Here is a 52171-nt window from a genome sequence, read left to right on the forward strand (position 1 = left end):
ATTATGGGTTTCTATTGAGTCTGACATGAGGTATGTGACAAATATAGCAATCAAGTTAGCACAAAAAGTGGTTACTATAACACGAATAACTTAAGATAATACGGAATAAACTAGTTATATACTCAACTAAGTTTATGGATAATCAGGTCTACTTTTACGATTAAGTAAAAAAAATGTTAATAACAGAAATGAGGTTAAATTTGTGTTCAAAAAGGGCTCACCAATTTCGTGCCTTAAGATAACCCTCGTGCTATTGATAGAAGAAACCAGAGAAGTAGTGAATAGGTCTTTATTTCGATCTTCGCGCAGTCACAGTGGAGCGTGGGATTATCTGTTCAGACAAACAAAGGCTCTCAACATTCAATATAAGATAACAGGGAATATAACGCTTATACAAAACAAGGAAGTGAATGAATACTTGAACAATACTGTTTTGGCATATGCTTGGTTGTTTGGGGTCAACTCTTAACCAACCAACCTAAGGTGTTACAAGGGCATACAACCACCTCTCTCCATTGTTCCATTCGAGCAGTGGGGTTAGGCAGGGTTGCCCAATCTCACCATTCCTCTTCAACTTTGCTATCGATGACATTCTGGAAACAGCTCTGATGAATGTAAGTAATGGTGGTGTGGATCTGTTGCCTGGAGAAAAACTTCTCGACCTTCAGTATGCGGACGATATTTTCTTACTGTGCGATAATGCTCAAGCCATGCAATCCGCACTTAATCAGTTGGCAATCAGTGTTCGTAGGTATGGTATGTGCTTTGCACCTTCGAAGTGCAAAGTACTCCTACAAGACTGGCAGGATTCCAATCCTGTACTCACTCTGGATGGTGAGCAGATAGAAGTAGTCGAGAAGTTCGTGTATCTGGGTAGCTGCATAAGTGCTGGTGGGGGTGTGAGTGATGAGATCAATGCACGTATAGTGAAAGCCAGAGCGGCTTATGCAAATCTAGGCCATCTATGGCGCCTTCGTGATGTTAGTCTGGCTGTAAAAGGCCGGATCTACAACGCGTCGGTGAGAGCAGTTTTGCTCTATGCTTGTGAAACCTGGTCTCTCCGAGTTGAGGACGTTAGACGACTCTCTGTGTTCGATCATCGCTGTCTCCGAAGGATTGCTGACATTCAGTGGCAACACCATGTCAGTAATGCAGAGGTTCGGCATCGTGTGTTCGGGCACAGAGATGATAATTCAATTGGTGTCAACATATTGAAACATCGACTTCGGTGGCTTGGACATGTTCTCCGAATGTCGTTCCAGAGAATTCCACGTCGTGCATTATTTGCCGACTCTGGGACTGGTTGGAAGAAGCGGAGAGGTGGTCAGTGCATGACATGGTGTCGTGTTATGAAAGAATAGTGTACAGGACTGGCTTCTGTCGGTCCTTCACGACTCCCTGGTTGAGGTCTGAGAGATGGTGCTACACAGTGGCTAGAGACGTTATAAGATATGGCTCAGAATAGAAGCCAGTGGCGATCCTGCTGTAACCTTCTTTTACTTTCTTCATAAAAAGTGGTTCTGTCTCCCTTACCTGAAAGATTTCTTCCGATTGTACCTTTGCGTTCCCTGATTACATGCACATTACCTTACACCAATCTCTTCGTTATTGTTCTCTTTTTTTTGTTGCGCTCCTTAGCTTTTTTTTCTTTCTTTCTATTCCTCTCGAATTTTCATTGTTTTGTGTGGCGCATATATATTGGCGCTCTCTTGTACCAATATTCATGTGTCCAAATAAATAAATAAAATATCCAAGATTTCACCAACGGTTTACAGGGTATGAAAATATTCACTAAAATTGATTTAGTCAGGGCATATCACAATATCCCAGTGGCTGATGAAGATATTCCCAAGACAGCTATTACTACACCCTTTGGCTTATTCGAGTTTGTACGCATGCCATTCGGCCTGAGAAATGCGGCACAGACATTTCAAAGATTCATAGATAACCTACTTCGATATATGCCATTTGCGCAGGGGTATATAGACGACTTCTTAATTGCCAGCCCCGATTTGCAATCACACGAACAGCATGTACAAGCAGTGTTGAAAAGACTGGATGAACATGGAATAAACATACATCAAAGTAAGTGTGTTTTCGGTGTTCAAACTTTAGAATTTCTCGGTCACACAATAAGCCCAGAAGGGATTAAACCGATCAAAAAAGAAGTAGACACCATCAAGCAATACCCCGTACCTAGTTCTCTAACACAACTAAGACGTTTTCTAGGCCTAATTAACTTTTATCGCAGATTCATACCAGGTTGTGCACAATTAATGCAACCTTTGACAGATTCACTTAAAGGAAAACCAAAAGAATTCAAACTGTCTTCCGACGCCGTCGAAGCTATTAAACAGCTTAAAGATAAATTAGCTCAAGCAACTACGTTAATGTATCCGAATTCTCTTTCCCCACTGGCTTTGATGGTGGATGCACCAGATAAAGCAGTAGGCGGTACCCTTAACCAACTGGTTAAAAACGCCTGGAAACCAATTGCTTTCTTCTCGAAAAGACTCGCTCCAGCCGAAACAAGGTATTCTACCTTCGGGCGAGAACTTCTTGCAATCTACCTGACCATTAAACACTTCCGACACATGTTAGAAGGTAGGGAATTTATAGTCTTTACGGATCACAAACCACTAACGAATGCACTAAAAGCGAGAGCTGATAAATACTCACCTCGAGAAGTCCGACACCTTGACTATATATCACAGTCCACAAGCGATATCCGACATGTCAAAGGTCAGGACAATCAGGCGGCAGATGCTTTATCCAGACTACAAATGAACGTGCTACAGCAGTCTACAGTAAACTTCGAGACGTTAAGCCACGAACAAGAGCAGGACCTAGAATTACAAAACCTGCTTAAAACAAACAATTCAAGTCTTAATTTAAAACTGTTCCCATCACCTGTCGATGGTATTCTAATCTACTGTGACACGACCAAGGCAATGCCGCGACCTTTCGTTCCCAAAAGTGTGCGGAAGTTGATATAGAATAACTTTCATTCTTTGTCTCATCCTGGCGCAAAAGCTTCAACTAAACTAATCAATGCCAGATATATATGGCCGAATTTACAGAAGGATGTACACAAATGGGTTAGAGAGTGTTCAGCATGTCAACAATCAAAGATTATTCGTCACACAAATTCACCCATAGGTGTTTTCTCGCAACCAGATGCACGTTTTGCCTATGTGCATATCGACTTGGTAGGTCCTTTACCACGTTCAAACGGTTTTAATTATCTTTTTACATGCATAGATCGATTTACCAGATTCCCTATAGCCATCCCGATAGCGGACATCACAGCGGAAACAGTAGCCAAAGTCTTCATGCAGAACTGGGTAACCATTTTTGGTACACCCATAACAATAACGACGGATAGAGGAGCGCAATTCGAATCCGAACTATTTAATAACTTGGCTAAACTTCTAGGCTCCAATAGGATACGCTGCACTGCATATCATCCTCAGGCTAATGGGATGGTAGAACGTTTTCACCGTCAGCTAAAAACCGCCCTTATATCTCACTCAAACCCCAATCAGTGGACAGAATTCCTACCGTTAGTTATGTTGGGAATACGAACATCTGTCAAAACTGACGCACAGTGTTCAGCTGCGGAACTGGTTTTCGGAACAACTCTGAGACTACCAGGTGAATTTATTAACCCTAATACTAACAGTCAAAAACTTAATTTAGAAAATTATGTAGATCAACTACGGGACCATATGTCTAAACTTAAGCCGATTAATACTCGTGAACAATCGCGCCCCGTATATATACCTAAAGACCTAAGCAATTGCACGCACGTCTGGATAAGATGTGACAAAATAAAAGCACCACTCAGTCCTCCATTTGAAGGTCCTTTCAAAGTCGTCTCAGGAAAATCTAAATATTTCGTGATAGAAAAACATGGGAACATCGACACAGTAAGTATTGATAGGCTAAAGCCGGCTTATCTAGATCATGAACCACCATACGTGTTGTTAGATCGTTTAACTGACAAATCCATTACGGAATCGAAATGTAAAGATAATAAATCTTTACAAATGACTAAAACGGTTCGCTGGGCACATCCAATTAGTCAGTCAAGGATGTTGACAGTTTCGGTTGCAGGATAAAATCTAACCACGCAGCTAATCACACCCTGCATCTACTTAAAAATAATTTTTTTATCATTCCGCCTCACCGACAACTCCCCAGACCTTTTACCTTTGATATATACGTGTTATGTTAAATATTTTTCTTAAAATACTGGGCACATAAGCTAGGTACTCCGAAACGATGGCTGAGGATTTTAATCAAACTCATACAACTAACACTGGCAAATACAACGAATTCAAAAAGCAACCCAGGCGAGTTTTATAATTTCTTTTCTGGTTAATTAACTATGTTGGCTGTACTTCAGTCTTCAGTCAGTCTTCAGTAATAAGGATAGGAGGTCTGTCGACCTATATTAATCCTTGCAGTTTGTAATACTGTGGATGTCCAATCTCGTTTTGAATATATTAACAGACGGTGCTGATATTACGTGTTCCGGTAGGGAATTCCAGTAATTCACTACTCGGTGCGAGAAACGGAACTCCAGACGTAAACGGTTTGACCTCGGTTTTTGAACTTTCTTCGAATGTCCTCTCAAATGATCGGTTCTAGACGGAAGCAAAAGATAAGACATGTTAATACCAAGGTCATCGTTCAGTATACGATAAGCCAATATTAGATCACCCCGTACTCTACGGTAAGATAACGGAAATAAGTTAAGGTGTCTCAGTCTGTCTTCATAAGATAGGCCAGCTAGACCTTGTACCATCTTAGTAGCTCGTCGTTGGACTCTTTCTAGCATATCTGCTTCATATTTGAAACAAGGACTCGCTGCTTGAATCCCGTATTCTAATTGTGCACAACCTGGTATGAATCTGCGATAAAAGTTAATTAGGCCTAGAAAACGTCTTAGTTGTGTTAGAGAACTAGGTGCGGGGTATTGCTTGATGGTGTCTACTTCTTTTTTGATCGGTTTAATCCCTTCTGGGCTTATTGTGTGACCGAGAAATTCTAAAGTTTGAACACCGAAAACACACTTACTTTGATGTATGTTTATTCCATGTTCATCCAGTCTTTTCAACACTGCTTGTACATGCTGTTCGTGTGATTGCAAATCGGGGCTGGCAATTAAGAAGTCGTCTATATACCCCTGCGCAAATGGCATATATCGAAGTAGGTTATCTATGAATCTTTGAAATGTCTGTGCCGCATTTCTCAGGCCGAATGGCATGCGTACAAACTCGAATAAGCCAAAGGGTGTAGTAATAGCTGTCTTGGGAATATCTTCATCAGCCACTGGGATATTGTGATATGCCCTGACTAAATCAATTTTAGTGAATATTTTCATACCCTGTAAACCGTTGGTGAAATCTTGGATATGAGGTATTGGGTACCTATCTGGTACGGTTTGACGGTTTAGGGCTCTGTAATCCCCGCACGGTCGCCAGTCACCTTCATTCTTCTTTGGGACCATATGCAAAGGGGATGCCCATTGACTATCAGAGGGACGGATAATACCCAATTGTAGCATATAATCAAACTCGGCCCTAGCGATTTTGAGCTTATCTGGTGCTAGTCTCCTGGGTTTTGCAAACACCGGTGCACCTTCGGTTTTGATTGTGTGACTCACTTTTAGTTTGTCTTTAGAAGGCTGTGGGTTTGGTTTAGTTAAGTTTGAAAATTCCGCGAGTATATCTTGGAATTTCGCTGTTGTTACTGGAGGAGTTTGAATCAAGTTAAGAGAGCTGATGTGACTTTCTTTGCCTTTTGTGTAATACGAAGTTTCTTTCAGTGTTAATCGCCGTTTCTTGGTGTCAACTAGAAATTCGTATCTCTCTAGAAAGTCCATCCCCAGTATTGCCAGATCTAAGTCGGCTACCGTGAAAACCCAAGGGAATTGCCTCCTGAACCCCAAATCTAGGGCTAAAGTTTTCTGCCCAAATGTCGCGATTTTAGTTTTATTTGCAGCTTGAAGTGTAATTGGGGACGTTTCTCGACTAATCTCAGTTTTATTTTGAGGGATGATGCTAAGAGCACCGCCAGTATCCACCAAGAAATTCAAGCCAGAGTTTCAGTCTCTAACATAAAACAAGCGACTGTTTAGGCGCCCCTCCTCAGTCGTCGCGACCTGGGGAGGGGTTACTCGTTTCCCGCTGACTTAGAATTATGCTTAGGCCAGGCGCATGGTTGCATGCACTTGGTTGAGTTGACACCAAACTTCCAGTGGTACCAACAAAACTGCCCAGATTGTCTGGACATTTGTGACCTGTTTTGTGACTTGGATCGTGGTCGTTGTGGTGACCTGCTCCTGTTTCTATGACCCATTTGCATTCTGGTGACAGCCTCAGTGAGACTCTTAACACTCGCAATGAGTCCTTCTATTACGGGGTCTTTTGCTGATTCTACTTTTTGTGTGTGAATTCAACAGGTACGTAACACCTAGTATGTTTTTCGTGCCTTAAAGTAACCCTCGTGCTATTGATAGAAGAAACCAGAGAAGTAGTGAATAGGTCTTTATTTCGATCTCAGCGCGGTAACAGTGGAGCGTGGGATTATCTGTTCAGACAAACAAAGGCTCTCAACATTCAATATAAGATAACAGGGAATATAACGCTTATACAAAACAAGGAAGTGAATGAATACTTGAACAGTACTGTTTTGGCATATACTTGGTTGTTTGGGGTCAACTCTTAACCAACCAACCTAAGCTGTTACATGTTCACTAATGATGTTTCTGAGCCTTAAGAAAAGCTGAAACGTTCTATTAATAAACGCGGAGACCTAACCGATAGACAAAGGTTAGACCTACTCCTCAATAACATCGACCTGCAACACGGTTCTGCGACGGACATGCTGCAACGAATCAGAGAGGTTATAGGTCAAAGAACTTTCGATGATGGCTCATTTAAACAACTTTTCTTGTCCAAACTTCCTCAACAGGTGCAAGTTGTGCTTGTCTCGTTCCCCAACAGCGCTTTAGACGAGCTAGCTGCATCTGCCAACCGCATTTTAGCAATCACAAAATCTAGTAACGAGGTTTTTTCAGTCAAAGAAAAGCCCCAAACGACTCGAAACGACATAACTGAGTTATGTCATACACTCACGCGTTATCCTTATTTTCGTAACGACGGTAAGCGATCACACATCCCACGTAGAAGCACTTCACGTAAGCGATCTGTCTCTAGACCGCGAGAGACGGATAATCTCAACCGGTGCTGGTATCATAACCAGTATGGAAAGTCTTCTAGAAATTGCAGAAAACCCTGCAATTTTCCCAACACGAAACCGAGTAACTCGAAAAACAACTCGGGAAACTTCCAAGCCGGCACGCGTTAACGGCAACCGTAGCCGGCGAACATAGCCGTCTGTTATACGTCACAGATGTCACAACGAGAGTTCGCTACCTCGTCGACACTGGCTCAGTAGTTAGCGTTCTCCCAGCGAATCTCATCGACCGGCTGCCTAATCGCAAGTCCGGACAGAGAATCACATCTCAAGCATCTGGATCTTGTTTTCGAACGACTACAAAAAAATGGCATTGCTGTGAACGTTCAAAAATGACAAATCGGAACCGACTCTTTAGACTTAAAGCCAAAGTGACGGCTATTCTGGATTACCCAGAATCCACCACCGTCAAGCAATTACGTACGTTTAACGGCCTGGTAAGTTTCTATAGACGTTCCATACCGAAGTGCGCATTACTTATGAAACCTCTAACCGACCAACTTCGTGGAAATGCGAAATCCATCACTCCGGACTACATCGCACGGAAAGCATTCTCCACAATTAAGGAACTGATCGCTAAAGCAACAATGCTCGCATATCAGGACACCGAAGCACCCATTAGCACCGCAGTAGACGCATCCGACTCAGCAATCGGAGTCTTCCAAAAACGGGTTAACAATTTCTGGCAACCTTTGGCATTTTTCTCTAGACGGTTGCTAGACACAGAATCGAGGTACAGCACATTCGTTAGGGAACTCCTAGCTATGTATTGTGCTGCACGGCATTTCCAACACTATATCGAAGGCCGTGAATTCACCCTTTTTACAGACCATAAATCTCTTACTTTCTCGTTAAGCTCCTGTTCAGATAAGTACTCTCCCCGTGAGTCTCGACAACTGGACTACATTTCGCAGTTTACTTCAGACATTCAACACATCTCTGGAGCAAACAATGTAGTTGCAGACGCTTTATCTCGCATAACGTCCTTGAACAGTTTTCAAGGAATCGACCTTCTTAAACTCGCCGAGCTTCAAAAAGAAGACAGTGATCTTCAGCACGAGTTATCGTCCACAACACTTAAACTACGCATCAAACAGATGGGAACAGGTAAGGAAACCTTACTTTGTGACACATCTACAGGTAGGGATCGCCCAATCGTGCCGAAACATTATCGACGCAATGTCTTCAACACATTGCACAAACGTTCGCATCCAGGTGTTCGTGCAACCATCAAGCTTATAGCAGAACGGTTTTGCTGGCCTGGCATGAATAAAGACGTGATGGAGTGGGCACGCTCCTGTGAAAGCTGCCAAAAATCTAAGGTTATCAGACACAATAAATGTCCCTTAGGCTCATTTAAAACTCCCGATGCTCGTTTCGACCATGTTCATCTGGATTTGATAGGACCGTTACCAGATTCAAATGGATACGCTTATCTCTTAACCTGCGTAGACCGTTTCACTCGATGGCCAGAAGCAGTACCTATTAAGGACATCACTGCTGAAACAGTGGCCCGCACCTTCGTTGAACGATGGGTAGCAAACTTCGGTTGCCCTTCAACCATCACCACAGACCGCGGACTTTTCCGTCGTCTGACCACACTTTTAGGAATCACTCGCTTCCGAACGACCGCCTACCACCCACAAGCAAACGGGTTGGTAGAACGTTTCCACCGACAACTAAAAGCTTCACTATCAGCTGCAAACGTTTCACAGTGGACCGACGCTCTTACACTCGTCTTACTAGGTATCCGCAATGCAGTGATAGCTGACATTGGATACACTGCGGCTCAACTCGTTTATGGAACGACACTTCGACTTCCAGGAGAATTCGTGGATCCTTCGTCCTCTTCAATGAACATGGATCTAACCTCCTACACGAACAGGCTTACAAACGCAATGCGTTCAGTTAAACCTGCTTCCACTCGACCACAATCAACCGATGTTTTCGTTCAACCTGACTTACGATATAGTACACACGTTTTCGTTCGTCGAGACTCGCATCGACGACCATTCGAATCAGCATACGAAGGACCCTCCAAAGTTCTTCAACGCGAACCGAAGTACTATATAATCGATAAAAACGGAACCAACGATAGCATCAGCATAGATCGCTTGAAAGCAGCGTATTTAGAAGGAAATCCTATTCACGTCGATTTCCCTTATGTACAATCGCACAACACGACTCTTACACTCATAATTCCTCAATCGACAACCAACACTAGCGATGATACTCCGAATGTATCTAAAAATAAAATTAAGACGACGCGTTCTGGAAGAAGAGTAAGATTTCCAGAACATTTAAACGACTACTGCACATAAGGCACTACTCGATACTTTATATTATCTAGATCTAGCAAGCTATCAGAAGAGTGTTTACCAACGACAAACTCGTTGGGTTTAAACTTCTGGCTGGCCACGTCTTAGGGCCATCACTACCCCACTAGGGGGAGTGATCTGTAGCGGTAAATAAATACCCTAAATAAATAGCTCTGTAAGTTTTCGACATTGGATACTGACCATCTGTTTTAGTGGACTCATCTAGCTGAAGGCGCTTAGTCAGACGCCCGCACCAGATCACGTGTGGTAACGCCGTGCTCAACATCTACCGCAATCGCTAGCCAGATTAGATCAGAGAATTCCGATATATTGGTTATCGCCAATTACACTCTTCCGATCTCGTCGACCCTGTCTTTTGATTTCTCTTGGTGGTTACAAATTATATTAGAAGTGTTACTGGTAAAAGCGTTGTCAAACACTGAATACCTGTGCCATCTTCAACCATTAACTCACTTTAGTACTAAATTACATATGAGACTACATTCATTCAGGATAGAACACGAATGAGCTGGCGCAAAATGCTTTGCGAATATTGTTGATGTCAGGATCATCAAAGTACTGAGCTCTTTGCCAAGAAGCATAGTACTGACCCTATCTGCGGAGCCTTCGAAAGTAGGGATCGACGGTTACTTTAATTCTCTAGATTCAGAGGCTGACTACCCTAGGTTTTTGTTTCACTATTACTAATAACTTATGTTTGACACTTTATATTCTCGAAGAAGTAAAGCAAAACCACAATAATCTATCAGCAGCGATCTCCTTATATCGAGGTAAATTAGTTAACGGAAAAACAGTTCAGCAGTTCTCGCAAGCAATGTCTAAATTTCATTTGTGGTTTGAAACTATGCTGATATATTTTAAAAAATTTCTTCATTTACCTTTGCTTGGAGAGTTTTGACATAGATCACTATGGATATTGCTATTCGATTTGTTTGCTTAGTTTCCATGTTTGCTTACTCTTTTTTATAGAGACTAGATAGTGTTTGACTATTCCTATCCATCAAGGTTTAGATATAACTGGTGTCTTAATACTAGCTAAACTTATATTTTGTCCACTTCGGACGCAAGTTGTGCGGAAGTGATTGTCCGCTCTTTCAGATTGACAGTGGTCAGGATTGAGGGCTGTGACATTGTTTTAATGGTTCAGTTCACTTGTTACTACCTGGCTCGAGTTTAAATACTTGCGAAATTGTGTTAAGATCTGAGGACATTACTTCATGTGAGCTTTCCATCGCGGGTTTTGTCGTTCTGAGTTGTTCTCTGTGAAATATCGCTGTGATAACCAACTACTTTGGTATTCGGTTTTTGGGGTTCGGGCGGGATGATTTTGAGCTAGAAATATAACTTAAGTTATATTTCTAGCTCAACATCATTATTCAATTGAATAATAGATCTGTGTTCATTACAATCTTCTGGCTGAGAAAATAACAAAAATTCTCTTATATGAGGTATCAAGTCTTTTTAAATTCACGCATATATGGGTGAACCCAATTTGTATGGCTTTAGATCACAACAGGCTTACGATCGTAAACTTGTAATACGACTTTGAAGTCTTCTGTACTGAAATATTAGAAAGTGCATCTTAACATGAGGAATATTACGTTTCTCGTCCTAGTTAAACGTGACCTGTATAATGTGTCTTAGGATCCAACCAATGCATACAATAAGACCAACGTGCTAGAAGTAAAGAAATCTTCAGGACAAGTTACCTGAAAGTTTCTGCAGACAGGAGACATAGATTATCGAATTTTCTGAATTTATCATGAGATCGCAATAGGTTGTTGCGTTCTCGCCACTGCTGTGCAATTTTTTGTGGAAAATTGTCCTGGAATTTTCATCAATGTACTCATTATGGTACTCATCATCACTACTCTGGTTTGCCTTCATCGTCGACTTATTAATGTGCAGATGTCAGAGTTATCTGTTCAAATATAGTAATAGGATTTGTAAACACCTAGATTTGAATAGTCCACAAGTTTCTCACCTGTCAATTATGTTGCAATATTAAAGTATTCCAAGGAATTGTCTATTTAATGAATAGGAAGTGAAGTGATTATCCTTTCTAATCATGTTTCTTATGTTTACACCAACTGGTCCGCAAAACAAATTTTCTGAGACATTGAATATACATTCAGCATATATCAAACACCACCTATGTCGCTAGTGTCCAGTTGCTTATTGATGGATGTATGAGTTCACCACACAAAACTTCACTGTATGCTACTGTACACTTGTGACTGAAGGATGCAAACAAATTACGGGTGTTTGATTACGTGTCTTTAAAAAATTTGCCATATGAACTGAAGCAAGGAAATAAGCACTTGAATTTTAATGTAAGGTTAGACTGAATAAGTTCAGTCAATGGGGTTGTAAATATGCCCCAAGCAAATGGACTGAATTACTTATTTTACACGCCAAATTGTCTACCATGAAAGACCATGTTGTATAAACCAGGTTCCAGGCAAGTCGAGTAGGGGGCTGTGTGATGAACTCATAGATAAACTGGTTTTTCTGCAGCCAACTCATCAAGTAAGTCTTTTTGCATAAAATGTTTTATTTTGTAGTCGGGTTTATTCATCTTATGCGTTTATACAGTTTAAATACAGGAAAGCCTATTTAATATGTGCTGTGAGAAATATGTTCTACAGAAGTATCTTAACTGTTTAATCAGACATAGTTCTCACCTTTTAGATACAATTATACACATATAAGCCATCAATATTCTCCATGATGAGTGGATTACAGTCGAATACTTTTGATAATATCATCCTTTTATGTGATTCATACAAAGTATGTCGCTTCTCTTTGTTTCAACTTTTTTCTAACATTCAAGGTGAGTCACTATTCTCAGTATCCTGCTGGTACAGAATTCATTTACTCATATTTTGAAAGCCGTGGTGGGAGATTTCCCAATTCTGTATTTTTTGGATTGCAGTATATTTTGAAGAAAAATTTAGTTGGTCAAGTAATAACACATGAAAAAATTGATGAGGCGAAATCCATTTTACTGAGCCATTTCGGTAGAGATATTTTCAATGAAGAAGGATGGAGATACATTGCTAATGTTAGTTTTGCTGTACCTTTTGTTAAATTTGTTTATTTTAGCACCATAAAGGTTATTTACCAATTATTATTAAGGCAGTACCTGAAGGTACGTTGGTGCCTACAAAAAATGTCTTAATGACTGTTGAAAATACCGATCCAAAATGTTACTGGCTTACTACGTATCTTGAGGTGGGATAAAATTTACTGATCATGTATACATAGTATAGACTATATTAGTACAGGTTTGGTATCCGATGGCTGTAGCAACAAATTCACGAGCAATGAAACAAATTATTGTTAAGTATCTTCATGAAACTGCAGATGAATTTTCTACTGAATTTAGACTTCATGACTTTGGATTCCGAGGCGTCTCCTCCATTGAAGTAAGTCTATCACTTGAATTATTTCAACTTCTATTCCAAACGTTTTCCCTTTTTAAGTGTTTGACTGTGTCGTGTGAAAAGGAAGTGTTTAAGTGACGTTTTTTATAATTGCAAAAGGTTATTCTTACTGTAGATTGAGATCGATGTAATAATTAGAAATGAAAGGTCACATTCGTTTTTAGTCTATGTAAAGTGAACTTTGTTTCTGTACACTGATTGTGAATTTTCATCGACTGAGATGTCTGGGCCACATGTTGCGTATGCCTGAACACTGATTACCACGACGCGCAATGCTGACTAGTGCTGGGGATGTTTAGAAGAAAGTTAGGGGCGGCCAAACCAAAACATGGCATCAGTCCTTGTAGTCAATGAATTCTGGTCTGGACCATGTTGCTAGATGTAGACTACTTGGTTGGGGTCCGCGTGACCATCATAACCAATGGTTAGAGATTCTGTGTGACATGTCTCAGAATCGATCACAATGGCGTAGGCGTATGCACTCTTTGTCTTCCTTTAAACCGTGTGATTAAAATCGCTTCATATTTTTCTTTCTACGAACTGATTCTTTCTTCCTGTACTATATCCTAATATGCAGTCTTTCTTTTATATATTACCACCATTGAATTAACTACTTCTATGAATTTGGTGTTTATCTTGTTGTGCTAATGAGGTATGGCAACTTGGACCGATCCACATATGTGCCTGACTCTACATTGTGTCTGACTGACTGACTGATTCATTTGAACGTGACTTCTCAGTATAGTTGAATGGTGTTCGTTTTTTGTCTTATTTTCGATTGAAAATGGATTGTTGCTCTATGTACAGTTATCCTTATGAACTCGTTTATTTAGGTTTGATTCACTTATTCACCAATGTATGATAACAGTGTTGGGACTAAAACTTGTGAAGTAACACATATGTAAATAGGATTACACCTATGAAGTATCAAATACTGGTATAGTACTTTGAATTAGACTGAGTTGAGTATGATTTGAAGTTTGTTTTTATAATGAATAACTATTTGATAGAAAGCTGTTTGCAATAAGGAGATTGCTTTCATCTTGATTTAACTGTGACTAAATACTCTCATCCATGACATATACTAAAATAACACTTGAGTTTATATCATGGACAGATGTTGTTTAAGGAACCATAAAAAACCAAGAATCACTGGACAACTGTTTTTTCCAAGTATGGGACACCTCGAAAGTATGTATCCACGACACGATCAAACTCAGGACAAAGACCAGACAATGATAAAAACTATGGAATTCAACAATTTCCATAAACCTCTGTCATGGTAAAATGCAAATGATCTATATTTCATAGAAAGCAAATAATCATTCATGGTAAACAGAACATATTATTATAATCATACCAACTATGATACATCAGTCCTTATTTTGAATTCACTTGGTATTGTTTACTTGGCAGATATTATCATAAAACCTATCAATTTACTTAGTCGGATGCTGTTTTAAGGCCAAAAACTATAACTACTGTTGAGGTTCGTTTGGCATGGTTATGTTTGCGAACCCGCGAGAGGGAGAATATTTTTTCTGCATAGTTACTTCTAGGTCTGAGACCAATTTAGTTTTCATGCGTTTGCTCTTCACATATCCGAATTAAACGTGGGATGATTCTAGGCCTATGTTTTGAAACTATTCTATTTGAAACGATTCCGTCGTGGCTGTAATGAGAGGATTTCTGTTCCTTTTTTAGACTAAGATGATCAGGAATCGAAACTAACCAGACGGGACTATGCCTAGTTACCAGACTAGCTAAAATATGAATTGGTCAAACTACGTTTAGAACTACAATTATTGGACTAAATTCCCTACTAATTCAATATAAAATATTCTATGAATTAAAACCCATACATTATGTATTTCACTCAATCAAATTAGGGTACTTCAAGACTGAAGGACTTAGAAGCTTAAGTGAATCATAGGAATTACTAAAAGTTGTAGTCATTCATACAATCGCATTCTCATTTAGCCATGTATTATTCATCATGTAGTTCTATTTGCCACCATGAAATTCGTTTATACGCAGATCATTGGTTCTGTATTATTTCACTAGCTTTGGTTACTGTTGATTGACCAGGTCTTTTTTTACCAAAAACATTAAACCTTACGAATTATCTATGAATACTGGTAGGTATGGATTCACGATGTGACTGGGTTAAGACATGGCGATAGCGTTACTGAGTGGTTTGGTTGAAAATTTATGCAATTGAATAAATTACCAACGATCTTTAAGCTCTGAATATTTGATTACTCTTCGACAATTTACTCCTTTATGTTCATGACAATCATGGGTTATCTTTCAAGTTCTCTGTACGTTGTTTCCTTTCCTTTATCTAGTATAAGTTACCGTAAAGTTCCTCTATGTCAAGGAGTGTTTATTGATGTATTGGTAACCATATACAGACTACTAAATTAGCCTATGTTGCTTAGATGAGAAGACTGATATACACTTGAAAGCATGTTCATCTTATGAAAATATACAATGAAACAAAAGACTGGCGACTACACTTAGTGTATGATCGGAATTCTGTAATGTTTTTAAGATAATGGTCAACATCACTAGAACATCCATGTCGATAAAATTGTTGTATCTGTAGTTCCAACAAATTCACTGTTCTCCCTATCCTGTAGACCAAATTATCTTGAGACTTAGATCATTTCCTTATCGGTATTTAGATCAAATAATGATATTTTTGATCATTTATTTGATTTCTTACTCATATGTTACACGATAACCGGTGATAGCTATCTCTTCCGTAGTTCTTATTTATCACTTGATCAGTCAAATAAGTGGTTGGTAAGCTAGTTAACATTCAATAATCATACGCTTGATGAGATAGACGTAAGGTTCTACTAGTACGATCAAGTGTGAAGCGATTTCACTCTCCCTCTCAAAATGCCCTCATATGGCCACGCGCATAAAGTCACTGCCAAGTAAGTCCTATTCACTGCCTTCCAATGAGAGGGTTGTTGTTCGTGAGATTGATAGGACGAAAAGTAAATGTCTAGAGCTTTAATTGGGTTGGTTGATATACAGTATCCACTTACGGGAGTTGGAAAACACTGATTTCAAATCAATGGTTCACAATGGCTCCATGGTCCTGAGGGAACAAATGACGTACGAACTTATTGTTGGTCACGGGCTACCATGGGACTTCATCTTCTAACGTCGCTCCACTGTCTAATGGATTAGGCATCTGGGTCATAGGCTTGGGGAATGGTTCCCTTGGAAAAACCACCTTGTTCGATTTGGGTCCCCGGGTAGTATTCCAGCCCATTCGCAAATTTAATAATAGCTACTTTGTGTGGCGCATACATGTTTTTGTCTCTTTTTGTGCCAAAGTTTGTTTAGATAATTAAGTAATTTAGATTTAATGACCATTATTAGTCCGCAACTTTACAGAAATGTATGTATTTTCGGCTGAACAGAAACCATACTTGCATATTAGGTTGAGAATATGTTAATCCGATGGTATTTTGAGTTTTGTAAATCAGTCGGAACAAATTTTTTCCCAATGACTTCGTGTTTGTTAGTTTTAATGAATATGTACAAGACACGATGTTTTGAATAACTGTATTACATCGCTATTTAGTGACAGTTAGTATAATTAGAACATCCTTTTCTGATTTTTGCTTTATGGCCTAAAATTCGATTTGGTTGGAAATCATTTACTAACGTATTAGATTTTTTTGTCACATTGAAGAGTCAGCATTCGACTTCAAAAGTGAATGTAGTTTCGTTTTATTTGTCGTTTTCTTCGAGAAAATACTTAGTGGTATGTCCTAAACTCCTATCCATTTTCTACTTACAATTGATTAGTCACTGAGTAGCTACCAATACCATGTATATCAAGTTCTTATTGTTAATCGATAGAACTTGATCAATCGATTGCGAATGCATCTCAGTCCTACAGGAGATCAATCGCAGCTCAGATAACTCAGTAGTAAATAACATCTCTGAATGTGAAGCTTGTTGACATGGGATCGAATGCCACACGGAGCTTCGATTTCCTCAAGATTACTGGTAAACTCTGCTAGCTAGTAAGTGACACAAAATTTAGTTACAGGATTTCCTGTTGCCTACCTCCGACCACCACCTTACTCTCGGTCATTTAACTTAATGATAATCGTCGTTTTATTTTCCACTTATATATTACAGTCTGCTGCAATTGGTGGTACTGCACATTTAGTGAATTTCAAAGGGACTGATAGTTTGGTTGCCTTGTTATTCGCCAGAAGGTATTATAATTGCCCGACAGCTGGATTCAGTATACCGGCCACAGAACACAGGTTAGTTTTATGGTAACATAATAGTATATTTATGTACCTGTGGGAATACACTTGTTCCATCCTTACTTCCATTACCCATTATATCTGAAAGTCCTCAAAAATCAACTGCATCTTTTTTTCCTCCCCGAACTTCGGTCATGTTTTTGCGAATATCGGGGTAGAAGTGAAGTGTTCGAGTTTCTTCACATGTGGTTCACAGCTTGTCCTGTAGACCTCGATATTGATTGCTTATTGTTGACCCGTAACCTGTCATTGTTTACTTTTTTATTTTGGTTGTATCTCCCATTGATTTGATTTTTGGTCCTGTCTTTCCGAAATTTTTCTTATTGGTTGATAAATTGGATCGATTTCAATGTGTTTGTTGATAGCTGAATGACCTGTGTGCCAAGCTTCTAAAAATTGTCTCTATCCAAGATCTCAACATTTTTCCAGCTCAGAGAACAAAACTCCATCAAAATCATCTATTTCGGCTACAAAACTCCACTATGTCAAGATTACACGCGTATTATGATTTCGTCAGTATAAACGACAGATGGCCTTCCTGGCGCCGCATAATGTTTTTTTGAAGTTTTTATACCTCTGATTGAAACCCTTAATCCATTTGGAAAGTGCTGTTTATATCTGTCCGTGACTAGCAATCTTAGTATTTGAGATTGTATATTTATTCAGACATATTGTGAGTGGAGCAATTGTTACTACTGGGATTGAATGGTTGTCGCTCTGTATCGCGAGTTGATTGTGGTAATCAGGTGTGACAACTTTGGCCAACATACAGCTGTGTTAGGCTCTGTGTTGATGACGTAAGTCTGTATGATATATCAGTTAATATCAGTCTGTGGCGAATACAACCTAGGAATATACATATAACATTGTCACGTTCACTGGATTTCATTTTAAATTTATGGAAAAGCATAAATATCGTACATACTATGATTAACAGTTGGTTGCTTGAAGTTAGATATTAACACCGTCGGATGCCGGCTCTGTGGTCTAGATGTAAAGTGTTCGCACGCGAGAGTTAAGGGCCTAGGTTTGGGTCCCGTGTTTGGGACAGTGGATGTACACTGCTGAGGAGTCTCATACTTAGACAGGAAGCCCATCCAGTGCCTCGAGGTTTTCAATGGTGGTCTAACATTGATCGGTTCATGATCTCAATGATACATACTATGATTATTGGCAATGATAATAACGGGGACCTGTTAGAAATTAATTAATTGAGGAAAACTCAATTCTCTTTTAGTCTATAAAATTGAAAGGATTCCTGAAATCTATTTGAATCCTAGTCTAATTAGATTTTTTGACTCGAACACTTCAAAGTAGCTTAGGAAAATAGTGTTGAAATATTCCATCAAAGTAAAATACATTTAAATCTTCATAGTAAAATATCAATCGTTTTCGTTTCTTGACTCGATTTCCGAATAATCTCTTATATTGACATGAAATTTATACATGAGTTTCAATCAAGGCTTGCAAGTACACACGATTAAATAAATCACCCGATATGTACGTAATTTATCTTACATTTATCCCACATAAAATGATCATATTGTTCCGTTAGGTCACTAGGAAAATCAATCAAACATATTATGGCCTAATGGTCGCCTAAATATTTGACTTGAGATACGTGAGTTCTTAGCTTCTCTGTTCAGCTGTCATTCAACTAGCAGAATTGATGGTCTAAGATGTAAATGTATCTGAGGTTACTGAATTATACTAAGTAGTACAAGAAATGGTAAGTAGTGTTTTGTAGTTATCCTATTGATCATTGAAAATTGTCACCACAAATATGGTTGTTATTATTGTATTGCCATGGTTTACAGTAGTAGTATATCAACAGTATGAAGCCATTTTGGTGTTGCTTGTTTTATTTTTTCAGATTTTAGGCCTAGTCATAAACCACAAAATAATGAATATAGTAATTGCACTGACAACTCGTGTAAAACGTAATCAATATTATAAACTTATCTATGATGTAAGACATTTTCTATGTACCGTATTAGTGGCGTATTGTCTAACTATGGTTCGCATTTTTCGGCAAGGTTATTTTCTATGGGATGGAGTTTTCAATTTCACTCCCAACCCTCTTTCTTTAGCCGGTCTTTGAACCAGGAGGGAACAATATTTTAATCTGTAAAACCAATGATTAAAAATTGTTGTCTATGATCTCTAGTTAAATAAGCTCGAGTTTATTTATTTTCTTATGAAATTTTACACAATCTACTCATTTTATCTACAGATTAAAAATATCCATTTTATTTAATAAATATATTTTTAAAAAGGACAAGGATTCTAGCCGAATAGCATAAATCTTATTTTATTTCGTTGATTCTCATCAGCTACTGCCGAAATAAAATAAATTTATGCTATTCTGCTAGAATCTTTGTTTCCACTCTTTTCAAAATAATAAATAGGACTATGTGTATGAGATGTATCTTTGTTATGTCCTATTGAGTAGAAAAATTGTATTTATGACATGAAAAAATAACGTACATTGAGTTACGAAATGTCAGAAATACAATTTTTCCTACCCATTGGGATATAATAAAAATGTATGTATTATTAACTCTTTCTACCCAATGCTCAATTTATATGAAACTATCAAATTCAACCTTGGTATTGATACCTATAAACGATTTTATTATCTCATGCCGAATAAATTTTAAAATAAAGTTTAAGATGTATAAATATAATATAATATAATCTAGATTAGTGCGAGTTAATTCACTGGCTCTACCGTCGCTGCTACCTTGACGCTATAGTCGGGCTTGCCTATCATGATAAACCATTTGAGCTATGCTGGATGGAACAATCGTTCCTCAAGGTTCTACCATACCGGGCAGGTCGGTTGAACAGCGGTTGGACCAACAGTACCAAACCCAAGGTCCAAGGGTAAAGTCGTACTGCTGACTATACAGAGGTAAGACAACAGTAAGGTGTTTCTTTCAGACAACCAACATAACAACGATGCTGCCCTACCGCAAGTGAAGGGTGTGGTTATAAATGGTCGACCCTAAGAATGCACACATCACCTTATCCCACGGATTTCTGTCTCCGGCGATAAGGTCTCAACAAGTAGGAAGCCAACACAAAACGTATCCCCAAAAAGGTGGTGTGTGACTGACCTCAAACAGTTGTTTCTTGGACACTGCGGTCACTCTGTCAGGCCACTAAGACCAACTCTCATCCAATTAACTTTCCAAGTACTTCTACAAGAACCTTTCCATGGTGTGGGCAACGGCGAAGTGATAACCACCCTATCATATATAAAGGGCGTATCAGAAACTACAACGAGATTGTTATAACCTTTCAGAATAGGTGTTGTCCACAAAGCAACAAAATCACTACAATCAATCCCATGCATACCAAAGGACGAAATCATAAAAGAAGAACAGGTTTGCTTGAAAGCCAAATGTACTGTTTAGATAATAGACAGTATAAGAAAACTTAATACGTCCGATCAGCTTAATAATTAAGAATTATTAGTGTTAAGTGTGTGTTACGGCTTTGTTAACAAGAAATACGAATTATAAGTTTGCCACCCAACATTTCAATGGTGAGTCACGAGTTAAGATCAAATTTAAGCACCCTGAAAGTAATAATATCCTTTAGATCTTAACTTTTTCTTATTTTATAATACTACACTAACTCGCACAGTTATTGGTTTGTAGAATTAGTGGATTAGGAGACTTTCACTGACAGCTTATATCACGTATTGATATTTAGATATGGTGTAGTAAACAGAACACCAATGAGGACAATCAAATGCATTTAACACAAATTACAGGACTTGTTAATAAACTTTAACAATCACAAAGTAAATGCTGAATTTGCAAAATGTTCATCAATTGTCTCAAAATGACTCAGACTTCATTGTTCTTGCATTTTCATACAAATTGCATTCTGTTTTGATTCTTTACTGTTCGATCCTCTTGTCTCTCTGCTGCCAGGCCTTCTGTTCACGACTAACTACTTATCTCAATACAAGTAGCACACACCACAAAAGAACCATTGTAAACTAGAGAAAAACAAGTATTACTAACAGTGATCCATGATGCTTGTTAACTTTGCATTATTCCATATAAATTCGGCAATACGATAGTAATATACTCATTATGTGGTTTAAATGTCTCAAGTTTGATCCCTGGCAGGACGTGGATATTCAGTGTTGAGGTTATATCATCATTTAAATCCTGAATCCTTTGCTTAGTTATTAGATATCTATTCGTACAAAAAGTTAATTTGTCAAACTAAATTAATATTCAAATGAACATTTAAATAACCTTGTTAGAATATCTCTGTTATCATATTGAATGTTGACTTTTAATTTATATGATATTATCTTTCATTTATAGTTTTATTGAGTCAGTCAGTCTACAACGTAGGACCAGTTACATATATGCATTGGTCCAAGTTGTTATACCTCATTAACACAACAGGATCATTTTTGATGGAGTTTTGTTCTCTGAGCTGGATGGTTTGATCGTGGAGCTTTTATCATTCTTCTGAGTGACATCATCAGCACAAAAATCAAAACAATAGGAGATACAACCAAAATCAAGAAGTAAACAATATCAGGTTTAAGGTCAACAAGAGCCATTCAACATTGAGGTCTACAGAACAAGCTGTGAATCGTATGTAGAGAAATTCGAACACTTCACTTCTACCTGAAATTTGTACTGATGATGTCGTTCGGAAGAATGACAAAAACTCCACGACCAAACCATTCAGCTCAGAGAACAAAACTTCATCAAAATCATTCATCTGACCTACAACTCTTCTCCATCGCAACAAGATCAACACCAAATTCATAGAACCAGTTACTTCCTTAAAATCAATCAAATTATAAAGGGGAACAGTTAGAGAAATTAAATATTTTAAACAAAAAAATCACACAATGGGGAGTCTAATAGAAATAAATAAAATTTATAAAGAACAACACAATCTAAGCATACATCTATGTTGATAAATTTCAAAGTTCTATCTACACATTGGATATTTGTAATTGTTTACGAACATGAACCTAATGCATTCACAACAGTAAATTATATAGTTACAAACTGTCTTTAGTGATTAAGGATAGTGTTTTTTTGTGTGTGTTACCAATTAAGAATATATATATATATATATATATACCCCAATCTATCTTTCTTCTAAATAGTTTAGTACATACATGTATATTACTTGTTACTACCACGTCTGTGCACAATATTTAGGAGCTTAAAACTAAAAAAAAAAGATGAATGTTACTTTATCAACTATTTGTTTTTGTCTTTTTTTTTTAAATTTGTAAGGATTTTTGAATTATCCGGTTGAATTTTGATCAACTTTAGTTGACCTATGTACATCATGTGTTGGTTTGCTTGTACTTCCAAATAATGAGTCGCATAAGATTTGGTTAAAATAAGAATAACAGATAGCTATGTGCATACTTAGAGTCAGCCCCGATCGAAGCTGCTACCTTGACGCGGTGGTCGGGCTTGCCTATCGTGATGACCCAACCGAGCTATATTGGCTGGAACATATGTTCCTGCAGGTTCTACCATGCCAGGCAGGTCGATTGGTGAACGGTAAGACTAAAAGCAGCAACTCAAGGTCTGAGGGCGAAGTCGTACTGCTGACTGTAGAGGGGTGTGACAGCAGTAAGGTGTTTCCCTCGGACATCCAGCAGGACAGCGATGCTGCCTTCCCACAAGGAGGGGTGGGGTTAGAAAAGGTCGACCCTAAAAATGTCACACCTCACCTTACCTCACGGATTTCCGTCTCCGGCGGTAAGGCCCTTTGAAGAACGGAGCTAACACGTCAAAAATCTTCCACAAAAAGGCCGTGCGCGACCGGCCTCAAGCAGTTGTCCCTTGGGCTCTGCGGTCACGCTCCCAGGTCGTCAAGACCAACACTAATCCAATTTCCTTTTCAGGTTCCTCAAGAAATACCCTTCCACGGTGTGGGCAGCCGGGAAGTGATATCAGCCCTCATACCCGTAACAGCACAAGAGACCAAGGTGGTCACATTCAAATCTTTCCTACACCTTCTAATACCTCTCTTATCTCCCCGACTAACCCTCCCCACGTCTCTTTATCACCTCGCACCGCTAGGGCAAACGATTCGAGTACGTGGAACGCCATTCCTGGTCTCCTGAAACCACGCTCTAAACTACACGTAGGAGCTTTTAACGTACGAACACTTTGCCAAATAGGACAGCAGGCTTCATTAGCTAGGACTTTAGAATCTCGCGCCATCGATGTGTGCTGCGTCTCCGAAACGCGCATACAGGATCCAAGTAGCGTCATTCATTTGACCTCACCATGCCAAAATAAAGAACCGACTCGATTTACGCTTCGTGTATCTGGGAGCCCTGATTCTGCTTCCCGCGGCCTTGCCGGCGTAGGTATAGCATTGAGTCCTAGGGCAGAACTAGCTCTCTTAGAGTGGAACCCAGCAGACAGTCGTTTGTGCGCTGTCCGACTGAACGGAACAGTAAGAATCCGGAAAGATAGGGACACTCGTCGTTGCCTCTTCGTCGTCTCTGCCTATTCTCCCACTGACTGCAGCTCAGATGATGTAAAAGATGAGTTTTACAGAAAGCTTTCGGACCTTCTCCGAAAAGCTAGGCGCTCGGATGTAGTATTAGTGGCCGGTGACTTTAATGCTCAAGTAGGTAAACTAAGCGGTAGGGAAAGACACCTGGGTGGATCTTATAGCATCGTGGCTCAAAGAACAGATAATGGCGACCGTTTGTTGCAGCTATGCTCAGATAACCGCCTGTTCCTTGCAAATACTAACTTTAAACATAAGGAAAAACATCTTTTAACATGGAGACCCCCTAATTCGTCCCAACGTTGGACCCAAATAGATCACATCTCTATCAGCCACCGATGGAGGGGCTCGATAGAAGACTGTCGCTCATTCTGGAGCACATGCCTAGATTCAGATCATGCTCTAGTGCGAGCGCGTATTTGCTTGCGTCTAACTGGACGTAGGAAAGACGCTGCAAGAAAACCTCTTAGGGGCCTACTTAATGATAGTCAAGCTAAGAGTATATTTCAGGAACAACTAGGAAAACAGTTAGGCAGCCATGTATGTGATGCCCACCCCGATGCAGCATGGAATGATATCCGAAAAGCTGTGGAAACAGCAGTGATATCTGCTAGTAAGGTAAACCAGAAGGTTAGGGAGCAACACTGGATCTCAGCAGCATCTATCTCACTGATAGATGCTCGGAAACTCATTCCACCTGGCTCTGAACATAATGAAGAGCGGAGTCAGCTTAAGCGCAAGCTGACCAGAAGCCTACGCAACGATCGCGAACAGTGGTGGGTGGCGAAAGCAAGAGAGATGGAAAAGGCAGCGGCAATAGGTAATAGCAGACAATTGTTCAGACTGGTTAAGGAAACCGGAATTAGGAACCCGACCGTTAGCGAAACAATCTCAGAGAAAGATGGACATATTATTCATTCTCAATCCAGGAGATTGGATCGATGGGCAGAACACGTTAGGGATCAGTTCAACTGGCCTTCAGCCACACTTCGGTTTCCCACGATCTCTAGTCAACATGAATGGCAAGTTAATGTAGGTCCTCCGTCCCTTTACGAAGTTGAAAAAGCCATAGGGAATCTGAAACGAGGGAGAGCAGCGGGCCCTGACAGGTTTACTCCTGAGATTTTTAAGGATGGTGGTCCAGTATTAGCAATGAGATTAACCGAGGTCTTAGGTAGAATTTAGAAACTGGACGTAATCCCATCTGACTGGTCTCAATCACTGATTGTGCCAGTCTATAAGAAAGGACAAAAGTCCTCTTGTGACAATCACAGAGAAATCAGTTTGACTAATATAGTGTCTAAAATATTAGCTTCAATAATACTTCGACGCCTAATCACAGCTCGTGAAGAGCAGATTAGAGAAAACCAGGCTGGTTTTCGACCTGGACGTGGTTGTATAGATCAGATATTCACAATACGTCAGGTTCTAGAACACAGACACACATTCAGACGCCCCACAATGGTAGTATTTCTCGACCTTAAGGCGGCATTCGGCTCTGTTGATCGTGAGGTTCTATGGCAGTGTTTGTCACTGAAAGGAGTACCAAAGAAGTACATTAACCTTATAAAGGCTCTCTACTCGAACACAACTGGTAGAGTGAGAGCTTATGGCGAACTGTCATCAGAATTGATTACCTCAAGTGGTGTTCGTCAGGGCTGTCCACTCTCCCCATTCTTGTTCAACTTTGTCGTGGACGTACTTCTAGAGATAACACTTTCCTCATCTAGATTTCCAGGGGTTGAACTTCTACCGGGAGGTTCACTTGTTGACTTAGAATATGCAGATGACATAGTTTTATTTGGTGAAGACGCTGACAAAATGCAGAGTCTTCTGACCACTCTAAGCAACAATGCAAGCATGTTCGGGATGAGATTCTCTCCCTCGAAATGCAAAATGTTGCTTCAGGATTGGGTTACATCGACACCCGAACTAGTGATAGGGAGTGAAGTAGTTGAGTGTGTCGACCGCTTCACTTATCTTGAAAGTCTGATCAGCCCTTGTGGTCTGGTGTGTGACGAAATCTCAGCACGGATACAGAAGGCTCGACTAGCTTTTGCCAACTTGCGTCATTTATGGCGTAGGCGAGATATCCGTCTATCAACCAAAGGACGTGTTTACTGTGCAGCAGTTCGTTCCGTCCTACTTTATGGCAGTGAAACATGGCCGGTAAGAGTAGAGGATATCCGTAGGCTACTAGTATTTGATCATAGGTGTCTTCGAAACATTGCTCGTATATCATGGGACCATCGATTAAGTAACACAGTTGTTAGAAAACGGGTACTAGGTAAGGATGGCAAATCAATTGATGACGTAGTGAAACTTCATCAGTTGAGATGGCTGGGACACGTGTTACGTATGCCCAACGACCGACTGCCTCGACGTGCTATGTTCAGTGGTATAGGAGTAGGTTGGAAGAAAGCTAGGGGCGGCCAAACCAAAACATGGCACAAGTCCATGAAGTCACTGACAAGTGAACTGAGTCATGTTGGTAGGTGTAGACTACCTGGTTGGGGACCGCGAGATGATAGCAACCGATGGTTAGAGACCCTGAATGACATGGCTCAAAATCGTTTGCAATGGCGCAGGTGCATCCACTCTCTGTGTTCTCTCAAATTCTAATCTTCTGAATTCTTCATGTCCCTTTTTTCCTCTTTCCAAATTTCTTTCACTGGATTTTACTCTTTAAATAACATCTCCAAACCCTAATCTTCCCGATTACTGCTTATACTCTTGCTACCTCTACCACTATGGGATTTGAATCGACAACTGCATCTCTGTGCTAATGTGGTGTGGCGACTCGAACTGATGTACGTACGTACGAAGTTCTACGTTGTTACTGACTGACTGACTTAGAGTCAGCCCATGATATTACTGTTCGTCGTCTTAAGTGTTTTAGAATTTCTGTTTAGAATCTAGACAATAATCATATTCAGTGTTTAACGACCTTAGGTGTCATTGGTCAAAGTCGGTTGGGGTGGTCCAGATGTTTGTATTTTTTGATATTTTACCTCTTAATTTTTGAGATTATTTCCTATTGATATGAACCTTGATAATTTTTATTGATGCATATTTATGCCGCGCCCTAAGTTTTTCAGTACTGATTAATATCTTATGGAAAGAAACCAGTTTAATACTGAAGTAATTCATGTAGCTGTTTTATAAATAGAACTTGATCTCACTTATCAGATAATTGGTAGGGGGATTTAAACCTAATTTCGCTGTCTATTTTCATTGGCCGTCACAAATAGCGCTAACTGATAAATGAATTATATTGAAAATTATCGCTTGTAATAATTTTTCTCTAAAAAAAAATGATTTATATAGGTGTTAACTATTGATTTATTATTAAGGAATTCAATCACATGAACAAGACCGATTAGGCTTCTTTGGCATCGATAATTTTCAAACTGACGCTATTTGGGGATTCATATCAGTTATAAATACCTTAATCCAATAGAGGGTCAGTCGCGCTCAGATTAACTCAGTCGTAACCCATCACACTGCGAAGCTGGGTAGTGCATTTTCGGATCTCATTTAGAGCTTCAGCTTCTCTGAGAATGCGAATATAGCTTTCTAATGAGTGTGATCTACGACGAAATTTGAATCGAATGTGGTTTTCTGTCGTCTACCTTCAAAAGTACACATGAAGTCGAGTCACTTAGGCTAGCTGTCATATAGCATCTTGGCCAGTAGAATTCGATCAGTACTAAAGGACTAAACAAACATGACATAGGTTACCATACTCAGTGATCGATTGTTTGTAAAACTCTTATCAGTCATAAAATTTTCCATCTGCTTACAGATTACCCAGTTGTACTTTTGAACATAGCAATAATTTGATTACGATTGAATAAATCTTGATCTGAATTATGTATAAAATGATATGGATGATGGTGAGTCAGTTGATGAGGTTATAAATTTTCATCGAATAAGATGGCTTGGCCACGTATTACGCATGCCCAACCACCGGTTACCACGGCGCGAAATGTTGACTAGTGTTGGAGGCTGACGGAAGTAAGTTAGGGGCGTCCAAACCAAAACGTGGCATCAGTCCTTGTAGTCAATGACTTGTGGTCTGAACCATGGTGCTAGATGCAAACTAATTTGTTGGGGTCCTCATGACTATCGTAACCAATGGGTGGAGACTCTGTGTGACATGTCTCAGAATCGATCACAATGGTGTACGTGAATACTCTTTTTGTTTCTCTTTAAACGTGTGATTAAAATTGCTTTATATCTTTCTTTCTACCAACTAATTCTTTCTCTCTGTATCATATCCATATATACGATCTGTTTTCATATATTACTACCATTGAATTAACTAACTGTACAAATTCTGTGTTTATGTTGTTGTGCTAACGAGGTTTGGCAACTTGGATCGATGCATATATGTGCCTGATCATACGTTGTAGATGACTAACTGATTCCATAATCGTAGAAATGGATAATTTAAAACTAATAGAATGGAGAATATATATATACATATATAGTCACTTCAATTAAAACTATATTCACATATTCAATTTTCAAGACCATTGTTCGTTTTCACAACTTTCCATTTATACTTATTCTCCTTTTTCGTTTGCTTTTGACAAAAAGAATTTTGTCAGAAGGGGTTTGTGGAGATTTTAGAAATTTCACAGATTGAAATCATGAGTCAATTGAAGCTAGATCACCATGGAAAACATGAAAGCACTGGACGGCCGTTTCGTCCTAGTATGGGACTCCTCAGCAGTGCGCATCCACGATCCCGCACCCCGCGAGATTTGAACCCAGGGCCTATCCGTCTCACTAGTGACTGACTTCAGGAGATACTCCTGGAGTTCTAGTGAGAAGCAGTTACCAGTGGAGTTCAACCAGGTCTGTTGTGAGATATTAACTCTCTGAAGACAATGGTGTACGGTGGCGCAACTTCGTGGATTGGTTGAAGTTATACATTAACACCATTGGATGTCAGCCCAGTGGTCTAGTTGGTTAGGCGCTTGGCGCGGGACTGACAGGTCCTGGGTTCGAATCTCGCGGGGTGCGGGATCGTGGATGTGCAGTGCTGACGAATCCCATACTAGGACGAAACGGCCGTCTAGTGCTTCCAGTTTTTCCATGGTGGTCTAGTTTCAATTGACTCATGGTTTCAATCTGTGAAAAAGAAATTTCGTCTACATTTGTGTAAAATTAGTAATACATTTTGTAAATCTGTCAAAAAAGGAAGCAAACATTGATTGTCTCTGTATTTATTCATATGATATACTAATTATAGACTAAATATGTATCAACTAACAAACTTATTATTAGACTATTAACTAGTCAACATTATTAGTAGTGTGTTTAGTGTGATGGTTATAAAAAAGATATATACATGGATTAATTTTAATATTTCAGTCTTAATACTTATTATCAGTATAGGGTTGTGGCGATTACGATGTGCTCACTAGTGACTAGCTTCGTGAAGGAGTTCTTGGAGTTCTAGTGAGAAGTCGTGACCAGTGGAGCTAATCCATTTCGGCTAGAGACATGTATTTACCTCATTATGATGGAAGATGGTCGCGCAATAGAGCGAAACGGCTGTCCAGTGTTTCCAGATTTTCAAGGGTGGTCAATCGGTTCAAGATTCCAGTCAATAATTTAATACTTGTATTTTTTCAAGTATAGCATTAAATTACTTGTGTTAGTTCTTGGGATTTTACACATATATAGGTAGAAAATTAAATACTTACCCTTCTCAATTGGATTTATTTCAATGTTGTTTATAACATTGTAGATAAATTCATGTTCATGGTATAACGACAATTTTGTTTAAGTGCGAAATGGTTTTTGTATTGTTCTGTTTATTGAAAGAGTGGTTTTAATTTTCATTGGATTTCAACTGTTTCAACGCTCTATCAACTAATCATCTTATATATTGATGTATTTCCTTCGTATTCATCAGGAAATTAGTGCTGATAAGTATTATAAAGCTTTATGTTATTACTACATTGTGTCCTATTTTCACCTTATCACATGTTATCACAGATACTATTCGTTAATTACTATTTGCAAAAGAATATGCTATAATTTAGACCGCATTTATACTTATATACAGCTGTTACTCCTTATAAGAGCACAAGCATCCTACTAGGATTCTCCGACCAACTCTGTCCTGGGCTCTCCTTCTAGTCGTTTCCAATTGCTATTCATTCTCTTGATTCCTGCCTCCACTACTCGGCGTAATGTGCTCTCAGGTCTTTCTCTTTCCCTTTTGCCTTCAGGTTTCCTTCGTCATGCAGTTTGATGATTTCCACGATATATGTCCTATCCACTTCCAGCGTTTTTTTCCTGATTTCCTTTTCAGATGAAACCTGGTGTGATTTGTTTAGTAATCTCTGTGTTGTATTTGAGGATTTTGCTTTTACCCTCGTGTGTGTCTTGCGGCCGCTGTTACACTAGTTGTTTTCATTGGGATTTATTGCTGTGTATGAGCTGGAAGAGCCAAGTCGTCTGCGAAGTCCAAATCGTCTAGCTGCATACAAGTTGTCCATTGTATTCCGTGGTTCCCGTCAGATGTGTAGGTCTTCATAATCTAATCGACCACCAGAACAATGATGAAGGGAGAGAGTAAGCAGCTTTGTCTGACTCCGGTTCTCATTTGGAATGCACCTGTTTGCTGTCCTCCATCCACGACTTTGCAGTGTAATCCGTCGTATGAATCGCGTATGATGTTGACGGTCTTCCCAGGTACACCATAATTTCGAATAAGGTTCTGTTATCTGCTCTGTCATATGCTTTCTCATAATCAAGGAACTTGATGTATGATGACGATTTCCATTCAATTGATTGTTCAACGGTTATCCATAGTGTCGTGATCTAGTCTGTTCACTATCGATCCTTACGAAATCTAGCTTGTTTATCTCGAAGTCCCAAATGCCTACAACTTATGCAATAAAATAGTAGTATCGTATGTAATTGGAACACAAAATCAATAATTATGTCTGCAGAGAAATTTCAGACAATTTTTGTTTGACGTATCTTCCATTGTTTAACAGTTTTTTTACGTCTATTCATGTTTTAGCGTGTAATTTGTATGGCATGAGTTGAATTAGACATTTGAAAATGACTTGACCGTAGTTCAGTTTTATAAAATCTACCAAAATATTTCAACTAAGTGGTCTTACCATGAGAATTGTGCATTCATACTAATGTAGGATTGTCAGTCGCAAGCAGCGCAAATATATTTATCAGTTCAAGCTACTAGACGACATCGGCATATCAAGGTGAATACCAAGGTTGTAGAGGTGGTACTGATAGAAGTATCAGTTGCGACAGATTCTGATTCATGTCACCTTACATCTCGAAGCATCAGCCATGATAATCTCTTGAAGCCTAATAAAGTAGTTTTTCTCTGCCAGCATGGATAATTACAAGATTTATTGAATTCATTGACTGATGACATGCTTTGGTTCTTCCAATCCCATCTTTCTCCCAACCTTATTTGTTCACTAGTCAATATTGCAAGTTGAAGTTGATGGTGATTTCGGACACGTATTACATGTGCAAATCACTTCAGTCGATGACGATTTACTGTCTTACCACATTTACATAGTACCCTGCTTTAAACCTTAACATTCATCAATCTAACTGCAGATGACCAATATAGTGCTTGCTGCTAACGCTTATATTTTAGTCAAATAAATCCCGATGGTGTATCGATCGATGTAAAGTTGAATTGTGTTATGGCGTTAAGAGTAATTCATACTGGAGCTTTTATTTACTACTAGATAGAAATCTAGGTTTCATGTTTCTTAGGGATTCACTCAAACGTGTGCAAACAATATCGAGTCATTTGAATTACTAACCACATCTAAAATTGGTCATTGGAATTCAATGAACACTAAGAATTAGTCACAACTATTCATTGACTGGACAATGTCAAGTTTAATTGCTATATTGACAATGCAGATTCATGTTTTCTACAATTTTTATTTTAGTGCAATGACTGTATGGGGTGAAGAGAATGAAACAAATGCATATTCGAATTTACTCAATTTGTATCCTGATGGGACGTTTGCCTGTGTGTCCGATAGTTATGATATATGGAATGCATGCAGTAATATATGGGGTGAGGCACTACGTGATAAGGTAGGTCGGTAATCAATAAGTCATTACTGTAAATAATTTGTTTTGTTATTTTTTTTTGTGAAGAAATACGTTTGCATTACTACGTGTGTATATGAACTGGCCAATATCGTGTAGTAGGGTTCAAACATACAACGTATTGATTGATTACGTAATGCTAAATCGCATACACTTGTCAATTTATCAGAAGGGGTTTGTGGAGATTTTTGAAATTTCACAGATTGAAATCATGATTCAATTGAAGCTGGACCACCATGGAAAACCTGGAAGCACTGAACGGCCGTTTCGTTCTAGTATTGGACTCCTCAGCAGTGCGCATCCACGATCCCTCACCCAGCGGGTCTGACTTGTCAATTTAACAACTTTTAGGTTCATACTAAACATTTTCTCTGATTCCTTTAAAGTGTTATTTTCAATAAAGGAGAAGAGTAGCCCAAGTTAACTATTCCGGTTGATGCTTCCTAATCTTATTATATGGAGCAGCACCGTAATATTAGTGTAATTTCTGAAAGATATATTGATACTAGCAGTTTCATGTCTTACTCTATTTATTTATGCTCTGTAGCCTTATACTAAGTTTAAAAGATGTACTGCATTATTTTCATGGGGATCTTTCATAGGGGTAATGAAACATTTCGATATTGTTGTTTTTTATGTGCAGTTTACTATCAGGCAGCCAGTCCTTTCTTGATTCAAATTTTCAACTGAATGGAATTGTTCACATTTTTGTATACTAAAATGATTAGCCATAAGGAATATAAGATCTAGGACAAATGTTCAACAACTCAAGTTATTAAAGTCTGTATCGACATAATCTTAGGAAATTGATAGGATGATGAGTAAATTAGTTGGGCTGATAATAATAATAGGTTAGAAAAAGCATACAAAATATAGTTAGACAAAAGCAAATAGAATTAGAGAATGGCAAAGTTTTAGGATCTAAAGAAACTCATCATTCGGCGAGAAATGAAAAATCTATTCAGCTGTTACCAATTTTGTGCCATTTCACAGTAAACTTCTAATCACAGTTTACCAATATCTTAATCATTTCACTCAAGAAGTCAGTAGCTCCTAAAACTGATGAGCATGGTAGTTACAGTAGTTTCATGCACTGATACCACTTCCTAGTTTCCTTCTACGTAATCTTTTGCAAACTATACGTATTCTAATCAGCATATCATGTCGAGGTTGGGAATAGTTATTCATGTGTAACAACAAATGTAATAATTATCTCAGTCAATACATGTTCACACACACTCACTCTACAATAGAAAAGATGATCTCTACTAATGTTGCCTTTATTAGATAAGTACATGTATGTTGAAAGTAATGAAAATACCCTTTTATATTGAGATAATCCTCATTAAAATCGTAATTTCACTTATCCAACAAAGTTTCTTTTTTTGGTTATTTATTCTCTGAAGAAGTGACTTACACTAAGCCACGAAACGTCAGAAAATCTAATTTTCTACTCATTGGGGTATTACAAATATATTATTTTATTTAAAAGTTTCTTTTGTTTGTAATATAAAAAATGTATAGTTAGCATCATACTAGTCAAAGGCCCTCAAATGCCCTGGTACGGCCGAGAGTGGGGAGAGACCGCTCTCCCTCTCGAAATGCTCTCACATGGCCACGCGTATATAGCCTCTGCCACGGAAGTCCTACTCACTGCCTTCTCGTGGCGGGGGTGTTGTTTACGAAAATGAGAGGAAGAAAAGCGAATGTCCGGCGCTTTGGCCGGATTCCAAACCAATGGTAAACATGGGCTCCAGTATCCTGCGGGAACAAATGGCGTATGAACCAACTGTTGGTCACCGGCTTCCATGGGACTGCATCTCCTCACGATGCTCCACTGCCTTGTGGATCAGACCTTCAGGTCGAAGGCTCGGGAAGTGGCCCCCTAAGAAAACCACCTACTTAGGTTTGGACACTCGGGCAGTATCACAGCCCTCACACATATCGAATGAGATTTGTGTGGCGCATATGTATTTGGTGCCTCCTTGTACCTATATCTGTGTGTTAAAATAAATAAATAAATAAATACTAGTCAAAGACATAGAACTATTCAACAGATAGAAATGTTTTAAATCATGCTTTCTGTCTACCTATATACTAAAATTAATTTATCTGTCATGTTACTAAATTTGAATCATTTATTTATTTCAACACATAAACATTAGTATACAAGGAGGCACCAAATATATATACACCACACGAAGTAGTTATCATTAAATTTGCGAATGGGCTGGTATACTACCCGGGCACTCAAATTGAACAAGGTGGTTTTTCCTAGGGAACTATTCCCCAACCCTATGACCCAGATGCCTAATCCATAAGACATTGGAGCAACGTTAGGAAATGCAGTCTCATGGTATCCAGTAACCAACAATAGGTTCATACAACATTTGTTTCCTTAGGATCCTGAAGCTCATGTACACCATTGATTTGAAATGAATGTTTTCCAACTCCCATAAGTGGATCCTGTATATTCTCCAACCCGATTAAAGCGTCAGATATTCACTTTTATTTCATTTTCACAAACAACAACCTCATTATAAGACAGTGTGGACTTTCATAGTAGTGTCTGTATACCATAAGATAAACATAATGATTATCAACATCATTACTTTTTGATTGAGATCATGAATCAATTGATGTTAGACCACCGTTGAAAACCTGGAAGCACTGGACGGCCATTTCGTCATAGTATGGGACACTTCATCATTGCGCGTCCACGATCTCGCTCCCCGCGAGATTCGAACCCAGGACCTATCAGACTCGCGCCAGGCGCTTAACCAACTAGACCACTGAGCCGGCATCTAATGGTGTTAGTGTCTAACTTCAACCAATCCACGAAATTTCGCGACCACCTTCCATTGTATTGAGGTAGATACCTGTCTCTATCCGAAACGGATTAGCTCCACTGGTCACAGCTTCTCACTAGAACTCCGAGAATTCCCTCACGAAGCTAGTCACTAGTGAGTACATGTTAATTGTCATTACTTTTTGCTTCGTACATGACCGTACATATTATGATAGAGTAGTTAGTAAATTTAGTTTTCTATCATTGAATAATTATGACATTTGTTCAGTTTAGACGTTTTCAATGAAATGAATTATCTATCTATAATATATGTGGAATGTCTATTACTTTTTAACTTGTTATCTTATAAGGTTTATATACATATATATATATTTCAATGATGTTATCATTATTATTATTATTATATTCATTTTATATAACGTGTACTTTTGAAAGTTTTCAGAAACCTCATGATTTTGACAAGTTATTATTTACATCATAACTGCCATATAACGTTTTTTTTTAAATGTCAATTATGTTGATTTATTCTTTGTTGTTATTTCTAAACACTGTCATGATATTCACGTTTTCTTTGTTTTGTGGATTTGATTATTCACTATGATTTGATAACAATGTATTCTGTCAGTTGTATTATAATTATCAGTTACAGTATTATTATTATTATTTATTGAAATGTCTACATAATATGTAAAGTATCATCAAAATCAGATGGGTTTTGTGGATATTATAGTGATTTCAATGGTTAAGATCATGAGTTAGTTGAAGCTAGACCACCATTGTTATGGCTTTAAGTTGCGATCGATTTTTACCCTGTGCTAATTGTTGTGTCCTTGACTGAAGAGATTAGAGAACAGTGTATTTATCGATCGATTACAGTGACACGTAAACACGTACGGACGGCCTAGAGTCTCGATTGGTTTGCACTTCCTTGTCTAGCCCAGTCAGTTGAGTCCAGAACACAAGCCACAGCCTCGGAGATATGAATCATTATATTTCAAACATACTTTGTTTATATACCAATCAAGTACACCACATCGTACCATAAAATAGAAAACAACATTTTGTACAATATTCAACAAGTGAACAGATATCGACCAATAGAAAATGTCCATTTAAAGTCCAAGGACACCATTGGACTTAACATCATAATTATTGGTCTATTCCTCCGCATCCAAAACAACCATGGAAAACCTGAAAGCACTGGATGGCCGTTTCGTCCTGTTGCGGGACTCCTTAGCAGTGCGCATCCACGACCTCGCTCCCTGCGAGATTCGAACCCAGGACCTATCAGTTTTGCGCGCGAACACTTAACCACTAGACCACTGAGCCGCCTCACGCGCGAAACCAGTAGGTCCTGGGTTTGAATCTCGCAGGCAATGAGGTCGTGGATGGGCACTGCTGAGGAGTCCCACAATAGGACGAAACGGCCGTTCAGTGCCTCCAGGTTTTTCATGGTGATCTAGGTTCAATTAACTCATGACTTCAACCATTAAAAAAATATTTCTCAAAAACTCGAAAATCTAAACAAAACTTTCTTATAACAATAATCTCTTCAAACTCTTATAATTTTTGATCAAAAGTTGACATCAATAGTTCACTTTGACATGTATATTATTATTTGTTTTAATGTTTACTACTTATAAAGTCAAGACGTATATCTTGTTTTTGAAATGATGGAGAAGGTTTGTGACTTATTAGGATTTGTTATGTTATGTTCTATACGAACTAGAATATTAAATGAATGGTAACGGCTAGGAATTATTTATGGACTATCATTTCATATATTCTTATTGAATAACTATTATGTAACTAGATTGTATATTTAGTCGTATTTCTTTTATCCTAAGATTTTTTTTGACTTATTTCCTACGATTATACGATTTACCATTCTTAATTATTCCTAACGGATTAGGTACAGTCTCTCACACTCGTAGCCACTTTTGGCATGACCTTGTATAATTGTTATTTTTTATTTTATGATGTAATACGGTCTGGTTGGATTCTGTCTAAACTAAGCATATCTGAGGTATACGATTTAAATGTTGGAGGTTGATATTGTTTTCTGGACACAACAGGCTGGGCCAGGCTGGAGGCTACTATACAGAGGGCCAATAAGGACGCGGAGTTGACTGAAGGCTGCTAGTGCTATTCAACGCATCATCGATTTAGCACAGAAACAAGGTCATAGAAGTCCATATTGTGATTGGCGGTTTCGCCATATGATAATTTAACGGGTCATAGGACATAACAGTTCAATCACAATATTGTCACTGTCTTGGTTCCTTAAAAAACTAGATAATATTTAAATTATCAATAGACGGATCTTGACATTTCCTGGCTATACATCGATCGTAATTGCCGATTCTCTAATTCATGTTGTTACGTCATCGGAATAATCCTATTGAACGATTTCATCTGTGTAAAACCTATAATCAATTTATCCATCTTACTATTTAGGCTACTTACTTACTATGCCTGTTAGTCCTCGTGGAGGAGCATAGGCGCCTGCTAGCATTCTCCATCCAAAACTGTCATGGGTGATCCTTTCCAGTTGCTATTCATCCTTTTCATATCTACTTCTGTTTCCCTACGTAGTATGTTCTTTGGCCTTCCTCTTTCCGCTTCCCTTCATGATTCGAAGTTAGCGCTTACTTCGTGATGTAGTTTGATGATTTCCGTAATGTATGCCCTATCCATTTCCAACGTTTTTTCCTGATTTCCTCTTTAGATAAAATCTGGTTTGCTCTCTTCCATAGTAGGCCGTCGCTGATTGTTTCCGGCCAATGGACATTGAATATCTTACGTAGATAATTGTTTATAAATATTTGTACGTTTTTGATGATGTTTGTAGTAGTTCTCCAAGTTTCAGCTCTGTACAGTAGAACTGTCTTGACGTTTGCATTGAAGATTGTGACTTAGATATTGGCTTGCAGACAGTTGTTTTGAGTTCCAAGTATTCTTCGATTGTAGGGATGCTGTCCTTGCTTCGCCAATCCTTGGATTTACCTCTGCATTTGATCCTCCTTGTTCATCAGGTACATGAACGATTCCACCTCTTCCAGGGTTTCTCCATTAAGTGTGATTGTGTTGGTGTTCTCTGTGTTGTATTTGAGGATCATGCTTTTTCTTTTGTGCATACTAAGGCCTACTGATGCAAAGGCTGCTGCTGCATTAAGTTGACTATATTTAATAAACAGACCATTTAATTCATTTATACTTTTAGATAACATTCAATTTGGTTAGATCTTTCCTGTAGACAACTTTAACCTGAAGTCGATGGAGAATAGTACTTATTTTTTAGTTAATACCACACAGCTAGATGCTTCTTTATGATGCACTACCCCCTCATTCAAAATAAGCATGAAGAAATTCTTGAATTAAATTGAAAAGAAATCCATGATTATTCCATCAGTCTACTATTCAATATTCTATCAATGTTATAGTACTTTCTTTTATTGAAACAAAGATGAAATTAATTAACAAGAGAGAAACATTGTTATGTAATAAGTAATCTGGTTACACAAACACACACACACACACATTTACTTATCGTATGATATTTTCTATGAAAAAGATAATAAACATTAATTTGATGAGTAGAATAGAAAAACAAAATGCAAAACAAAGGTCAAGTAAATACAACGTGATAATTGTGAAAATATTCAAAACATTATATCACATAAATAATGACAAGTTGTGTATTAAACTACTATTAATTACTACTATTTATTTATTTAAAAAACACATAAACATTGGTACAGGTAGGAACCAAATAGGTATGCGCCACATAAATCATTCAATTTGTGTAAGGGTTGTGATAATACCTGGGTGCCCAAACCGAAGTGAGTGGTTTTCTTAGATGACCACACCCGGAGCCTTTGACATAAAGGTCTGATCCACAAGTCAATGGAGTAACGTTAGAAGATGCAGTCTCATGGTAGCCAGTAACCAACAATAGGTTCATACACCATTTGTTCCCGCAGGATCCTGGAGCCTATGTTTACCGTTAGTTTGGAATCAGTGTTTTCCAACTTCTCTAAGTGGATCCTCCGTGTCCACCAAGCGCCGAACATTCGCTTTTCGTCCTCTCAATTTCGTAATCAACACCTCCGTCACGAGAAGACAGTGAGTAGGAGTTCCCTGGCAGTGGTTGTATGCATATGGCCATGTGAGAGCATTTCAAGAGGGATAGATAACTCTCCTCACTCAGCCGTAACAGGGCATTCGGTGGCATTTAATAATTATCAAAATAATTGATTCAAAAGTAACAACAAATAGATTTTAGGTATACATATATATATATATATATATATATATATATATATATATATATATATATATAGGAGGTATAAATTTAATAATATTCCTAAGGTTTCCATAAAGCTGCAATAATTCCTCTGACAATACATATTACTAAGATTTAAAATGTTATAGGGGTGATTTAAAAAAAAACAAACAATCATCCATTGTTTCTTTACTTTTTGAATTTGATAATTGGTAGAATTGTTGGTTAACCTTATTATGTAGTCTTAAACAAAAATAAAAATAGCTTCCATGTGTTCTTTAGCTATCGCTGATGGTATAGGTACCTTGTGATTTATCTGTGATATGGAAACTGTATTTATTTTCATAAATATACAGTAACATCTCATTCTTATTTATTTATTTGAACACATAGAGGAGGATCTAATACATATGTGCCACACAATAACAATGAGGTTGTGAAGAGATAGTGAATGTAAAATGCGTATAAGTTAAAGGAGAACAACGACGAACAGAAGTTAGTGTATGAGAGTGATTTATTAATATTAATAATAATAATAATGGGAGAAACAGTTCATTTACCAAAAGTACAATCAAGAAGATTTATTTCAATCAAAGAAGTTACGTACACTTTTATGAAGAAAGTTACTGCTGGATCGCCACTGGCTTCTACTCTCAGCAATGTATGATAACGTCTCAAGCCACTTTGTTGTGCCATCTCCAGGATTCTAACCAGGGAGTCGTGAAGGATAAACACAAACCAGTTCTGTACAGCTTTCCTTCATACTACGACATCTGCCTTCTCTAACTGGTTCTAGCGTCGGCAAATAGTGCGCGATGTAGAACGTTTTGGGATGACATTCGTAAGATTTGTTCAAGCCACCTAAGTTGATGTTTCAAGATAGTGACAATTAAATTACCGTCGGTGTGCCCGAATATATGTTGCCGAACCTCAGAATAACTAACATGGTTTGCCATTGGATGTCAGCTATCCATTGGAGACAACGACGATCAAACACAGAGTCGTTAAACATACCCAACTCAGAGAGGCCAAATTTCATAAGCATAGTGTGAAACTGCTCTCACTAACGTGTTATAGACCCGAACTTTTACAGCCAAAGATGGCCCTGATTAGTATAAGCCGTTCGGCTTTCACCATGTGTCACAACTCTTCTAAAGGAAAACCTAACTCCCAGGGCAGAGTTTGAATGGTTTGAATTATTTTTCTGGTTAGCGTTTTTTAGCGAGTTAGTTTTCAACGGGATGGGGTCGCTAATCCCATACCTAATCCTCCTTCTTTATCCGGACTTGGGACCGGCAATAGCCCCAGAAGGGCTTGAAGTCACTAGCTTCTAGTCTTAGCCATATTGATAGATTCAAAGTATCTGGTCGGTGTTCGCTTAACTATCATAACTAATGATTGGAGACTCTGTGTGACTTGGCTGAGAATCGATCACAAAGGCGTCATTGTATACACTCTTCATCTTTCCTTAAACCATGATATTGAAATTATTTTCTTCCCTACTTTCTTCATGTATTGTATGTTTATACACAATATGTTTTTTAATATATTACTATGATTGAAGTAACCACTTCTATGAATTTGGTGTTTATCTTGTTGTGCAAATGAAGTGTGGCAACTTAAACCGATGCATGTATGTGCCTGGTCCTACGTTGTAGCTGACTCGCTAACCAGAGGGGCTCCAGGAGGAGTTAATTGTATTGTTTACCGTTTGTTAAATTAGTGAGTTCATCTGTATTTCAAGTACATTTTCAATGAATAGAGTTCTTATCATGGGCTAGTATTATCATGTAATAATCAAAGATAAATAAGGAATAGGTAGTTGGTTTATCCTAATTTACTGATCCACACCCCTTGACTGGGTTGAAAGTTAATAATTTATATTTCTAACTTGAATCATTTCACGATTATGTACTTGTGTTGTCAGCTACTCTTTATAATTGTTTGATGTGTAGCTGTACCTGTCAAACTAAGTCACTCTAACGGTTTATGATTTCACGAACTGATTACGCATTTTAATTTAATCACTCTTACCTCTTTTTTCTCAATCTATTTTTTTAACCAGTTAATGTTCCGTATATATAATACGTGTCTCTGCCACACTCATAATTACACATTTGCAAAGTATAGATTTAGTCCGTTACCAACTGATTAAGGTTATTGAGTCTTTTTATTTGTTTATTGTTTTCTTTTTTTTGTAATTTAGGTTATAAATCGTAATGGTACAGTTGTTATACGACCGGATTCAGGTGATCCAGTTGTAATTATGCCAAAAGTATTAGATATTTTAGGCAGCAAGTTTGGTTATAAAATTAATTCTAAAGGTTACAAAGTTCTACCATCGTGTATACGAGTTATACAAGGTGATGGTGTTTCATTAGAATCATTAGGTAAGTAAATAAGATTACTTATTAGATTTTTGTTTATCTTAGTTTTTCTTTGTGGAATGTTTAAGATTTATGGTAGTTAGGCATTTTATCCATTAGTACTTACTTACTTTCGCCTGTTACTCCCAATGGAGCATAGCCCGCCGACCAGCATTCTCCAACCCACTCTGTCCTGGGCCTCCCTTTCTAGTTCCATCCAATTCTTGTTCATTTTTCTCATATCTATCTCCATTTCCCGGCGTAATATGTTCTTTGGTCTTCCTCTTTTCCTTTGGCCTTCAGGATTCCATGTGAGCGTTTATCTTGTGAAGCAGTTGGGTGCTTTCCTCAATGTGTGTCCTATCCACTTTCAGCGCTTCTTCCTTATTTCTTCCTCTTCTACAGTAGGTTGTTGCTAATAGTGTCTGGCCAACGGATCCGAAGTATTTTGCGTAGACAATTGTTAATAAACACCTGTATTTTCTGGATGATGGCTTTCGTAGTTCTCCAGGTTTCTGCCCCATACAGTAGAACTGTCTTGACATTTGTATTGAAAATCCTGACCTTGGTGTTGGTTGACAGTTGCTTTGAGTTCCAGATGTTCCTCAGTTGTAAATATGCTGCTCTTGCTTTGCCGATCCGCGCCTTCACATCTGCATCAGATCCATCCTGTTCATCAATGATGCTGCCCAGATATGTAAAGGTTTTCACATCTTCCAAATCTTCCCCGTCAATTGTGATTGGATTGGTGCATGCTGTGTTGTTTATCCATTAGTAATGACATTGAAATACGATTGTTCAATATTGTAAACAGTTGAATACCAAATCAGTGATTCTAGTGATTGTACATTCGCCGCGTGACTTGAAGGTTCTGGATCTGGTCACTGGTGACTTAGTGAAAACGCGCTGTTAACAAGTCGCATACTAGATGTACGTACGTACAAAGTTCTACGTTTTTGGCTGACTGACTGAAATCATGGTGCGATGCAACTTCTTGTGATATAAGTGAAAAAGAAAACTGCGTTAGCAGTGGTTTTGACGCTCTGGGTGCGTGACCGCAATGTCCAAACGATAACTGCTTGAGACCGGTCACATAAAGCTTTTCTGTATCTTGACTTTAATATATTAGCTCCTTAATTTAAATACCTTACTTTTACTAATGGAAACGCGTTGGGTAAATTGAGTTATACTACTTTTAGTGCGGACATTTTCTCAGCCTTTTCTTCTATCATAGGAAGCCAGTTTCGCCACAGTTTCAGGTTATCTAAGGACATTACGTAATTTCTTTCCATCTTATTAACTTCATCTTATCATTCTAATTTACTATAGAAACCCAAATTAGTACAAGTTTGTTGTCAGTCCCTACATTGATTCCGACTTAATGATAACATCCTGTTATAGTCTTGAATTGTCTACATTTAATGGTCTATATAATTTCCTACAAGAATTTTCACGTAACGTCTTTCTTATTTGTTTTACCTAATTTAATTAACTTTCATCATTATTGCCCTCATTTTTGTTTCCTAATTTATTCAACTCATTTAGATCCTATTCTGAATAGTATCAAGACAGCTGGTTGGAGTGCTGAAAATGTTAGTTTCGGAAGTGGTGGTGCATTATTACAACGTTTAAATCGTGATACACAGAAATGTGCTTTCAAATCAAGTTTTGCTATAGTTAATGGTCATAAGGTAAATAAATAAATAAATAAATAATTATTATTATTAATATTATCTATTTAGTACAAATTTATATACTTTGTCTTTTAAGCCACACTATTTGTATGACAACTTATCATACTACTTACTACATAGTTTATCTAAACTGAAGTAGTAGGTAGAATCAGTTGATTATGAATACAGTAGTCTTGAGTGCTGTTAGGGGTATGAGGGGGTCGTTATCACTTCCCGGTTGTCCACAGTGTGGAAGGGTTCTTCTGGAGGTAACTGAAAAGGAAATTGGATTAGAGATGGTTTTAGTGACCTGAGAGCGTGACCGCAGTGCACAAGAGACAACTGCTTGATGTCGGTCACACACGACCTTTTTATGAGTAATTTTTGTGTTAGCTCCATACTTGTTGAGACCTTACCACCGGAGACGGATATCTGACCATCATGTCAAGGTAGCAAAAACGGTTGGGAGTAGGTAGAACAGTTAAGTTCTAACCTAATACTACTAACTACTGATTTGAAAGTCAATTGTTTGAAACAACTAAGTTTATCCGTTTCATAAATAATTAGATTGTTTATTCACAATTGGTTTATTTTATTCATTTGACAAACCTTTTTTTCTTTTCTCTCAATATCTATCTCTTTGTTAACAGATTCAAGTATCCAAACATCCAATTACTGATCCACAAAAAAATTCGAAAAAAGGTCGTTTAACATTAGAAAAATGTCCAATAACTGGAATACTTATGACGGTAGAAGAAGGTTGTGGTAGTCCATATAATGTAGGTTATTATCAGTCATTGTTTGTATTGATGTATTATGTGTACTTCAAATAATTTTTCTTTGTTATTTGTTAACTATTTTTGTATAATTTATTTATATTTTATAAGAATTAAAGTTGTGAAACGCTAGGACCTTATCAACAACTTTGGATTATTCTAAATGGGCGAGATTATAATTTATGGACGAACCAATCGGGTATAAGATAACAGGTTTTGAATTTTGGCGTGAAATTCACCACCCATCCATTTGGCGAAATAGAATTTTAGCATTATAGTTGATGTTAGTTCGTGGTGAAAACCCTAAATGTAATTCCGTACTTTAACCATCAACTGTAAATCATAAATTTGATTTCTCACATTGGTTTATAATCCTCATTTAGTCCTAGTTATTAGATGAACACTCTCAAGTTGTCACCTCAGCGTCTCTCAAATGTCGTCCATAGATTATAGTCGCACCCTCTAAATGTTATTTTATAATAGTACACCAAATCCTCACACAACATAACTCAACGTTTTTTTTTAGAAAAAAAACACAAAAGACAGTCAATGTTAGGAGTTCAGATTAAGAATAAGGATTAGAGTCGTAAGTTAATATTAATAGGTAAAAGAATAGCTTGTAGAAATATTGATGTATAATTACTTAGTGTGTGAGATGGTGAAGAAGATTTGTAGCTCAGGTGGATGATTTTGATGGAGTTTTGTTCTCTGAGCTGGATGGTTCGGTCGTTGAGCTTTCATCACCAGCACTTCTATCTGAAATGGAGATAGACATTAGAAAAATGAACAAGAATTGGATGGAATTAGAAAAGAAGTCTCAGAACAAGAGTGGGTTTGAGAATGCTGGTCGGCGACCTATGCTCCATTAGGAGTAACAGGCGTAAGTAAGTAAGTAAGTAACTTCTATCTGAACTTTGTGCTGATGATGTCGTTCAGAAGAACGATGAAAGCTCCACGACCAAACTCAAATATCTTTACAAACACACAAATTAATGACGGCTAACCCTGAGGAAGTGAAAATAGATATAAACAATTGACAAACTTGCAGAAACATTTTGCACTTCTATAGAACAGAATGCATTTTTCAATTGCGTATGGATCTATTGTTGGTCACAGGCTATTACGAGACTTCATCTCCTGATGTTGCTCCACTGACTTGTGGATCAGAATTTCAGGTCGTAAGCTCCGAGTGTGGCCCCTTAAGAAAACCACCTGCTTTAGTCTGGGCACCCGGGAAGTATCACAGTTCGCACACAAATCAAGTGACTTGTGTTGCACATATGTATTCGGTGCCCCTTTGTACCAATATTTGTGTTCAAATAAATAAACAAATACATTCCCTTTTCATCCTGTCATCAAACTTAAAATAGTAGCTCTTCGATTTTTGTGCGAAATCCAAAACATGACGATAGACAGGTTAAGAGCTACATAAAATTGACCAATATTTAAGTTAAAGAATCGCTTACAATCAATCAGTACAGGAAGACAAGGAAATAGTAATGAATTTCAGAGGTCATTAAAGTAACTGTGAGTAAATGATCATTATTCTTTTATGAAAAAAGTAATAAAGAACAAATCGAATTAAAATCCATATAACATTTTAATAAGATTTACGAACTTCCCAAAATAAACTTAACATATTTGAGTTTCAAAAGCAAAATACAAACGATGTAATTTTGTTGGAGTTTTGTTCTCTGTGTTAAATGGTTCGGTCTTGGAGCTTTCATCACCAGCACTTCTATCTGAACTTTGTGCTGATGATGTCGTTCAGAAGAATACAACTGAATACAACTAAACGTCGTTATACACAACAATGCTACATGACATAACATTATTCATAATAAGTAGAGATGGATAATGGCTAGAAGTGGAATCCACAACTCCCGTTTCGTACTATCTGACACTCGTCAGCTAGATGCATCTGCATCCTAGAGTTGATATTCACTCGTAGACTCGAAGACAATCTACACAGGATACACATATATCATTAAGAGACTGATCAACTTCAGTTCTAGACATCAATGAGAAGATTCCAATAAACAATACAAAATGATTTATACATAATAGTTAACTTCACGTATTAGATTTTAACACTAATTATCAATAAGAAATGGTTATTAATTCCTGTTTATTATTTCGTCTTGAATTCCTTCCCTGATTTTGTTTAAATCTCAGATATTACTATAATCTTGGTGTATATATACTAATTTTAATAGTTGAGATCATGAGTCAATTTAAGTTAGACCACCATGGAAAACTTGGAAGCACTGAACGGCCGTTTCGTCCTAGTATGGGACTCAGCAGTGTGCATCCACGATCCCGCCTCGCGAGATTCTAGCCCAGAGACTGTCCGTCTCGCGCGCGAGCGCTTAACCATTAGATCACTGAGCCAGCTGTCATCCAACGATGTTAATGTCTAACTTCAACTAATCCACGAAATTGAGCGACACATCAATTGACTCATGATCTCAACTATCAAAATTACTATAATATATACAAAACAGATTCTGATATTAACCAACATATACTCACTAGTGACGGTCTCCAAGAGGTGCTTCCTGGAGTTATAGTGAGAAGCAGCGACCAGTGGAGTTCAACGGGGTCTATTGTGAGATAGTAACTCACTGATGACATTGGTGGATGTGTCGCTCAATTTCATGGATTAGTTGAAGTTAATAATTAACACCGTTCGATGCCGGCTGGCTCAGTGATCTAGAGGTTAAAGCTCTCGAGCACGAAATGGACAGGCCATGGATTCGAAACTCGCGAGGCGAGGTCGTGAATGCGCACTGCTGAGGAGCCCTACAATAGGACAAAACGACCGTTCAGTGCTTCCAAGGTTTTTATAGTGATCTAGCTTCAATTGACTCATGATCTCAACTAATAAAATTACTATAATATCCACAAAACCCCTTCCGATACATATATATTAACCAATAAAAATCAAGGTGAAAAGTATTATTATTATAATATAACGCTAGTGTTTAGGTGTTTTTTGAATAATAATAATAATAATATGTGTATCCATTAGCATAAATTGTGTTACAACTTACTTTTCTTTTCTATTTTCCAGGATTTACTTATCCCAGTTTATGAAAATGGAGTTTTATTAAAAGATTATACACTGGATGAAATACGTGAACGAATTGAAAAGTATCCACTTGAAGATTGACATATATTTGTTTGTTTGTTTTCTTTTTTTTTTTAAATTAATATCTCTTAGTATTCATTATTGTTATTCTTCTGATTATTGATTACTTATCAATGATTACGTAACAAATTTAAAATGAATAGCAATATGATTACTTTACTGCCCAGGTATTTTCCCTTTTACTAATCAATTTGCACCATTTCCCGGTACAGTTTTACCCCTTTCTATTTCCTTTTTTTTTGTAAACATATGTATGTATGTATGTATGTATGTATGTATGTATGTATGTGTGTGTGTGTGTGTGTAGATGAGTAAATCAAGATATTATTATTTTCTTGTTGAAACTATTACAGAATATGTATACATACAAATATTCCATTTGTAATTGTTCTTTAAGTGATTTCTTATAAATAATCAAGTGAAATACTGCTAAATATTATCATAATATCAGAATTGTTTAATGGATACTAATGGTTGAGATCATGAGACATTTGAAGCTGGAAGCTTTCAGGTTTTCCCTGGTGGTCTAGCTTCAATTGACACATGATTTCAACTATTGAAAGTATTATATAATCATTTCATAAAGCACTTCATTTTGTGCATATACATATATATATATGATTAGAAATAGAGTTTTTTTTATAATATGAAATATCATCTTATTTATTAGATGATATTAAATAAGTAGTATATGATAGATTTGAATAAAATTATTCTTATTAGTTGTTAACTCTCGAAATGAAATGTAACAAGTCTTTAATGTTTGTCTTTTTCTTTGTTGCTTATCATCTTGATTACCTAATGAAAGGTGTATTCCTAATAAACATTGAAACGATAGAGTTTTCTTTTGTTTTCTTTTTGCTCAATGATTGAAATCTTCTTGGAGTATGATTTATTATATGGAGTTCCCATTTTTGTTTTTTTTGTTTTTTGTTGTTGTTGTTGTTTTTCTAATAGAAAATTTATTATTTGTATACTTGATCCTTGTATTTGATATTTCATATTTGCTAATTAGTCTCCCCCTACCACCCTCTCTCCCTACGCGTCAACATACATACATATGTATATATGCATAAAATAATAGTAAAGTGATGTATAAATGAAGGGGGAGGAGGAGGAAGAGGGGAAGGAGGCCAATTTCCTTCTTCTTCTTCTTCTTCTTCTTCTGGTTTGTATTCTGTTTGTTTGTTTGTTTTTTTCTAGAAAAAAATTTCTTTATTTTTTGATGAACAGAGTATGAAAACGAGAAAATAAAAGAAAATGATTGTAAACAAGTTATATTTATTTGTTTCTTTTCTTTTTTTCGAAATTAAATAAACTTCATTATTAGTGTTTATATTTCTATGAAACTTTTCATCAGTGATATATGTAGATGTACAAGAAACATTAAATGAAATCAACCATATGCTATTCCGATTATGACTTGATGAGCTGAATTGTTGTTCAGAAGAACAATGAAAACTCCATGACCAAATCATTCACGTCAGAGAACAAAACTCTAACAAAATCATTCACCTGAACTATAAATGTTCTTCACCATCTTAAAATACGTAATATTATTTAGGGTAGTACACTTTTCCTACGTCATGCTTTTTTTTAGGTGTTACATTGTTTCATTTTCTATCGTTTTTAAATGAGGATTCTGATTTCCCAGAAGAAAAAAAAAGAAATTACCAAGGCTTACCAAGTTTGGTGATTAGGATGGGTGATTTAACTTTATGATTGAATTGTCCTAATCTTTTTAAAAATGAATTAAATTCCGGCACTTGTTGGAGAACTCTTATCGATTGGTAGCTAATATAATAAAACATATAACCAAAGCCAAATTTTAGGAATTCAACAGGGAGGTCGATTATGAATACAGTGGCCTTGAGTGCTGTTTGAGGTATGAGAAAGGTTATCACTTCTCGGTCGCCCACACCGTAGAAGGGTTCTTCTGGAGGTGCTTGAAAAGGAAATTGTATTAGAGGTGGTCTTCGTGACCTGAGACCGTGACCACAGTGCCCAAGAGACAACTGCTTGAGTTCGGTCACAAACGACCCGTTTGTGGGTAATTCTGTGTTAGCTACGTAATTATTGAGACATTACCGCCGGAGACGGATATCCGTGGGATAAGGCGAGGTGTGCATTTCTAGGGTCGACCATTTATGACCACACCCTTCCTTGTGAGAAGGCATCATCGCTATCATGCTGGTTGTCTGAAGGAAACAGCTTACTGTCGTCACACCTCTGTTTAGTCAGGAGTATGAGTTCGCGTTCGGACCTTGAGTTTGTTTGCTTTTAGTCTTACCGCTAATCAACCGACCTGTCTAACATAGTAGGACCTTGAGGAACTTTTTTTCCATTCAGCATAGCTCAACTGGTTTATCATGATAGGCAAGCCTGACCACCACGTTAAGGTAGCAACAACGGTCGAGGAAGCTAAGTTGGCTCAATGTCTTGCATCTTTAAAGGGGTTTGTCATGTATTAACGTACGTCCAGTTTTAGCAACCTTAGCAAATTATTTCGTTTATTTATTGAACAGAACCAGTGAAGCAAGTTTTTCAGTAGTGCATCACTTTGTTTCAGATTGTGCATACTGATAACAAAAATCTATTAAACATTGAAACAGTGAGGTAGAGTAAACAAAGGTATTTATACGTTATTTTTTTATCAGGGAAACTAATAGTATTTCCATTTTTAAGGATTAGAATATTCATCATAAAGATAGATAGGGAAATTATAACTGAGAAAGTTTGGTTCAACATGATAAGATAAAATGTTCGAATTAAGTTAAAATGTAATTAGGAGGATCATAGAAACGAAAATAAACCAGTTGGGAATAAAAGATCTGTGGAAAAGATAGAAGGGGGAACAAATGGCAGTGAAGAAAGACAATTGAGACATTAATACTATGGTAGATAAAGAGGTTGTACCGATTTCTTTAGGACATATAATTCTGGTTTTTCCAGATGTAGAACTATTTCTTTAACAATGTTAAGAAGATGCTATATAACAGCCTTTTTCAGCCTTCTACTTACCTTGTAGATGACACCATATGTTCATAGGGTGTTCGATTATCGAGCTTCTTGTTGAGCCGTTTCTGCCTCTTTTTAGCCATGTCGGGTAGCCCAGATATTCAAGCAGGCGGCTTGGAATTCCACACAGAACGACGTATATACCTGGCTCCACATCAACAGGTAAATTGATGAATTCATATAGAACTTGTCAGATGAAACGATTTATCCTTAAGATTATTGAATAACATTGATCGGCTGGAGAACACTATTCGGTAAACGTTATTTTTAGAGAATCGTGAATTCTCTTTAGGACGTCTAACTCTATCACCTCTGAAATCGACGTTTATGTTAAGTGTTTTCCTTCCAATCGAGATTATTTTTAAATCCACTTGGTATTGTTTACTTGAATCTTCCCATTGATGTTTAGCACTTCAATTGATCAGTCTTTTAAATAAAGGGAACCAATTGCATGAGATCAGTCTTTTATTGGCATATATGTATACTGTGCGTATTGCCTCAATATAGCCTTAATTCACAAGCGTTATAAGCAAAGATGGATATTGGCTAGCATTTGAATCCAGAACGCGCGTTTCGTCCCTTTTGAGGCTCGTCAGTCTGATGTGCCTGCACCTCAGAGTTGATGTTCACTCGAGGACTATTTATTTTGATAAATTCCCTTCAGGTCCTACAATTTATATATCCAAACGGGTAATCAGAAAAATGGTCAGGTTAAGGGCAAACTGCATCATTTAAAGTTAAAACATATGAATTAAGGATTGTCAAACAAAATAGAATAAAATTGTTCATGTTGATTTAACTCGTTTAGAATGTTAACTTGAATCAGCTCATATGTTAATTAACAATTGTAACATCCCATGATCCGAATAAATATGGGTCAGATAGGGTGAGAGAAATAATAGTGCAATTACAATTCGATCAAATGTTTTTATAGAATACTATGTTGTGTAGGAAATTGTTATTTAATGGTTCAATTCATGAGTCGTTTAAGATAAGATCACCACAGAAAACCTGGAAGTACTGGACGGTTGTTTTGTCCTGGTATGGAACTCCTCATCAGTTTGCATTCCCGGTCTTTGACACGGAACTCAAACGCAGGATCTTTGGTCTAGCGTACTTACTTACTTACTTACGCCTGTTACTCCTCGTGAAGGAGCATAGGCCGCTCACCAGCGTTCTCCATCCAACCCTGTCCTGGGCAATCCTTTCTAGCTCCGTCCAGTTGTAATTCATCGTTTTCATATCTGCTTCTATTATCCGACGCAATGTGTTCTTTGGCCTTCCTCTTTTTCGCTTCCCCTCAGGATCCCAAGTTAGGGCTTGCCTCGTGATGCAGTTTGACGATTTGCGTAATGTATGTCCTATCCATTTCCATCGTCTTTTCCTAATTTCTTCTTCAGCTGGAAGTTGGTTTGTTCTCTCCTACAGAAGGCTGTTGCTGATGGTATCCGGCCAATGGATGTTGAGTATCTTGCGTAGACAGCTATTTATAAATACTTGTACTTTCTTGATTGTGGTTGTTGTAGTTCTCCAAGTTTCAGCTCCATACAGTAGAACTGCCTTGACGTTCGTATTGAAGATTCTTACTTTGATATTGGTTGAAAGTTGTTTTGAGTTCCATATGTTCTTCAATTGTAGGAATGCGACCCTTGCTTTGCCGATCCTCGCCTTTACGTCTGCATCTGAGCCTCCTTGTTCATCGATGATGCTTCCCAGATATGTGAAGGATTCTACATCTTCCAGAGTTTCGCCATCAAGAGTGATTGGATTGCTGTTCTCCGCTTTGAATTTGAGGACCTTAGTTTTCCCTTTGTGTATGCTGAGGCCTACTGATGCAGAGACTGCTGCTATATTGGCTGTCTTTATCTGCATCTGTTCGTTTGTACGCGATAGGAGGGCTTGGTCATCTGCGAAGTCCAAATCGTCTAATTGATTCTGACCTGTCCATTGTATGCCGTGTTTTCCTTCAGATGTCGAGGTCTTCATAATCCAGTCGACCACCAGAAGGAAGAGGAAGGGAGAGAGTAAACAGCCTTGTCTGACTCCGGTCCTTACTTGGAATGCATCTGTCAGCTGT

General features: G+C 37.8%; 1 protein-coding gene across 2 annotated transcripts; it reads left to right on the forward strand.

Moving 5' to 3' along the window:
* Nucleotides 1-10756: 10756 nt before the first annotated feature.
* On the forward strand, nucleotides 10757-51704 carry MS3_00006036 (uncharacterized protein; the record flags this gene model as incomplete). 2 transcript variants are annotated; one of them, XM_051214136.1, is made up of 12 exons in its annotated part: nucleotides 10757-12134; nucleotides 12170-12255; nucleotides 12297-12395; nucleotides 12439-12669; nucleotides 12711-12839; nucleotides 12878-13033; nucleotides 17222-17352; nucleotides 31851-32001; nucleotides 41317-41500; nucleotides 43022-43167; nucleotides 43800-43928; nucleotides 46999-51704. In XM_051214136.1, the coding sequence occupies exons 3-12, from the start codon at nucleotides 12333-12335 to the stop codon at nucleotides 47095-47097; spliced, it is 1419 nt and encodes a 472-aa protein (XP_051067266.1). In that variant the 5' UTR covers nucleotides 10757-12134; nucleotides 12170-12255; nucleotides 12297-12332. The 2 variants fall into 2 exon arrangements, with proteins under 2 accessions (XP_051067266.1, XP_051067267.1); XM_051214137.1 differs by lacking the exons at nucleotides 10757-12134; nucleotides 12170-12255; nucleotides 12297-12395; ... (4 more) ...; nucleotides 31851-32001; nucleotides 46999-51704 and adding an exon at nucleotides 39178-41266.
* Between the last annotated feature and the right edge of the window lie 467 nt (nucleotides 51705-52171).

The sequence above is a fragment of the Schistosoma haematobium genome, chromosome 2 (genome assembly GCF_000699445.3).
Source record: "Schistosoma haematobium chromosome 2, whole genome shotgun sequence".
In the NCBI taxonomy this organism is placed as follows: domain Eukaryota; kingdom Metazoa; phylum Platyhelminthes; class Trematoda; order Strigeidida; family Schistosomatidae; genus Schistosoma; species Schistosoma haematobium.